The sequence below is a fragment of the Ursus americanus genome, chromosome 24 (genome assembly GCF_024610735.1).
Source record: "Ursus americanus isolate L20-20 chromosome 24, mUrsAme1.1.p, whole genome shotgun sequence".
Lineage (NCBI taxonomy): Eukaryota > Metazoa > Chordata > Mammalia > Carnivora > Ursidae > Ursus > Ursus americanus.
In genome coordinates this window covers 35,115,727-35,187,815 of record NC_142150.1, presented here as the reverse complement: position 1 = coordinate 35,187,815, position 72,089 = coordinate 35,115,727, and the positions used below count along the sequence as shown (strand labels likewise).

General features: G+C 46.3%; 2 protein-coding genes across 2 annotated transcripts; one reads left to right on the top strand and one right to left on the bottom strand.

Moving 5' to 3' along the window:
- The first annotated feature begins 746 nt into the window (after positions 1–746).
- LOC123785315 (olfactory receptor 9I1-like) lies at positions 747–1,691 on the top strand. Its single transcript, XM_045787046.2, has one exon. It carries the CDS (start codon positions 747–749, stop codon positions 1,689–1,691), a length of 945 nt encoding a protein of 314 aa, XP_045643002.1.
- Positions 1,692–39,704: 38,013 nt separating this feature from the next.
- OR6Q1 (olfactory receptor family 6 subfamily Q member 1) lies at positions 39,705–40,658 on the bottom strand. Its single transcript, XM_045787044.2, has one exon. It carries the CDS (start codon positions 40,656–40,658, stop codon positions 39,705–39,707), a length of 954 nt encoding a protein of 317 aa, XP_045643000.2.
- Between the last annotated feature and the right edge of the window lie 31,431 nt (positions 40,659–72,089).

Here is a 72,089-nt window from a genome sequence, read left to right as displayed (position 1 = left end):
TATAATACAATGTGGTTGACTGTATCACTATGCTGTACATTAGATCTCCGGAACTCCTATCTGCCAGTTACAAGTTTGTACCCTTAGACATCTTCTTAATAGCATCTGACTAAACAGTTTTTGACCACATGCCAATAATTATATAATAAGAAAAAGTGGGTAAGATGAGGGAACAGTCAACATGAAGAGCAAATTCATCATCCTCCAACTTCTGAAAGCCTTTTATGAGAAGAAGGAATTATATTTGCTGTGAGCATCTGGAAGGGGTAAAACTAAAGTCAACATGTGAAAGATAAGGAGAGAGAGAGAATATAGATCCAAAATAAGAGTTAGCAGGTGGAACTGTCCACAGATGGAGGCTCATCCCGTAACTGGATGACCAAGCAGAAGGTATGAAGTAAAGGACACGTCAGCATCCCATGGGGATTAGAACACAGGCTGACCAGGTTCTTCCCAAATCTGAGCCTCTGTGTCTCTTGTCTTCACAGAAATTTCCAAATACAAACCAGAACTAATCTGAAGCAGAAACATCAGCTCAGGGCTCAGCTCCAAAAAATGTGGAAGAACACAGATGCCCAAGGAGAATCAGCCAGGTACAGGATTTCTCAAAAACAAGCTCTATAGATCGGCCCAGAAATAGAAAGCTAACTTCTACCATAGAGAGAAAGAATCTGTCTTCCAGCTCTGGGATTTTGTTGTTCCTGTTGTTCATTCTCATCTTCAGATCAATTGTTGTTATTGAATCCATGACCCAGAATAATCTCACCACAGTAACAGAGTTCATTCTCATGGGCTTTACTGACTACCACATGCTGGAGAGTCCCCTCTTCCTGATGTTTCTCATCCTCTATATCATCACCCTTCTGGGAAATGTGGGGGTGATCATCCTGATCCAAGTGGATGTCCAACTCCAGACCCCCATGTACTTCTTCCTGAGCCATCTCTCCCTGCTGGATGCCTGCTACACCTCAGTCATCACCCCTCAGATTCTGGCCACACTGGCCACAGGCAAGATGGTCATCTCTTTTGGCCAATGTGCTACCCAGTTCTTTTTCTTCACCCTCTGTGCTGGCACAGAGTGTTTCCTGCTGGCGGTGATGGCCTATGACCGCTGTGTCGCTATTAGCAACCCACTGCTCTACCCTGTAGCCATGAATCCCAGAATCTGCTGGAGTTTGGTGGTGGGAGCCTATGTGTGTGGGATGTCAGGGTCCATTGTACGTACCACGTGCACCTTCACCCTCTCCTTCTGTGACCACAATCAGATCGACTTCTTCTTCTGTGACCTCCCGCCCCTCCTGAAGCTCGCCTGCAGTGACACGACAAACACTGAAATTGTCATTGTCTTCTCTGGCAACTTTGTGATCTTGGCCAATGCCTTGGTCATTCTGATATCCTACCTGCTCATCATCAAGGCCATTCTGAAGGTGAAATCTCCAGGTGGCAAGGCCAAGACTTTCTCCACATGTGCCTCCCACCTCACTGCTGTGGCCCTTTTCTTTGGGACCCTCATCTTCATGTATCTGCGGAGTGGCTCAGGCAAGTCCCTGGAGGAAGACAAGGTCGTGTCTGTCTTCTACACTGTGGTCATCCCCATGCTAAACCCTCTGATCTATAGCCTAAGAAACAAGGATGTAAAGGCAGCCTTCAGGAAGGTTACTGGTAGACTCCAGGTGTCCCAGAGTGTGTAGATATGAGTGACGGGACCTCTCCTCTTGGTCCATTTTCTTCCCATATCAATAGATCCTAAGAGGTACCAACAGTATATGCAAATCAGACCCACAAATAGAGAGAACGTAGATGGGTATCAGCAGGCAGACAAGAAACACTGCAAATATGGTAAAATTCATTTCCAGCAATCCCATGGTGCTTTGTTCTCCTCCCCCTCTCCTACCTCCAATCCATTTCTTAGCACACAACAGTCTTATGATACTGTCTGATATCTTAACTTACAGAATTTCAGGGGCCCAGAGGGTCTTGCATTTATTTCATCCCACCCCACATCTTTGCAGCCATGCTTGGGCTTCCTTCTTCTCCTTCACATTTTCTGCTCCCATTAATACTGCCCTTTTCTGTGTCAAAGATTCTAATTAGGGATTCCAGTTTTAAGTGCTAAATAGTCTTTTTTTTCTTTTAATACATGAGTAACTGAGCACCTCAGTAAGCAGGGAGTGCTGTATAAGACAAAACCGAGGCTCCAAATGGCCAAGGAAAGGCAGTGTTAGAAACAGGCCTTCCTCTTCACCATCCTACTCTCGGGACACCCCCTTGGGGAGCTTTCCTTCTTGCTCATGCCACAGCGATGGAATTTGCAAACTGCCTTCCCACTTAATGGTTCCCTGGCTTTGTGGTTCCTGCTGTGTGATATTCCTCTCATATCTCCAAGATGAGCTAAGCCACCTTACCTTTGGCTCCTCCAAGGCCAACTCCCTAGTTTCTGAAGGACGTGATACGTTGCTTCTCCTCCCCATTCACATTGTCTGCTTCACGAACAGTCCCTTTCTATCAAGCATCCCATTTCCAGGAACAGCAAAGACAGAGAACAAAGACAGGCATAAGGGAAACATTGAACTACATATTATCTTCTCTGGAAGAAGGTTTGTGGAGAGAGGAAAGTAACCAATTCCTGCATGAGACTGCAAAGCCCTTCAGAGCAGAGTCTGCTTTGCTTGTTGCGGAACTCGATCTAAGTTCAGAGTCTGGACCAGATGAACTCTTGCTAATTGCTTTTGAACAGATTTTTAGGGCATATGCATGATCTCATTTGAGCCTCAGGGAAACTCTATAAGGCAAATAAGGAAGACAGGGTTGAATAGAAGATTCCCATTGTGCAGTTAAGGAAGTGCTTTCTCATAGTCCCTTTGGACCTTTGCTCAGAGTCCCTTTGTTCAGAATATACAGCGGTAGACAATGAATGGCTTTCAGACTCAGCTTGTAAATGAATCCCAATTCCACCACTAATTCACTGTGAAATCTACGGTAAATGGCTTCGTTTCTCAGATCCCAATTTTCCCCAGATCTAAGACAAATATAACAACTCCTAATTCAAGAGCATATTCTAAAAAATCATATGAAGTGAGGGGTGCCTGGCTGGTTCAGTCAGAAGAGCATGCAACTCTTTTTTTTTTTAATGTTTTTTTTATTATATTATGTTAGTCACCATACAGTACATCCCAAGCATGCAACTCTTAACCTTGGGGTTGTAAGTTTGAGTCAACATAGGCTCAAAATAAATGAATGAGGTGATGAATAAGAAATCTCCTAGCATGGGGCACTTGGGTGGCTCAGTTAAGCATCCGACTCTTGATTTTGGCTCAGGTCATAGTCTCAGGGTCATGAGATCCAGCCCCATGTCAGGCTCTGCACTCACAGGGAGTCTGCCAAAGATTCTCTCCTTCTCCCTCTGCCCCTCACCCCTCCACCCCCCTCTCTCACTCTTTCTCTCTCTCTTTAAAATAAATAAATTAATCTTTTTTAAAAAAGAAAGAAGAAAGAAGAAAGAAAGAAAGAAAGAAAGAAAGAAAGAAAGAAAGAAAGAAAGAAACCTCCTAGCACAAATCCATTGTTCAATATATATTATTCTCGTCCCTCTCCCTTACCCAAGGCAGCAATATAACCTTGCCACAATTCCATGGCCATTAACAAAAATGAAACAGATCACAAACAAGTGATAATTAAAGACAGTGAACTGAGGAAGATGAACAACTCAATCCTTTTCATCCAAGAAGTAAAACAAACACAGGTGTTTAATTGGGGTGGGGGTGCACTTATCTGCATCCCACATGGTCAAGGATAACCAAAAGATGTCTTTTTATTCACGATATTGTTGTGTGCCCAAGGAACCCCTCTACCAGACCTTGATTTTATGAGAAGTTAGTCCTCCATGGCCCTCCGTATGGGAACAATCACTGTATTAGAATGGCCCACCACCCCACCTACAGTTGATTGGTTCAGAAATGAGTAACTGACCCAGTGTAGGTTTAATAAAAATTTTTCCCTGGGCATTATGAAGTGGAACATGTCCAAGAGATTCAGAATTGGAGGCAAGGCTGACCAAGGTAGAGAAGTCAAAAGAGATACAAAAATGAAGCAGTTATTCAAAGGGAATCAGCAATAACAGACTAAGAGCGAGCCCTGCCAGGTTCCATCCCCTGCTTCCCATTGCACTGAGGGACAGCCACAGTAGTTTTCTTGCTTTCTTAAGACTCCGGGATCCAACACTAAATTCCCCTTTGGGGACTAGTTCAAGCTTAGTCATGAGGCTCAAAGGATTCCATACTTGCAGGACTCTAACGGAGAGGAGTTCTTCAGCGTATTCTAGCAGACCTGCACTCACACACACTGATTCCATCCACCCTTTAAATAAAGAAAAGACTGGGTCTCAGTATCCTGCATACTTCTATCATACTCTCATTATAGGAGAAATTTCCCCACCTAGCGCTCTTTGCTTAGGTAACCACTGTTCTAACACTTGACCTTGCCCTTCAGGTGATCAGACTAGAAAAAGCCCCTGACCCAGGTTTCATCGATGCATGTACAGAGTAGAGAGCCATGAGGTGCTCTAGAGTTATACGATGATTATTAAGCAGAACCAATAAAGTTATCTCCCTCTTGAGGGTCTAAACTGAAAAATACGGGAAAAGATGAAGTTATTTGAGAAACGAGACTCACAAATTATAATTAGATATGGAGAAAATGGCTGAGTCGTGTTAATGGGCAGACCAGAGAGAAAATGAGAAAATGTCAGGTGCTAAGGAGGCAGCAGTATAACCTGGTCCCTCACGCTGCATTAGATCTTTCAGGTCTTGAATTATGTTCCAGACTGAGTTCCAGGGCTCTCTACAGGTCCCCAAGAAATCCCTGTCACCCTTTTGAACAATAAGAATCTTAGCCATAGACCCATACGCTACTAGATAATCTGAGTGGGTCTGTGCTACAATCTAAATGATGTAGCAATTCATCGCCCTGACTCCTTATAGTAAAATGATGATGCTGGTAGCTAAGTCTTACAGAGCACTTAGTATATTCTGGACACTATTCTAGAACTTTTATATGTATTTAACAACCCTATGATGCTTTAGCAACCCGATGATGTATGTGCAATTACTATCCCCTCTTAGAGAGGCGTAAACTAGGACACAGAGAAGTTAAAATAAGTTGCCCAAGGTCACAGAAGCCACAAAAGCCATAGAAGGCCATGATCTGAGCTCAGGAAATCTGGTTCCAGAATTCCACTCTCGTCTATGATCTTATATCACTTTTGAACACCATTTTATACCCAACCGTCCCTTCTTTGGTACAGAATCACTTAAGGGAAAATCGCCTTATTCATTAGACTCTTTCTCCAGGGATCAGAAAAAAATGGTTTTCCTATTTGAGAACTAGAATTCATGTGAAAAAACATTCAAAGGTTGATGGAAGGGTCTCCATAAGATGAAATAAAATGAAAGACCATGTTAACAAAGAGAAGACCTTACTTTTCACAAATGTCTACGCACCTGCAGGTCCTTGACTAAGCCACCAAATGAAAGCTGGAAGAGGTTCCCTGTAAAGGTCATTCCATGAAGATTCATTCAGAATATACACTGAGCTGGGCTGAAGAGACCCTATTCTCTGCGACAGTTAAGATGCCGCCAGGGCATTTAGGTCAGCATCAGCCATAAAGCTTGTCCTAGACAAGGCAGCTCTGTTGATGCTTGAGAGAATGAGAGCAACACTTGATGCGTAGATCTCCCTACAAGGCAGTAAGCCCAAGTTCACCTGAGAGAATGAAAGCAACACTGATTCTCAGATCTACCAACCAGAGAGTAAGTCCAAGTTCTCCACATTCAACTTCTCCAGATAAAAGGAATGAGGTCAGGGGAGACTCATGCCTTCTTCCCAAGATCTTCTGCAGACCTACAAAAGAGAAACTGTCTGCACAAATCATTCTTCCCCCATAATCAACCAACAGAACCTACTCCTTTACTTTATCCAGGTCTCTGTTGAAGTGTTGCCCCATTTTGGAGAAACCTTTCTTGACTGCCAGATCTAAAATAATAGCTCCCTGGTTGCCTATCATTTCCCATCCCCCCACTCTGCTATTTTTTCTTCAAGACACTTAACAATGCTTGTTATCTGTTTGTTTTTATCCCTGCCCCCAGTAGAATGTTCTTTGTCACCGCCCCCTTGCAAGCAAAGACGGTCTGCCATTTTTAGGGCACCTTCTGATTCATAGTTGGTGTGAAGCAAATATCTAATGAAAAGCATGAAGAAGATAGAAATAAATAAGACTTCCATTTCTGGCAATATGGTGGACTATGATTTTTCTAACAAACCTCACCACTGAAAAACATGAAAAAAAATAAATAAAAAGGTGAAAAGACACTAAGAAATCAAAGGCTAAACATCTGAGGGAAAATAAGAACCCTAAGAAGTAAGCAGAGTATTGAAACTATGTTTGCCATCAAGAGCATTCCCCGATGAGGATATATTAGTTGTTTATTGCTGTTAATTGGTAGCTTAGGGGCCCCTGGCGGGCTCCACTTGGTAGATCACGCAATTCTTGATTTCAGGGTTGTGAGTTCAAACTCCACACTGGGAGTGGAGCCTATTTAATGTGGGTCTTGAACTCACAACCCTGAGTGAAAAATTGGCAACTTGAAGCAACAAACATATACTATTGTACAGTTTCTGTGGGTCAGGAATCCAGGCACGGGTTAGTTGAATTAGCTAGTCTCTGGCTCAAAATCTCTCACAGAACTTATTAAGATGTTGGCCAGGGCTCTAGTCACGTTGACAAGACTTTAGTCCTTCCCCACTGTTGACCAAATAGGCCCATTCCTTGCTACATGGTCCTCTCCATAGGGAAACTCACGACATGACTCTCATCAGAGCAGGTGCTAAAGACAGACACCATAATCCTTTCGAAACCTCACCTCAGAAGCCACATCCCATCGCATTTTATTTACTAAAGGTAGTCACTAAATCCAAGCCATACTCAAGAGAGAGGAATTACTCAAAGACATGAATACCAGAAGGCAGAATCATCCAGGGCCATCTTCGGGGCTGCCTCCACAGTCTGCCCTCTCTCCCCAAACAATTCATGTTATTCAGCTAGGACTGGCTACACAGCCAGACTACTTTTCCCAGCCTCCTTTGCAGCTAAGTATGGACATAGAGCTGAGTTTTTAGCCGGCAGAATGCTTGAATAAGTGTTGAGGACCATTTCCAAGCCAGGTTCCTTCCCATTCCGCTGGCTTGAGGCAACTGAACACAGTGACCTTGGAAGTCACAGGTTGAAGGTCACGGAGGCTCAAAAGGAATCACTACTTGGAGGACTGGTAATGCTCCCCCCACCGCCCCGTCACTAACTGCGAAGCACTGACTCATCTTGTCCTGGTTTTCTTAAATCCTGTCCACACTTTTTTAAATAGTGGTTTTACTAAACCCTCCTCAAATTACCCAAATCAAATGTAGCATCTGTTACCTGTAGGGACCCTGACTGATGCAGTCCTGGACCTCTCACCAGATAAATTCAAAGTAGAATCAAGAACTAAATATGAAAGGCAAATTAATAAACATTTTATAAAAATAATAGAGGAGAATATTCTCATGACCTCATTATATGGTAGAATTTCTTATGTACAAAACAAAAGGCATTAATCATAAATTTAAATACTCCTAAATGTGTCAGTATTCATTAAAGAGTTTCTGTTGATCAAAAACATGATTAAGAAGATGAAAACTGGGGGCGCCTGGGTAGCGCAGTTGTTAAGTGTCTGCCTTCGGCTCAGGGCATGATCCCGGCGTTCTGGGATTGAGCCCCGTGTTGGGCTCCTCCACTGGGAGCCTGCTTCTTCCTCTCCCACTCCCCCTGCTTGTGTTCCCTCTCTCGCTGGCTGTCTCTATGTCAAATAAATAAATAAAATCTTAAAAAAAAAAAAAAGAAGATGAAAACTGGGGTGCCTGCCTGGCTTAGTCAGTAGAGCATACAGCTTTTGATCTCAGGGCTGTGAGTTCAAGCCCCCGTCGGATGTGGAGCCTACTCTAAAAATATAAATAAATAAAAAGAGAAAGAAACTTCTGCTTATATTTAAAAAGAAGATGAAAAATCAAGATACAAAAATGGGAGAAAATATTTTTAAGGTATACAATCACAACTATTATCTTGTGTGTGTATGTGTATACGTAAAAGTGATTAAGAGGGGAAGGGTTAAAAAAAAGAAAGAAAAGTGACCAAGAAAAGAACACAAACACTCAAGAAGGCAATTCACAAGGACACTGTCCAAATAACCAATATACCTAGGAAGAGATGCTTATTCTCATTAGTGATCAGGAAAATGCAAATTAAAAACACAATATGCTCACTAGATTAGCAAAAATTTTAAAGTATGACACAAGTTTATTGACAAATTTATACAAGAGTTGTATAAATTAACTAATTTAGTAGTAGTAGTATCAAATTAGTTTATTTTGTAAATTATTTTGGCATTAACCTTTCAAAGTCAAAGATACACATAACCATTGACCCAGATATTCTAGTGATCTAGGCATACACAATGGAGAAACTCTTTTTTTTTAATGATTTTTTATTATATTATGTTAGTCACCATACAGTACATCCCCGGTTCACAACAGAGAAACTCTTGGCCGTGCCCATCCGGATACAGGTACAAAAATGTTCATAAAGCATTGCAATAGCATAAAACTCAAAACACTTACCTTTAGTTTTTTTTATCTGTCTGATCCAGAGTGTGGATGTGATGGCTGGAGCCTGATAGCCATTATGGACCATAAACTAACGTTGAAGCTGGAAGCCAGGCTCGGAAAGCAGCAGAGCAGAAACACAGAGAAGGCTAAACCCCTGATGACATTTTTAATCCACCATACCAGCCATGGGCTGCCTTATCTCCAGGCTTCTCTTATGTAGGATAGAAATAAATATTTATCTTATTTTTAAAAACAACCAGAAAACAAATATATGTATATGTGTGTACATGTCTATATACATATAATCCAAAAATAAGCTAAACTTAGCCATGTTGTTAGTGATACATGGATGGATGAAATGCTTCCCCCCCCCTCCTCGGCAACAACAAAATGGGATTCAGGCACATTGCTCTGTGCTTACTACCAATTTTCCACTAATAAGGTGGTCTTCCTTTGTTTCAAAGTTACATTCACTGTAGGACTGCACACTACCCCACAGAATATTCTGGAAGGCAGGTGTTTACACTAAAGAGGGCTTGATGCTCAAGACCCTACCACAATCTAAAACAGAAAGGTAAGCCATGTATGGCCTGCTAAGGGCCGAGGAACTTGATATGGGGTCCAGTCAGGCTTTCCAGAAGTGGTAAGGCTTGAAGTGGGTCCAGAAGGAAGCATCCATGAGCAAACCAGACTAACAGGGAAGCCAAACTGATGGAACGTGCCACAGTTCCTAGTCCCAGTTCCTCCTCCCCCCCCATAGCCACCCTCCCCCATCACTTCCCACCAGCCCACACGACCTCCAGCTGGCAGCTGAGAAGCCATGTGGGTTCACGAGCTCGGGAGAGGCACGCAGCCCTTCTGGACCTGTTTCTTCATCTGTGATGTGCCAACCTAAGTCTGGATTCTCTCTCAGTTTTTTTTTTTTTTTCCCCAGCCCTGGAAGAAGTGACATGCAGGTGACAAAATTCATTCCCTGAGGAATGTGGGAAATAACATCATTCAGGGTCTTCCACTTATCCCCCCGAGCCTCTTAATCCCTAGACTCATTGTTTGCTCCCCTAGATGGAGAGAGAGAGGCTATGATACCCCCGAGTCAGCTCTGACTGAAGGAGGCTACCTCCTCCGCGAAGCCCTCGCTTCTCATTTTGTGGCCGGCAGGTGAGTCCGGGCTCACACAGCCCCCACTGTAAGGTGACTCACAGTGACTGGTGGAGAAAAAGAGTCTGTCTTCCATTTATCATTATCACCTTGGCACACAAGCACCATCCTAGGTGATATCTATAAATAGATGTTAAAACCACCAAAGGATTCCACTGGATCAGAAAACTCAATGATTCGGAAACAAGATGACCTTAATTGGGTTGTTTGAGAAAGAAGGCAAAACAGTTAGGCACCTAGAGGACATGTCGGTTGCAAGCTCTGGATTCCATCCGGCGATGCTGGATAAACTGGGCACACGGTCTGGGTCCGCTACCTGCTGGAAGCGTATTCGAAGGGGGGCTTCAGCATATGTGTACGGCCAGCCTAAGGATGATGAGCTAATTGCGTTTTCTATCATTTTCAGATCACCACGGCAGCCCTCTCCTTAGATCTGCAAAGAAAACAGAAAACATCACCAGTGCTTCACAGAAGTCTTTCCTAAGACAAAAGGAACAGCTCTTCTCCTGTGCCGTAATGTAAATCTTATAACTATGTTGCGAGATCAGATATATTCCAGAGATTATTAAATGTGCTTTCCAGATTTTTGAACAGTGCTACCCTTGGGACAAGCTACCTTCCCAAAGCTTCAACTCTATCTTCTATAAAACGGGCATAAGAATATATACACTTGCCAATGGTTGCAGTCCTCAGTGACGTGTATGTCGTGTGCCGGGAATAATAGTTGCATTCAGATATGATTATTCCCCTGACAGCCACACTGTTGACTAACCAAGTATTCCGAGCATGAACCAAGGATGGGTCTGGACCCCTCTGAGGAGGTCGTCTCAGCTGGTGAGGTCAGAAAGAAAGACAACTTGTAATGAGCAGCTTTCAAGCAGGATGTGGAAATGGATGTCACAGGAGGGAAGTGCAGTGAGGGAGACGATGAGTCAGGAGACACTGCACCTGCCCCCTGAGTGTCCCAGCAACCCTCCCATCCCTGTGGCCCCATCCTGGGCTTGTCACTTCCGGTTTGTTCTTTAATGACTCCCTGGCCTTTCCTGAGGCTCCAAACAGGACACTGGTGTCAAGCCCCCACCAGGATAAATTGGGGAGGGAATGTTTCCTGGAAAGTTACACTGGGTAAAAGTTGGTTCTACTCTGGACTTCAATTTTCCCCTCTGCCAAGTGAGGAAAACGTCGTAGACCAGGTGCATTCAAATCCCTGTTTAACATCGGAAACTCCTTTCCAAACAAAATGAAATGAAGCACTTGATTGTTGACAAGAGTTCAAGGAATTGCTGCTTCATTTGAAGCTGGGGCTGAGTTGGCAGCTCGGGGAGGGCTGGGGCCTCTGGGGAGCAGAGCTGGAAAATCACAGAACCACCTCACCCAGGTCCTTTCCAACTCCGGGTTCTGTATGTCTGTGAGGTCCCGGGTCTCTGCTGAGGGTTATGGGTGCTTTCAACAAGTGTGGAGAGGAGGGGCGCCTGGGTGGCTCAGGCAGTTAACCTCAGGTCATGATCCCAGGGTGTTGGGATCGAGTCCCACATCGGGCTCCTTGCTCAGCAGGGAGACTGCTTCTCCCTCTCCCTCTGACGCTCCCCCTGCTGGTGCTCTCTCTCTCTCTCTCTCTCTCAAATAAATAAATAAAATCTTAAAAAAAAAAAAAGTGCGGAAGGGAGGCATGTGAGCCTTTCATGGTAACTGCTACTTGTGGATTCTCAAGATGGTAAACATTTTCTTCTCCCTCTGAGCAGAGAATACCTGAGATATCACCTAACATCTGACGCTGAAGAAAACCAAGGCCTTCAGTTCTGGAATCTCCGATTCCTTCCTCCTTTTCCAACCACCTAGCTACATCAAGTCTATGGCCAAAGACAAATCTCACTGCTGCGACGGAGTTCATTCTTGTGGGCTCCACAGATCACCCTGAACTGGCGGTTCCCTCTTCCTGATGTTTCTCATTTTCTCTATGGTCACCCTTCTGGGGAGTGTGGGGCCACGAAAGGTAAAAGAGCAATGGAATATTTGCTAAGCAATATGGACCCTGCCACAGGGGTTATCTGCGGTTGGATGATCAGCATTCTACAAAACCATGAAAAATCAGATTACTTTTTTATGGTTCTGATTATTTTCTACAAACCACCTCTCCCGTATTTAGGGAAACGGCCCACTCTTTCACCCGCCACCCGGCCAAGTGTCATTGGAACACAATGTGGGATTTTCAAACAAAGATCAGAGTCCTCTGGGAATATTATTAGCGAAATGAGAAGTAGTCTAAAATTCTCTACTCACTAAAGCCAAAAAATATATATGAAATAGTGTCTACGGAGTAAAACTAAAAGATATGTAACTTGCATTTTGTAGAAGGCATGACTCCAGCCACATGAACCAGAGGAGTAGAGGACAGAGAAGGAAGCCCATGCGTAAAGAGGAGGAAGAATGAGAGAGGGAGAGAGAGGCCTAATCCCAGTTGGCTGGTACATTTTTCAAGCATAACATACCCAAAATAGGAGTCTTGATTCCCCACCCCCAAAACTATTCCTCCCAAATCTTCTCCAGTACCACCTGGAGAACCCAGTTGGCCAGGAGGAAAAAAAAATCATCATCCTCATTTTCTTATTCCTCTCCTCTCACATCCAACCCACTAGCAAATTCTAACAGTTCTAACCTAAAAAGAAACCCCATCTAGTTCATGCTGGTGGCAGGGACCAGTGTGCCAGAGTAAGAATCCAACCTCCTGTGTTGACGCTGTGATTGGGGCAACAGCTCTATGGTCTTTTAGTGCGTAAGCATCCTCTTCTTGGTTTGAATGGCTTTGCTCCTCCAGCCCTCCTGCGTATTCTATAAGCTACCTCATATCATTTCAATAAATCCCTTTTCTAATTAAATCAGACAATCTATATATCTGTTGCTTACAGCTAAGATACCTAATTGATACAGAAATCGGTAGCCGGATTGTTGCAGGCAAGGAACTATTGGGAAAATTGGAGGAATCAAGTTGTATTTCTAGCTACTTTGAGTCTATGCCAGAAAATTATATATATCTAAAATAAGGAATTGGGTCAGGTAATTATAGAGGCTGAGAAATCCCACCATCTGCAATCAACAAACTGAAGACCCAGGAGAGCTGATTATATAAGTTCTGAGTCCAAGTCCAAAGGCAAGAAGAAACCTAGGTCTCAACTCAGTGATGGTCAGGCAGGGAGAGTGAACGCTTCCTTACTGCGTCTTTTGTTCCATTGGGTCTTCAACAGATTGGATGAGACCCACCCATATTGAAGAGGACGATCTGCTTTACTCAGCTACCAATTCAAATGTTATCTCACCCCAAAACACTCTCATAGACACACCCAGAAGAGTGTTTAAGCATATCATCTGGGTACCCCATGACCCAGTCAAACTGACACAAAACTAATCATCACAGAATTGGCTCTCTTGCCTGAGTCAGATTGAAACAGCGAGAATATATCTAGTATTACAATACAGGATGCAGACTAATACTCCTTTACCCCATAGCTCACAGTACCGAAACAACCAGTAGATTATGAACCTGAAATGTGATGTCTAGAAAAGGCAAAGCTCTGAGAACTATGAGGTCTCTGTCACATGATGAGTGATGAGTAAGGCATGAGTAATTCAAGACTGGATGGTGGGCAGTTGCTTCTAAAGGCACTGGACAGTTTAAGGAAATTAAATGGCATATATTTCCTAAAGTCTTGGTCAAAACTCGGAATAAAAATCAGGGATTATAAATTGTTACTCTTTCAAAAATATCTTACTCTCGGGGCACCTGGGCGGCTCAGTCAACTGAGCATCCAACTCTTGATTTCAGCTCAGGTCATGATCTCAGGGTCGTGAGATCAAGCCTGGCATCGGGCTCTGTCCTGGGTGTGGAGCCTGCTTGGGATTCTCTCCGGCTCCCTCTGCCCCTCCCCCCACTTCTCTCTCTCTGTCTCTCTCTCTCTAAAAATTTTTTAATTAAAAATAAATAAAAAATAAACCTCAAATGAGGTAACTCATGTAATACATTAAAAAAAATAAAAACATCTTACACTTTCAGCATTAGAGCTGATAATAAAAAAAGAAGCCTAACATTTGAACTGTGGGATGCCAAATTATATTGCTGGTTGAATTTCAGCCCAGAACTGAGTTTCTTATCCACCTAGGCTTAACACTGTGGCACGAATTGAAAAAGAATGAGAAAGAAAGATGCCAGGAAAACCTAGCAGTCTATGGGAATGACAATGTGAGGGAAGATCTGGGTGGTTCTGAGTCCCCCACAGCTCAACCCCACTGAGCCTGCCTCAGTCTAATGGAGCTTCCTGCCCTGCAGGAAGACCTCGTCACAGCCTTGCTGCTACCTTACCCTGCAAGGCGGAGCTGATTCTCTTCCTGCTTGAGTGCTACCAACCCTCATTTTCTCCAGATCTATTAGTGCAGTTTTATTAGCTTTAGATGCAAATATGCCAAAATAGGTCAATTGCAAATTCAAACCAAGAGAATTCTTATACATGAAATAATTTAAAAGGCTCTATAAAGTTACAACAGCAAATACTTTAAGTATCTAAATGAACGATGAAAGAACTCTGCTTTAAATTGAGCTAAATTGGGGGGGGGCTGTGTGGCTCAGTTGGTTAAACGTCTGCTTTCATCTCAGGTCATGATCTTGGGGTCCTGGGATGGAGTCCCCCACCTCAAGCTCCCTGCTCAGTGGGGAATCTGCTTCTCCCCCTCCCTCTGCCCCTCACTGCACTCCTGTGGGCAAGTGAGCACTCACACGTGTGTGTGCTCTCTCTCTTTCAAATAAAGAAATGAAATCTTTATTAAAAATTTTTTAAAAATAAATTGACCTAAATTCATTGGTAAGAGCCCTCATAACAAGATCTTTTTTGAACCAGCAGAAAAGAACAGCAAATAATTATGGTTCTTTTTTATAATTTACCTTACAGAATATCTACAACATGCCATCCCCAAAGTCTAGCACACAATAAAAAAAAGTTACTACATATGAAAAAGGCAGTGACTAGGACTCAAAACCAAAAGAAAAATTCACACAGATGCATGATGATCCAGATATTGGAATTACATGACTTTACAAAAGCTGCTGGAAATATGTTTAAAAATTTAGGAGAAAAAGATTAAATGGGTAAACAGATGGGAATTAAGGTAGAGAAACACAAAAATCTAACAGAATACAAGTTTTAGAACTATAGCACAGTATCCCAAATGGAGCAGCTTGGATACAGCAAAATAAAGAGTCAATAAACACAAGTACAAGTCAACAGAAATGATCCAAACTGAAGCAGAGAGAGGAAAAAATATTTAAAAACAAAACAGCCGGGGAAAAAAGCAAATGGTCCAACATACATGTAATTGGAGAAACACAAAAAGACACAGAGAAAAGGGGGCAAAAGAAATTTTTGAATGAAACGATATCTTTCAAGTGCTTAAAAAAAGAGAGAAGAAAAAGAAAAAAAAAAAAACAAATAATAACCCAGGATTCTATATCCAGTGAAAATAGCATTCAACAGTGAACAACTATCCAACTTAATAGACATTGAAATTAAAGCTGTGAGAAAAAGTTGCCAGCAGACCCAAATTATATAAACATGATACAAAATACAAATATAAACATAAAGAAATAACAAATAGAAATATTAAAATAAAAATATAAAAGAAATAGTGCCATGGATAGTTAGGTCTATCGGAAGGAAAAAAAAATCATGAAGAGTGAACATATATGAACATAAAGGACTGTTTTTTCAAAATATTTAAGAAACTATTGACAGCTTAAATTAAAATGATAACAATGTCTGGTACAGTTCATAACACAAACAAAGACAAAGTAGGTGACAGTAATAACACAAAGATCAAAGAGAAAGAATAGATGGAATTACATTTATAAGGATTTTACACTGAAAGTTAAATGGTATAAAATTAACTCAAGGTAGCTTGTAATAAATTAAGGGTGTATATTATCATTCTTAGAGCAACCACTCTGTGATGGAATACATAGCTACAAATTATCTTCCCATCGAGAGCTGGAGTCTACTTCTCTGCCTCTTGAATCAGGGCTGGTCTTGTGACCCACTTTGGCCAACAAAATATGAGTGATGTTGCATAAGTTCCAAACCACGTGAACATGTGCCATTTATTTTACATCAAAGCTCAATAAAGTTAGCTTTAAAAAAACAAAAAATAGGGGGCGCCTGGGTGGTGCAGTCGTTAAGCGTCTGCCTTTGGCTCGGGGCGTGATCCCAGTGTTCTGGGATCGAGTCCCACATCAGGCTCCTCCGCTAGGAGCCTGCTTCTTCCTCTCCCACTCCCCCTGCCTGTGTTCCCTCTCTCGCTGGCTGTCTCTCTCTCTCTGTCAAATAAATAAATAAAATCTTAAAAAAAAAATAAGTCTAGAGTTGTTCCTTCCTCTCATATTTCTAGAACTGGTATTTCTTCCATATGTATATATGCTATTACCACAATCAATATAAAGAACATATATATTGACTACCCCAAAAAGTTTCTTCATGCACTTTGTAATTCATGCCTCCCGCCCTCCAACCCCACACAAACACTTATCTGCTCTGTAACATCAGAGGTGTGTTTGCATTTTCTAGAACTTTACATAATTGATTTAAAAGCATTTACCCTTTCTCATCTGGCTTTAGTCACCATCATTATTTTGAGATTCATCCATGTTGTTGCATTTGTCATTAGTTCGTTTTTAATCACTGAGTAGCATCCCAGTAAGTGGATACGCCAGAAATTGTTTATCTCTTCACCTGTCGATGGACATTGAATTGTTTCCAACTTCTGCCTGATACAAATAAAGCTGCTGTGAACATTTGTGCACAAGTCTTTGTGTAGACATATTTATTTCATTTCTCTTGAGCAAATACCTGGAAGTGGATTGGCCGGGGTTTTATGGTAGGTGTGTGTTTAAGGTTTTAAACAACTGCCAAACTATTTTCCAAAATGGTTTTCCATTTGACGTTCCCACCTGCAACATACGACAGTTCTGGTTTCTCCATAGTCTTTGATACTCGGCCTGGTCAGTATAAAATTGCATGACTTTGGGAAACCATTTGCCAATTTCTTACGAAGTTAAATATCCACCTACCCGATGTCCCAGTAATTCCTTCTCCTTCGTACGAATGAGAAATGAATGCGTTATGTTCACCCAAAACAACGTCCACTTGAATGTCCACAGCAGCTTGGTTCACAATAGCTCAACACAGAAACAACCCAAATCTGCATAGACAGAGGAACGGATAAAAAAACTGTAGTGTAGCCACACTCAGAAATCGAAAAAGGGGATGAACTAATGATACAACAACATGGACAAATCCCAAAAAATACTATGTGGAATGAAAGAAACCAGACCCAGCAGTCTCATTTATATAAAGTTCACATAGACAAACTAACCTCTGGGAATAGAAATCAGAATAGTGGTTGCCCCTGGAGGGTGGAGGAAGAATAATGGTGTGGACAGGGACAGGAGGGGGTTTTCTGGGGTATAGACATCTTCTATATGTTGATCTGTGCGATGGTTATATGCATACGTATATATTGCCAAAGTTTATTGAGTTGCGCACATAAGATTAATGTATTTTGCTGTTTTAAATTTTACCTAATAAAGTGCTGTTAGCATAAAACAAAACAAAAACCCTATATTTGGTAATCAGTTCTCCTGAAGAAAAGAAAGGCTTTAATATTTCAAAAAGAAAGAGAGAGAAGGGGTGCCTGGGTGGCTCAGCGGTTAAGCGTCTGCCTTCGGCTCAGGGCGTGATCCTGGCGTTATGGGATCGAGCCCCATGTCAGGCTCCTCCACTATGAGCCTGCTTCTTCCTCTCCCACTCCCCCTGCTTGTGTTCCCTCTCTAGCTGGCTGTCTCTATCCTGTCGAATAAATAAATAAATAAATAAATCTTTAAAAAAAAAAAAGAAAGAGAGAGAAAGAGATCCAGAAAGAAAGCGATGGAAGGAAGGAAGGAAGGAAGGAAGGAAGGAAGGAAGGAAGGAGGGAGGGAGGGAGGGAGGGAGGGAAGGAAGGAAGGAAGGAAGGAAGGAAGGAAGGAAGGAAGGTAGGAAGGAAGGAAGAAGAAGGAAGGAAGGAAGAAAAGGAGAAAAGGATGAAGGAGGAAGGGGAGGGAGATAAGGAAAGGAAGGAGAAGCACTTTTACAACTTCAAGGTTTTCCCAGGAGAGCCTCTATTTACACCTGTTGTCCTGTCATCCTCTTCAATATAGCGTTTGTCCAGATCTCTCACATACGTAGTTGATAGTTTGGTAGACTTCCGATTTATGCCTCCCGCCTCCGCCGCGCTCAGTCTGAGCCGTGGGTGGAATATGAGCACAGTGAATGGAGTTGTCACTTTGACGTGTATTTAAATAAGAAAGACAATCCAGCCGTATCTCCTCTCTCTTCTCCTGATTCTCCCTGGACAGAAATCCTTTGTCCAAGGATGGCACACACGGTGTTCCATGCTTGTAAAAACACAAACAAACAAAACAAACAGCACTCAGACAAGGATCTAGGTTGGGCTCATTTCTCTGGCCAGGGTGGCTGTGAGAGAAACATTGAGCGCCTCGCCCCCTGGCATCCACGGCTGTACCAGCCAGCTGCCCAGCGGCCCATGGCGCAGCGCGGGAAGCCCACAGGTTGTCCCCCTGGCAGGCACTTAGGTATAAATGCACAATGTGCCCAAACCAGAGACGAAGAAGTGTTGCTGTACAGCATGGGCAGAGCCCGCTGAACGCTTTTGTTACCGTGGTTGGGTCCCTTTAGGCACAGTCGAAAGCCACGGCAACCGATTTTAGTGTTGGGTATCATTTTCATATTTTTCAATGAGCACTTTCTGTAGCAACAAAGTAAAAAAACAAAAACAACAAAATTGCCTGTTACAGGAATGTTGATGATGAACATGCATTTTGCTCAAGATGTTTGTCAGCATCGATCACCCTCCGTGGGAGGCGTGGTGATGTCTGCGAGGACTTGGAAAGTAGAAAACCCAAATCTGCTGAAACTGCATCGGCGTTTGCTTCCAAAGACTGCGCCGGACGATAACGATTGGGAATCAGATGTGTTTACATTTCACTCCATGAAGCGAGACTTTTCGTTCGCATCCAAGGTCACTTCACTCATGTGTTTAATTCCAATTTTTTGTGCACACACATACACACGTGCACAAAACTAAACCAATACTTGGTAAGGAATTGGCTCCAATAGGAAAGAACAACTTCACACACAGGGAAGTGATGACAGTTTTATATCATTGTTTTTAAATGCTTCAAACAGAAAATCATTTGTTATTCTAATAACTTTTTGCAACCAATTCATCAAAATAAAGCTGTTGAAAGTTCATTCTGTCAGAGATGAAATATCTGACATTATCACGAACATTGAAATTCAGCATAAAAATACAAATTTTTTTAAAGATTTTTTATTTATTCATTTGAGAGAGAGAGAGAGCACAAGCAGGGGGGAGGAGCAGAAGGAGACGGAGAAGCCACTCCTTGCTGAGCAGGGAGCCTGATCCCAGGACCCCAAGATCATGACCTGAACTGAAGACAGATGCTTAACCGACTGAGCCACCCAAGTGCCCCCCAAAAAAACAAATTTTAGTGAGGCACAGCATCATGATAAAAGTAATGTTCTTTTTTTTTTTTTTAAAGATTTTATTTATTTATGTGACAGAGAAACAGCCAGAGAGAGAGAGAGAGAACACAGCAGGGGAGAGGGAGAGGAAGAAGCAGGCTCCCAGCCAAGGAGCCTGATGTGGGACTTGATCCCGGAACGCCGGGATCACGCCCTGAGCCGAAGGCAGACGCTTAACGACTGCGCTACCCAGGCGCCCTGATAAAAGTAATGTTCTTACTGAATTATGGAACTTGCGGAACAGAAATACATTTGTAATCAGTTGTAATACGCATAATTTAGAACTGCATCCAAACAAGTTATGATGGTTTTTCCACCAAAATAGAAACGATATTTGTTAAAATTTACAAATATTTCCATATAAACACTGTTAGAGAAATGGAGTTACAAAATTCTTTTGAGTACGATGGGATCGAATACCAAAAAACCAGAACAAACAAAAAACCTTCTGTATGGGAGCTCATTCCTTTCCTGCTTTTTATCCATAGGATTGTAGAAGCACATAAGCCTTTTTTATTTTTTTTAATATTTATTTATTTGAGAGAGAGAGAGAGAATGTGAGTGGGGGGAGGGGGAGAGGGAGAGAGACTCCTCAAGCAGGCTCCCCGATGAGCATGGAGCCCGACACAGGGCTTGATCCCATGACCCCAAGATCATGACTTGAGCCAAAACCAAGAGTCAAGTGCTTGACAGACTGAGCCACCAGGGTGTCCCAAAAGACTACCTTTTAATCAACCCAGGGAGCTGCATAATATTGAACTTACGTGTTACAGTCTCAGTTTTTTAACTGTATTCATTTAAATCAGTTAGAAATCTTGTCTCTTTAATCAAAGCATGGAATGAATAATGGGCGAAAACCTTCAGCTCTTGAAGACTGGCAAATTCCAAGGTTTTTTAAAAAGTTTTTATTTTTATTTTTAAGTAATCTCCACATCCGGTGCGGGGCTGGAACTCACCACCTAGAGATCAAGAGTCAAGGGCTCCACTAACTTCACCAAGCATCCCATGAATTCCAAGTATTGGAAACAAATGTTACAAACGAAGGCACTGAAATTGATCCCTTCCCTAGGAAAGAAAAAAACTAAACAAAATAAACAAGCAGAAACAGTGCACAAGACGTAATTCTGAAATTTTGGTGGACCTCCAAATTTTAATTGGTTAAAATTATGTCCTGAACTGGAGTGAAGTAACCGATGAAATCAATAACTTCTCTGCATTTACATTTTTATTGAGATGTAATTGACACACGATATATTCGCTTCAGGTGTACAATATAATGATTTGATATTTTTGTATATTACAATCAGCATTTAAATTTGATGAAACATTCAAAAATTCGTAATTCTACAATTTTGTCTTAGAAACATGGGTGAAGGGGCGCCTGGGTGGCACAGCGGTTAAGCATCTGCCTTCGGCTCAGGGCGTGATCCCGGCGTTGTGGGATCGAGCCCCACGTCAGGCTCCTCCGCTATGAGCCTGCTTCTTCCTCTCCCACTCCCCCTGCTTGTGTTCCCTCTCTCGCTGGCTGTCTCTATCTCTGTCGAATAAATAAATAAAAATCTTTAAAAAAGAAAAAGAAAAAGAAACATGGGTCAAAGTAAAATATTCCAACTGGAGGCAAAAAAAAAAAAAGGACATATGAAAATGCAGGGGCTGAAATATGTATACAGTTTAATGTGAAAAAAAATAGAATGAAAAATACCCTCCATTCAGCAAAACTCTCTTACAGCTTATTCAACCCCTGTGTGAAAAAGTGGTATTCTATGAAAACAGTGTTGGTGTTCCCTAGCAATCTGGATGACTCACGCTCACATAACCTGAACGAAAGAGGTCAGACACACATGACTACATACTATAGGAATCCAGAGGTAAAAAGGACAAAAGCCAGCAAGCTAATCAAAGCCATTAGAATCAGGGGTGGTGAATGGAGTGGGGCACAGAGGGTTTCAGGCATTGGTGGCGTGTTTAATCTCGAGCTGGGGCTAGTAACTCAGATGTGTTAAGACTGAAAATTCACATCTGATATTCATTTCTATGAATGTGTATTATACTTCAGTGACTTTTTAAAAGTATTATGGAGATTAATGATATTCTCCCACACGACCATAATATTATAATATCATTACCACCCGTGAGAAAACGACCAATTACACCACCACGTAATGTAATATGGAGTCCACATTCATAGTTCTTTTTTTAATCTAGGAACAGATTTTATTACTTATATGAATTTCATCAGGATCCGTTCTAACAGGCACTGCATTTGATTTTTATTTTTTGAACATTCTTTCAATCTAGAACATCCGCTTCTTTTTCAGACACCGATCGCTCTGCTGTAAATATTCTATATTGTAAATGTGTTTGATCGGCTGCTAATATCTGCGGAAGACAGAATTCTGAAATGACCGCGGATGATGCATGGTTTTGGGTCATGCTCTTCCCTAAAAGGAGGGCTGGACCCGTGAATATGATGTCATAACACTCCCGTTATTAGGTTTCAGATCGTGAGCATAGAAGAACACAGAAGTAAGAACTAATCCGCCGACTCTGAGTTCATCAAAAGGGAGCTTACCCCGAGTGGGCCGGACCTCACGGAGAGAGCCCACAGGAGAAAGCCGAAGCAGCAGAGATATTCTTCTGCTCACCTTGCAGAGGAAGCTGCCATGCTGTGAGATGGGGGCCACCCAGCGGGCACCTGACGGTGGGCTCCAGACCAGCCCTGGCCCACAGCCTGCAAGGAAATGGGCTCCACGGTCAAACACTGGCCACACCATGAATTCCACCCACAGCCAGATGGGGCCTGTAGGAGGCCCTCGCCTGTGGAGATGCCATCCCGGTGAGGTGACTGCCCCACCCCGAGCCTTGATTCCAGTCACAGGAGACCCTGCCCAGAGGTCACGGAGAAGCCACTGTCTGTCTGACTCCTGCTTCGTAGAAATTATGAGATAATAAATTTGTGTCAATTTTAAGTTGCTAACTTTGTGGCAATTAATCACTCACCAAGGGGTGAGTAACTCACACATGTCACTCAGCCCTGTATTTCTTACCAAGCTTCAAAGCAGCATCCAGGAAGCTTTTCTATACCCAGATGGTAAATATTCTAGACCTTGCAGGCTGACCGGTCTCCTCTTCGGCTACTCAGATCTGCACCCTCGTTGAGAAAGTAGCCCCAAGCAATACGGGAACCAAGCACTGCCGCTGTGTTTCAGTACAACTTGAAGAAGCAGGGGGCCTGCCAATTTATATTCTTGGACCCTCATCTCCAGCCCCGCAAGCTTCCTGCTCCCGGGCGCCCCCTGCAGGCCGACCGCGGCCCAGCCCGCCCTGGCCCTGTCCCCCAGCCTGAGAGCGGCCACTAACACGCTGTCCGTGTGGGGTGGCTCTGTTTGCAATCCTAGCAGAGCCCTCCCTCGTTTCTCAAGGCACTGACAATTTACAGGGCTCTTTCGAAGGCCTGATTCCCACACTTAGGCTTCTCAACAGCCAAGAGAGCTGAGTGAGGAAGGCACCATGGCGCCCACCTTCAGGAGAGGGAAGAGAAGCCCGTGATTGAATGTCTGCCGGGCTCGTGAAGCCAGTTCTCAGCTTATGAGTGGTTCCTGTCATTCGGTGTCACTAGTCTCCCCAGTGCAGAAGGCATGATCCCAAAGCTCGCCTCTGAGCCCGAGGCTGAACTCCGCTGGCCTCTCCTCTACCCTACTGCCTCCCCGGTCAGGAGCTATGACAGTCCCCATGCTCTCCCCATCTTGCCGGCTTGGAAAGTAGACTCAGACCCTAACGGAGCCTCAGAGACGACTCCCCGAGGCATCAAACGTGCTCCTTGCCAGAGGAGGACTCCAGGGGCCGAGAAAGCACCGGGAGGTGCAGGGGGCCCAGAGGGCCTCACAGACGGCATCCCCACCCCACCTGATTCCAGGCACAGAGCCTCTGCCGGCGTGTTGAGGAAGGCGTGCTCTCAAAACAGAGTTTTGGGACCACCTGCTGAAGCTACGTGTTCCTGTCACGGAGGAGAAAATGGAGGTTCCAGAGAGAGGAAGTGAATTGCCAGAGAGCTGGGAGTGTATTTAGGCCACAAACAGATTGAAGCCGAACGCTAAGGCCAGCCCGCCCTGGCTGTGTCCCTCTGTGAGCCTGATGTCAAGTGTACCCTCCCCGGGGACACTGAGGCCTGCGGCCACAGACTCAACAGGCTGCTTCCCTGGTGTGATTTTCAGTCTGTCCCTGGAGGCCTCAGCTCCCCTGTGCATCACGGCGGTAATTCTGGCTTTGAGGATTTCGGGTGTGAGCAGGCCCAGGGGCCCTGGGGCAGGAAGGCGGCCAACTTCAAGAACACAAGCCCGCACGGCAGGTCCCCAGAAGGGAGGAGGAGCTGTTAGCAGGGCACCTCTCCTGCTCCCAGGCGGCGGGGCCATCTCTGCCGGGTGCCCAGCCAGCAAGCAAGGAGAGTTAGCAGCTGTGAGGACAGGTGATGCAGGGATCGGGGTGCTGTAAGCCAGGCCCGGGAGGGGGTCGCAGAGCCCTACTCGACTCTGAAAGAATAGGCATGTAGGGCCAAGGCCAGGAGCTCAACCACACTCACTCACCTTCTTTCCGGGGTCCCCTGAAGACCCAGCAGATGTGCCCAGAGTCTCCCGGAGGAGGCCAGGCCCAGGCGGTCTGACAGCAAGGACCCCAGACACATGCCCTCAGGAAAGGACAGCCTCCATGGCCCGTCCAGTTGTCCTTGTGGCCCTGCTCTTGGTAGTGCCCACAGTGGACACTGTCCATACCCTTGGCTACCTGCCGATGTCCAGGCCCTCAGACGGCTTCTCCACTGAAGGAGACGTGCTCATCGGGGCTGTGACGCCCTTCCACGCAGTGCTGGGTCAGCCCCAAGCAAGGTTCCAGCAGCCTCCAGAGCAGCCGCTGTGTCCAGGGTGGGTGGACCCCTTATCCTTAGGGAGGTACGGCCACCCAGTGACAGAGGGGTGGGGAGGGGAGCCTTCCTGATCACTGCAGGCAGCTGGGGACCCTGGACCTATCACCAGGGCCCCTTGGCAGGGACAGCCTGGCTCTGAGCACCTCGGTGTCAGACTAGGTTCTAGTCCCGGCCCTCCCTGAGTCACTGAGTCACCCAGGGCAAGCCCCCTTCTCTCTCTGCACAATGCTAATATTCCTTCAGTTTGAAGGCGAGAAGAGCTCTGCCGCTGGAGGCCTGGGAATGGCTTCACCGTCCTGACGCTAGAGCTCTGGGAAGACGCACATAGGGGTTGTGCATGGGCGCAAAGGGAAGGCAGGCCCAGGCCAGCGCCTGTCTGCACCCGTCCCCGCCCGCCCGGCTTCCACAGGTGTCAGCTATTCCCAGGGCTGCACTGGTCCCTCACCGTGTGCCGGTCTGGGAGCCTGCAAGCTCTGTCCAGAAAGGTGCCCAGGAAGTCTGTAGCCAGACCCAGTGTCACTCCACCCATGTCTGTCTGTCTTCTTCCTGCCCCTGTGTTTGTCAGGGGCACTCCAGCACGTGTCTGTGCACCTACTCAGGGCTCTCTGCTGTGCCTCTGGCCATCTGTCTCTGCAAGCGTGTGTCCATCTGTGTGCTGCGTGCACGGCTGCCCGCCTCTGTGTGTCCGTCTCCCTGCCTCACCCACACCTGAGAGGCTGTCTCTGCGCTGGAGCCTTCCACCGCAGCGCGCGTGTGTGCCGTGTGTGTGTGAGTGCTGCGGGTGTGTGTGCTGTGTATGTGTGTGTGTGTGTGCTGTGCACGTGTGTGCCGTGTGTGTGAGTGCTGCGGGTGTGTGTGCTGTGCACGTGTGTGCTGTGTGTGTGCCATGTGTGTGTGCTGTGTGTGTGTGCTGTGTGCTGTGCGTGTGTGTGCTGTGCACATGTGTGCCGTGTGTGTGCTGTGCGCGTGTGTGCGCTGTGTGCGTGTGTGCTGAGTGTGTACTTGCATGTATGTGCCATGTGTGTGCTGTGCATGTGTGTGTGCTGTGTGCGTGTGTGTGCTGTGCATGTGTCACTTACACTCTGCCAAGTGTCGGCTCCCACCCTTCACAGAAAGTTGGAAAGTTGAACAAGTCATTGACCACACTGCTGGATTTCAAGATGTTTCCATGAAACATCTGCCTAGATTTGACTTCTATTTGATCTTTAGTGCATATCAAATCTATTAGGTAGGCAAGCAATGTTTATGAAAGCACTTTCCAGGGGCGCCTGGGTGGTTCAGTTGTTAGGCGTCTGCCTTTGGCTCAGGTCATGATCCCAGGGTCCTGGGATCGAGCCCCGCATCGGGCTCCCTGCTCAGCAGGAAGCCTGCCTCTCCCTCTCCCACTCCCCCTGCTTGTGTTCCCTCTCTTGCTGTGTCTCTCTCTGTCAAATAAATAAAATCTTTAAAAAAAAAAAAAGCACTTTCCAACTGAAGAATCCTTATTTTTCCCCACCATGCCATGTGGGGAAATAAGTTACTTGACTATGACTTGTTAGCTCTAAAAGACACACCAAGAAATATTAAATTTCTCTCCCAGATTTCATGGAGGCCTCAAATGCCCCAGCTGAAAAATCGTCCAATAAAATGCAAACACTTAATTGTTCAGCAATGTATAGCTCAACCATTCACACCCTAGTATAATTGAGTTTATCAGATGCTTTCTTCTGCACTATTGGTTGAGATTACTTAATAATAACTATATCTATCATTTCTTGAGTCATTACCCTCAGTGGGAACTGCTTTTTAGATACTTTGCAAGTATCAAATTCTTATGAAAATTAAATGGGTTAATACATGTAAAACACTCAGAAAAATGCCTGACTTATAGTTAGCTCTCTATCAGTATTTCCTATTATTAGTATTATTATCTTTATTTTTATTATCTTCTTTAATCCTCACAACTTTGGGAGGTAGATATTATTATTCCCATTTTACAGATTATGAAATTGAGACTCAAAGAGGAAATGGCACTTGCCACAACTCACACAACTAATAAGTAGGACTTTGGGATTCGAAGCCAGGCAACCAGACTCCAAGGGTAGAAAAAGGTACAGAAGCAAGGAGGAGGGAACTTCATCTAAACAGAAACGCTGCCTATTGGGGGGCTGGCTATTATTTCCCAATTTTTACTGAGCACGCTACTCACAGAATAGAGCATTATGCTGTATGTACCATGTGCCGTGGCGCTGTCCTCGGAAACGCTCAGACTCTGGACAGGAACGCAAGCATGAACCAGAGAGCCGGAACACCAGGGCACCCTCTGGCTCTCGAAAGATCAGCCACAGGAGGACTCGGGGCGGAACAACCTAACCTCAAAGTTGCAAATGGACCTGCTTGGTTAGGGTGACCTTGGCTTCTCGGTCAATAATCAGCACACTTAGCTGACTGAGGATTGCTTTTTCTCGTTTCTTATTTATGTGGAAGTTCTTACAAAGGCATAAAAATAAATCACTTCTGTAGTGAGGATGCAGGAGCTGTAGCGTTTGTCTAGACAGCAAACAGAGAACACACTACCCTCTTTTTAACTGGAGTCATTGAACCTTTTACATGTGCTCTGACTGCTGGTGTGTTTGATGCCATGTGGCCCTCCCATGTAACTTTCTATCTCTTAGGCTTTGTCATAACTCTCCATAACAAAATTTAAAAACGTAATACTAGAAATAACAAATAGAAAGCTGTCTTATGTATTATTTAGTTAGAAGGCATTTCTATGCTTTCATTCATTTTTTTCATTCATTTTTCATTCATATTTATTATGCTTTTTTCTTGTTTTGTCCTTTCTTGAAGTTTCCTCATTTTTTTAACCTTTTTTTTTTCTTCCGATTGTTTGGAAGTTCTATATCTTGTTTCTGTGCTTCTCATGAGTATTCAAGTTTTTAATTCACTTGAACCTTTACTTCTCAAGCAATGTCAAGAATTATACAACGCATAAAAACAAATCTCTTAGCACACCTTACTTCTCTGCTTCTCCCACTGGCTTCCCACTATACATTTTCAGTCCCCTGCTGTCCTTCTTCCGGGGAACTGGCCTCCCAGGCCTGAGCATATAGACTTTGGAAGGACCTGGAGGTAGCATAATGAGATATGCTGAGATAAAATTTAAAAATAAAATACAGACACAGAGGGATTGATATAACTTGATACTACTTATATGATGAATTAAAATAGATTCCCAGAGCAGATAATAGAGAAGTGGTTCAGGCCGGGAAGGAGGAAAAACAAGGAGATATTAGTCAAAGGGCACAAAGCTTCAGTCATACCCACTGAGTTCTAGAGATCTCCTACACGGCAGCATGCCCACAGCTCACAATACTGCACTGTGTTCTTAACAATTAGCCAAGAGAGTAGATAGTGTGCCAAGTGCTCTTATCACACAAAACCAGACCAGTATAATAGAGAAGAGGGGGGGAGGAACTTTGGACTGATGAATAGGTTTATGGCATAGATCGTGCTGACGGTTTCACAGATGTACGCTTATCTCCGAACTCATCAGGTTGTAAATGGTAATCACCCAGAGCTTTCTGTATGTTTAAAAAAAAAGAAGAAGAAGAAGAACTGTTTGCAATAATAGATGACAGAGAGGCGAGCAGAGAGGGCGGGTCCAGGACAGCAGGTGAGAGCATTTGTGGACACCGAGCAGGGGTGGGAAGATGTCCCCACGCGGATATGCAGCCCCGCTTCTCCCCCCAGACCAGCCATGGATCCCAGCACCCTCAGTGGTCCGACCAGGCCCGGTTCCCGTCCTTCCTCCGCACGGTGTCCAGCAGCGCCCACCAGCCCAGGTCCTGGCCAAGCTCTTGAGCCATTTTAACTGGACCTTCCCGGGCCTGGTGGGTTCTGACAGTGGCGCCTTGGAACAGCTGGAGCAGCAGCTGAGGAAGGAGATGGGGTGCGCGGGCGGCTGGGGGGCCTTCGCCAAGAGGATGGGCAGCCAGGCCCGCGGCACCCAGAGCGCGGCCAGCATGGGCGCCACCAGCCCCGCCGCCGCAGTATTCGTCGGCGACGGTCACCACTAGCACTTCGGGCTGCTGGCAGAGGCCCTCCGGGAGAAGAACGTGACCAGCAAGCCGTGGGTCTTCTCCACCTCTTTCCTCTACAACCCATCGCTGCAAGGCCCCAGAGCCCACACCTTGCTGAACGGCAGCTTGAACCTGACCGGACGCTCAGGGTTCATGCCGGGCTTTGAGGACTTCCTGTTGGCGCTGTGCCCAGCCGCCAACCCGGGCAACCGTCTGGTGAGGAAGCTCTGGGAGGAGCTGCAGGGATGCAGGTGGCCTGGATCAGGTGTTCCATCCCAAGCGCCAGAGAAGGGGCTCAGCCCTGCACAGGACATGAGAACGTGACAGCTGTCCACCTGTCTGCCTTCAAACTGCACGATCCGACGGCCACTTAGCAAGCCTACCCGGCAGCCAGAGCCCTGCCGGCTGCCTATCAGAACCTGACTTCCTGCTCCCCAGGAGACGGACGTTTCCTGGGAGGCACCTGCGCCCACGCAGGCAATGCCGGGCCTTGGAAGATGAGCAGCCAAGACGCCTGGATTGATCCCTATCCCTCCCAGCTTGCTCTGAGCCACAGGCTAGCACCGAGGAAGCAAGGTGTAATGAAAGGAGCCCTGACTTTAGAGCCAACGTCTCCTGGGCTCTGATTCCTTATTATGAAAGATGTCAGGGACCCATAGCTAGAAGAGAGGACTAGCTCCTGCCGGGGATGAGAGTCAATTGTAAAATTTTCAGGAATTGCACAGGCTGCTGGCTCACCATGGGACGCAGGCAACCTAAAAATCCTGGCTTTCCCCCCCCAGAGAGCTGGTTGTTAACCACGCAGCTGCACATGTAGCTACAAATATCAAAGAAAATAATAGAAACAAAGTCAGAGTGGAGGAAAAATCCTCTTACTACGAAAAGGATGCTTTCAACCTAGGCACAGCTTCTTTAAGATGAAGTTTTAGGTGATTTCATCAGTACTGTGTCGCGTGAGGTTTTTAAAGGCTAGGAGAGTAATAACACTTAACACTTTCCAAGTGCTTTTCCGTGCCAAGTAATGTTGCAAGCACTCCATATGTATTGATACATTGCATCTTCACAATGTATCACCCTAGGTGGGTCCCCTTTCTACAGATGAGAAAATGGAGAGGCAGAAGAACACACCCAAGGTCACACAGCTGGTTCAAGTAGAGTCAGGAATCACACCAGGCAACCCGGGTCCAGAGTCTGGGCACTGTGCCAGGCTCTCTGCGGCCTCCCTATGCTGATGTATTCCTGGGATCTCTCAATGTCTAAGCCCAGCATTGTCCCCAGCCAAGGTCATTGCTGAAACTCCCTCCTATGGTCTCACTGAGCTCCGGTGGCCTAAGTCAACAAATATATGTGTGTGACACAAGTATTTACTAAGCACTTTTCATCCTCCTTGGAGCAACGTGGGATACAGAAATGTGCAAAATGTGTGCTTGCCCTCAGAGTGTTTCTGTTTCCTACTCACCAGTCATGCCTGGCACCAAGGAGGAAACAAAGTCATATGTATGAAGGGACGCTGCTCTGAATACATGGAGACACCCATTTTCATAAGATGAGCCTGTCCGTTATATGTCTTAGGAAAGACCTAGACTTCCAGATTTCCGTTCATTTGACTTCCACTTCCCTACGCACAGCAGATTAAGGCAAACTTGAAAGATGGGAAAGCAGAGCTCTTTTTCCATAAAATGTGCAAAGAGGAGGGTGCCTTCCTCCATGTGCTGGTGAGCACAGATGTGGGAGAATGGTCTAGTAGTGTGGAGGAATCTCTCTTGCCTGTGGTGCATCTAACCAATTTCTTGCCTTGTACTTTCTGTCCCTGCCTCGTGCTCCGTTATACCCAGAAGGTTCACTTCACCACCAGAGCCCAACGAAGAAATTTTCTTCACCAAAGATGGGGAGATGCTGGCAACGTTTGACATTAAAAACATCTATGTCTTCCCAGACCAGAGGACAGACAGCCATTGTTGGACTTTTTGACTTCAGAGCTCCTCCTGGAAAAGAGCTGCTGATAAATGACAGCACCATTATCTGGGTAGGACACTTAGAGGTGAGAGCTGAGAGCCCCCTAAGGACCACGCCCTCACAGCACCTCACACTTCCAAGCGCCCAGCACTATTCATTACATTGAACTGACTTAGGGTACTTGGTCAAAGGGAGGGCAGTGTGGACCGTTGACTCACACTACTCTAAGGCTGTTGAGCAAATAAAACCTTCCAAAACCACCCCCTGGCTCCCCAAACAAAGGAGCTTGCTAAAGGCAAAGACAATTAATGAGCAAATCGGAAAGTAAACATATATAATTTCCACTTTAATTCAATTTGATCTGCATTTCCCTGATGATTAGTAATGTTGAGCATCTTCTGTCGTGTCTATTGGCCACTGTATGTCTTCTTTGGAAAAATGTCCGTTCATGTACTCTGCCCATTTTGTAACTGAACTGTTTGGTTTTTGTCATTGACTTATATAAGTTCTTTCTATAACTTAGATATTAACCCTTTATCAGACATATCATTTACAAATATCTTCTCTGATTAGATAGCTTGTCTTTTCATTTTGCTGATGGCTTCCTTTGCTGAGCAAAAGCATTTTATTTTGGTGTGGTCCCAATAGTTCATTTTTGGTTTTGTTTCCTGTGCCTGAAGAAACATATCTAGGAAAAAATGTTGCTTGGGCCAATGTTAAACAGATTACTCACTATTTTTGCCTTCAGGAGTTTTATGGTTTCAAATCTCTATCCTGTGATAGGAGAATTTAGTGCATTTACATTTAAAGTAATTATTGATTAGCGTGTGGTTATCGCCATTTTGTTGATTGATACAGACTGTAATTGTAGTTCGTCTCTGTTCCTTTCTTCTTCTCTTCTAAGAGTTCATTTTTACCTACTGTTATTTTGCTAATATCCTGCACAGTACCCCATCAGTGGAATGAACACATTGGTAACTACCTGGGCAAGAAAGGAAGGGAAGGTAAAGGGGAAAGAAGAAAGGAAAGGAGAAGGAGGTAAAGGAAGGAGAGGGAGGAAGGAAGAAGACAGGAAGGGTCCTGGTGCGGTAGACCGATGCTGGTAATTCCTCCAACACCTGAATATACAGATGCTGTTCTGTCTCCCGTGCACTCTCCCAGTGCTCTCTCTCCTGTCATGCAGAGGTCCCTACCTCGATCTGCAATGAGAAATGCCCTTTGGGTACCAGGAAGTCGATCCTATCTGAGAAGTCATACTGCTGCTACAGTTGCATTCCCTCCCCAGAGGAGAGACAGCCACGGCAGCAGGTAAGAGAGAGGCTGCCCTTGTAGACGTGGGCCAGCCAGCAGCCAGGGTAGGCTTCAGGCAAGCCCTGATCGTCATCTAGGAAAGAAAAACCCAGAGAAGAGGAAATCAAAAAGATGTTGTCAAGATGCCCTTCCCACTTGTTACAGTAAAGCCATTTAAGGCTATCCATTCATTCTTTCTTTCATCAACTCAGTTGTCCAAATTCTGTGCCTAGTTTCATGTTTGGCACATACTAGCTCTTCTGTAAATATTGAAAAAAAACCCTCTATTGCCTTAATCCGCATCTTGCGAAGATGCCGCTCATTCAACAGCTATCAACTGGCACCTACTGTATGCAGGCACTGTGCTGGTTGCAAAGGTGGTGACAACAAATGAGGCACAGACCCCGGACCCACAGACCTCATGATCTCTCCAAGGAGATGATCCCTGTGTCCCCCAAACCTGGGAGAGTAGAGAAACTAGACTATGAGTGAAATCAGTTGCCTCAATAAAAATCCAAGCCTCAAACCATGAGAGTGCAGAGGAACAATGAATTCTAACAAAGGGGTATGTAGGGGAACTTTTCGCTGGAGGGCGTGGCATGTGATTTAGGCCATGAGCAGCAAGTGGAGTTTCCCAGGCAATGAAGCATGAGAAGGATAGTCCGGGCCAACGAGCACAGTAACGAAGGTTCAAGACAGGAAAGCAATAAGGAGCAGGAAGTGACTTGAACACAACCTCTGATGGGTGATGGCCAGATAACAGAGGGCCCACCTTGCCAGACTCAGGATCGTGGAGTCTACTTTGCAAGAATGGGGAACCATGGGATGACTCATGTGGAGAAGCAGTGCGTATTTCAATGTGTTTGGGGAGATTGAGAAGCGACCAACGTACTGAAAAGAGAGAGAATCGCTCAGCAGGAACAGGCACAGAATCCAGGAAATTGTTGAAGCCATGGGATGGGGAAGTCTCCTGGCACACCGGAAACTCTCAGTGTGGGGGAGGCAGGGACTTTAAGGATCCTCTTTGCCCATTTAAGGAGAAAGGCACGGCTGAATGAAGCTGGGGGTGGGGAGGGGACACCAGATCGGTAAAGAGAAGATGACAGAAATGATAAATAAGAAATCACCCTTGGACTTGCAGATTAGGACATGAAATCAAGCATCTGGGAACATAGAGATCTAACCAAATCAAGGAAGAGGGTTCAATGAGAACATATCACTGCTCCAGAGCTCCAGTGACAAAGCCCATCCTTAAAATCACTATGGAAAGCAAAGCTCTGATACGTTCTATCACTGGAGTGATTTAGACACAGATGCCTCCATTAAAAAAGAGAGAGTCTGTGTACGTAGTAAGCACCCCATTGAAATTCCTTAAATTCAGTGGGCTGATGAATGAATAAATGCCTGACTATGAATTATGACACAGCCACCATGGTGGTTGGATTCAAAGGGACAAAGCCCAGAGAGGAGTCAGAGCTTCCTTGGTTGTTGTGTTGATTATTTCATTACAGTCTGATGCACAATGGGCAGTTGCCACCAGGATTTCTGCCCTCTGTGGCTTTGGCCCTCAATCTGAGGACATCAGGTACCCTGGAAGGGTCCATCGTAACAAGACTGAAATACACAAGACCTACAGGAAAAGCCATCAGTAGTAGTCCTATGGCTTCTTGACCACAGGAGAGTTTCCAGAAGCTTCCCCACTCTGTTCTCTCACTCAGTTTCTCTTTCTCCCTTCAGATAGTGCTGTGTGCGAGAAGTGCCCTGAGGACCACTGACCCAACATGGAGAAGAGTCAGTGCATCCCCAAAACGCCTGACTTCCTGTCCTACCACAAGCCCCTTGGTACAGTGTTGGCTGCCTGCACAGCCCTGCTCTTCCTCCTTTCCCTGCCCATCTTGGGCATCTTCATCTGGCACCACCACACCCCATCGTCCAAGCCAATAACGGCCAGCTCAGCTACCTTTTGCTGTCCTGCTTGGCCTTCTCTTTCCTCTGCCCCTTCCTGTTCATCGGGCACCCAGGACCCTTCACCTGTGCTGTGCCCCAGGCAGCTTTTGGGGTCACCTTCACAGCCTGTGTGTCCACCATGCTGGCCAAGACCATCGTGGTGGTGGCAGCCTTCCATGCCACCCAGCCAGCCACCTGGATTACGAGGTGGGCAGGGCCAGTTCTCCCTAGCCCCATCCCCATTGTCTGTTCCCTGGTCCAGGCAACCTTGTGTACGCTTTGGGGGATCAGATGGCCCCCACGGCCTGTGAACTCTCAGAGCCTGGGTCCACAATGACAGTAAAGTGTGATGAGGGCTTCTTAGAGCTGTTCTATGCCATGCTGGGTTACTTGGGTCTGCTATGGCTGGTCAGCTTGCTGGTGGCCTTCCCCTCCTGCCGGCTGCCTGACACCTTCAACAAAGCAAAGTGTATCACCCTCAGCATGTGTGTGTGCTCCTGTGTCTGGGCCTCCTCCATCCCTGCCCACGTGAGCACTCAAGGCAGGGCACAGTGGCCAGGGAGGTCTTTGCCATCTTAGCATCAGGAGCAGGCCTCACGTCCTGTCTCTTCTTTCCCAAATGCTGCATCATCATTCTCCACCCCGAGAAGAACGGAAGAGAACAAATGCTTGGCAGGCATCATCTCAGGCGAGGTCAGAAGCGGACAGTGGGGAGTGCCACGTCCCCAAGGATGCCCTCCCTGGGCTGGCCACCAGGACAACATTCCTTATGACACTGGTCCTTGTCACTTAGCGGCTTCTACTATCAGCGGGACTTGAGACATGTTTGCAATAATGTCCTTGATGGAAGCATCTGGTCTCATTCATCCTGCGGCCGCTCAGCAGCCAGCCAGTGCCTGGTACGGAGAGGAGACAGAAGAGCTGTTTGGTGAACGAATAAGTCAACATCTGCAAAGCTAGCATTGGAGGAGATCTTGTAGAAGAGACAGCGAGGTAGAGCTGTCGGATGGAGTCAGAGAGTCCGGGGTCCTCCATGTTCACAGCTCCTCCTGTGAACCTCAGGGTGTGGCTTAACCTCTCTGAGCCTCAGGTTCCACCGTAGAATGAGACTAAAGCTCCCTCTCTGGATTGATGTGAGGAGGAAGTGAGAAAATGTAGGGGGAGTGCCCAGTGCATGCTAAACCCTCAAAGGTAAGTATTTAAAGTCATCTATCCACCTTGTCCTTTTACAAGATGCCAAGAGGGGACCAGTATACCCAGGCATCATTGTGCAGGGAGATGAACAAGTTCAAAGACCTAGTTCTCTGTTTCCTTGGCTGTGACTTTGGACAAGTTACATTACTTCTCTGTACAACAGTTTCTTCATGTGCAAAGTAAGGTCACAGCGCTGACGTCGTGGGGTTATCAGTGAGCAGTCAATGAATTAGTATTTATAAAGCATTTAGAATAGTACCTGGCCCATAGTAAGAACTGAACCAGTATTTGTTAAATAGTTCAATAAAATTGTACGGAGTGGCAACCTGGATATCTTGACTCTGCTGAGTAACTGAAACTTCCATGCGACCGATGCTCCAAGCTCTGCCCTGTGGAGGGACCTTCAGAAAGGCTCACGTAGAGCCCTTGCAAAGCTTGTGGTCTAACATGTCCAAGCCAACCTGATCGGAGGAAACTGAATGTACCTCTCGTGGAACAGTTCTAATGACCTGCACCCGCTCTGGCGGGCTGCTTACCTTTGGGTAGACGAGGACGGGTTACGGTCGCAGACCCAGCTGAACAACCGCTAGAGGAAAGTCTAATTAAAGCCCCTCAACTTCCACGGGAGTGCGAAGGTCCTAATGAAGCCCACAAAGTACTGGACATCAATGAATCACGCGCTAGAGCTCCTGGACTGATCTCCGGGGAGGGACAGAGCTGAACGGCACTGCACAGATGGTCTCAAGGCGCCGAAGCATCCACATTTCTGGACAATGAGATCCGTCTTAAGTTTCCGCCAAAAGGGGTTTAAAATGCTCCCATCTTACTGGCCAAGAGTGATATTTAGATCATGACAGTGAAGCCACCAATGGAAACAAGGATATAGATAGAAAAGACTCAATTTAGAGAAACAGAAAACTGTTCTAAAATCTATATTTAAAAAATTGAAACTTTAAAAAAGAAAATTATGGGAAAAAATGATAAACAGAAAGCTGTAGCATCCCACAGCCAAAGCCAGGGTTTTGACAAACAGCTTGGAAATCAAGAATTGCCAAGGATTTCACATGTGAAAATTGAAAAGCAAGAGACCAACCACAGATTAAGACCTCTGAAAAAAGGAACGGGAATCCCAACACAGGTGTAAAGGATAAAAAGAATGTGGAACCATAGAAGGGGGTCCCACAGCCCCACACCAAAGCCTTCAACAATGGTTACGCAATGGTACACAGCAAACTGTAGAGTTCTGATTTCAGATGCAGATCCCGTCATTCACACCAGGTCCCAAGTCAAAGGACCTTCTCCCCGATCGATGGCTCCCATATAGTCCCTAACCAACAATTAAATCGGTATCTAGGTACCCAGAATGGGCAAAACAAGATGAGCAGCGCTCATCTGTCTTAACAAGTCTTACTTCTCTTGGGGCGCCTGGGTGGCTCAGTCGGTTAAGTGGCTGCCTTCGGATTGGGTCATGATCCCAGGGTCCTGGGATTGAGCCCCAAATCAGGCTCCCTGCTCAGCGGGGAGTATGCTTCTCCCTTTCCTCTCCCTCCCGGCCCTCTCCCGTGCTCCCTCTTGCTATCTCTCTGTCTCTCTCAAATAAATACATAAAAATAAAATTTTTAAAAATTATTAAAAAACAAGTCGTGGTAAGGAGGGCATGTGATGTAATGAGCACTGGGTATTATATAAGACTCACTGACCTCTACCTATGAAACCAATAATACATTATATGTTAATTAATTGAATTTAAATTTAAAAAATGAAACAAAGAAAAAACAGCCAAGGCTTACTTCTCTCAGATTATTCCTTGTCACATTCTCTGGGTACCTCTGGGTCTCTTCGTTATCCCCCAAAGAAGGAATTATATTCTCAAAAATGTCCTATTTACAAGAATACATATTTTCCTGTCATGATTTCCTAATTTATCTTCACTGCGGAATGATCTACCATTAGTAGTGTCTTTAAAATCTTTAGCCGTCGAAACTTTCAGTTTAAAACAAGTCACCGGGATGTACTGTACAGCATAAGGAATATAGTTATTAGCGTTGTTCTAGCTTTGTTTAGTGACTAATGGTAACTAGACTTATCAAGGTGATCGTTTCATAATGCATAAAAATGCTGAATCACCATGTTGTCCACCTGAAAGTAATATAATAGTGTGTTAATTATAATGCAAAAACAAAGCCAGAAGCCAATTAATTAATTAAAAAGAAAATTTTCCACTGTCGATACCTACACGTCATGCACTTCACACACACCCCAGATTCCGGTAGATAGGTCTTTTTTTAAGGGAGTGATTGCTTTACAATGTAAATAATCACACTCACAAAGACCTCTTTTTTTTTCAGTTTTTTCTTTTTTTTATTGAAATATGGTTGACCTATAATATTATATTATCAGTTCAGTTTCTCATATCAGATTTTATTCAAGCAAGACTCAACTTTTACATACGTAGGATCCTTTCTAAACGTATGCCTCTGAGTTTTTCCCATTTTAAGTAATTTATCTTCCACAAGCTCAAAATTGTAAGGTTTACTGATACTTCCCATAGAGTTGTTCTTAGAATCAAAATCCAGAAAGCTTTCTGTGTGTTTGAGTTTGAGTTCTTTCTGGAACCATAAATGAGAATGACATGACCCGGTGTGATGGCTCATTCTATGTGTCAACTTCCCTGCACTAAGGGATGCTCGGACGGTCATTAAAATATTATTTTTTGGGTGTGTGCGAGGGTTTTTCTGAGGAGATTCACACTTGAATAAGTAGACTGAAGAAAGAAGATTGCTCTCACCAATGGGGGCAGACATCATCTCATCCATCGAGGGCCTGGATGAACAAAAAGGGGCAAGAAGGGAGAATTTGTTCTCTTGGCTGGTGCTGGGACATCCATCTTCTCCTGCCCTTGGCCCCTGATCCTTGGGCCTTCGGTGTCTGACCACAACTTACCCCATAGGTTCCCCTGGTTCTCAAACTTTCAGGCTCAGACTGAATTACACCACTGATTTTCTTGGTTCTCCAGCTAGCTGATGACAGATCATGGGACTTCTCGGCCTCCATATTGTGTGAGCCAATACCTATAATAAATCTTTCCATCTGTCTAAATAGATAGATAGTTATAACATTATCATTATAATGATAGATGATAGATAGATAGATCTTATTGGTTCTGTTTCTCTGGAGAACTCTTACGTACCCAGTATGTTATGCTTTGTTTCCCTCAGCCAGAAACCTAAAAGTCAAATGCATTTTGTGTTCAAATCGATTCAGATCAAGTGTCGGAAAGTTCTACTCTTATTTCATTCATATGAATTCTTTTTTTTTTTTTTTTGGCTTATAAACAGTAGGAATTTATTTTTTTATAATAACATTTTTTATTATGTTAGTCACCATACAATACATCCCTGGTTTTTGATGCAAAGTTCGATGATTCATTAGTTCTTATTTCTGATCCTGAAAGGTTCTCATCTTTGCACTGTTTATGTATCTTGCCATCGTCCAAAAGAATATAAAGCACATATAGAATATTCAATAAATTATATGTAATAATCAACAAACCAAATGGTTTTCAAAATGTGTGTGATTTGTGTCCTTTCTACTAACCATTAAGCTACCGCTAAGACACTGGGTGGGGCGGGGGTGGAGAGACTGTGATGCTATGGGCACCATCATGGGATTGTTGGCCAGGTGAGAAACACCATCCAGAAAACCTGTCCTTCCCCCGACCCAATCAAGCTCCGCATTTTCCTCTTCCATAGACTCTAGTTTCTGGAATGCACATTCAACTAGTGATTGTAAATGTCTTTAAGAGTACAACTATCTAAGCGTAGGGAATGACTTGAATTATATCTGTCTTTTAAGCCTTACTTCAAGTGAGCTGACATTGCCATACAGATATTCTTAAACGCATTTTCAAAGCACGGTCTGTCTTATTTCAACGAGACAGTGTAGCTACAAAGAAAATAAGTACATGGATCACATGGAAAATCAGCTGTGGTTCTGGGGACTCGGTGGTGGAAACTGCTGGTTGTTTGCCAAAATTTGTTCTCTCCTTTTTCTCCACAATCATCAGATTGGGGCTGGGTATCTGGCTGGCTAGCTATGGACTATTTTTAGCACCCTGGCGATTAGACATGGCTTATGGCTAGCTTCTTACAGACAGAGGTGAGTAGAAATGATGGTTTCTACGTCTAGTGGAGAAACTTAAAGACACGAGGTTTGATTCCTCTGTGATCTATCCTCACCCTTCTTGCCCCCAGAACCCTGTGTTGAGCATGTAAATAACAAGAAGGCCCTAGACTGGGGATTGGCAAATGGTCTCTGTCACAACTACTCAACTCGGTCATTGTAGCACGAAAGGAGCTGCAGACATCATATATGGTGTGACTGTATCCTAGTAAAACCTGATTTACGGACACTGAAATTTTAATTTTATAAAATGATTGTGTGTCATGAAATATTATTCTACCTTTGATTTGTTTACAATCAAGTATTAAAAGTATAAAAACCGTTCTTAACCCACAAGTCATTAGAAATAAGTGCTGAGTCGAACTTGGCCCACAGCCCTTAGTTCGCCGACATCCTAAGGGATGTTGACCCTACAGACGGAAGGAACTTGGGTCTTTGAACGTCTGTGGAGCAGAGCCACTCACCAACCTGGAGCGCTCACCCTGGACTCGTGCAGGGAAGAGGAAATCTTCCTTCTTTAAGCCACATTAGGGGTCTCTTGTTATAGCAGATTAACATTTTATTTTCATTAATACCTAATCCATAACTCCTGACTACCCAGGCCATTGCTCTGTCCCACAGTCCTCCTTCTGAAAAGTCAAGAAAACAAGGTCCTCACCTGCCTCCTCACTGACCTTTCCAAGACCTGAGGGAAAAGGCTCGGCCCAGAGCTCCCTTCACCTCCTTGTTCCGAAGACTGTAGATGAGGGGGTTGAGCATTGGCGTGACAATGGAGTAGAAGACAGACACCACCTTGTTGAAGTTGATGGCGGAGGCCACTTTGGTCCGGACATACATAAAGAACAGAGTGCCATAGAAGAGGCTCACCACGGTCAGGTGAGCGGCACAAGTGGAGAAGGCCTTTCTGCGCTCAGCAGCCGAACGGATACGCAACAGCGTCCAGATGATGTTGCCGTAGGACACAGAAATGACCGTAGAGGAGGCCAGGAGCACTGCCAGAGAGACGAGGAAGTCTGTGGTCTCCTTCAGGGTGACATCTGAACAGGACAAGGCTAGCAGGGGTGAGGCATCACAGAAGAAGTGGTCGATGACGTTGGGGCCACAAAATGTCAGCTGGGACATGAGGTAGATAGGCAAAATCGGTGTGAGGAGGCCCACCAGCCAACAAGCAGCTGCCAGATGGATGCAAGTGGCCCATGACACCAAGGCGCCATATCGGAGAGGCATGCAAATGGCCACATAGCGGTCATAGGCCATGGCAGCCAGTAGGAAACACTCGGTGGCCCCCAGAAAGGTAAAGATGAAGAGCTGGGACAGGCAGCCAGCATAGGAGATATTCTTGCCCCCACCTACCCCCATAAAACCGGCCAGCATCTTAGGCACCGTCACTGAGGTGTACCAAATTTCAAGACAGGACAAGTGTGTTAGGAAGAAATACATGGGTCTACGTAGCTGATGGTCCAAAGCCACCACCAAAATGATGGCCAAGTTCTCCACCAAGGTAAACAGGTACATAGTGAGAAAGAGTATAAAGAAGAGGAGGCGTGCTTCATGCACCCCAACAAAGCCCACCATAACAAACTCTGTTACGTGGGTCCAGTTTGGGGCATATGGCTGCATATGTGGGAGTGGAGGTCAGGACACTCACAGCCTCATAGACGAAGACAACGCAAAGAGAACCAGGGAGGATGGTGCATTGAGACATCGTTCATTCTGGAAGAGGAAAGCAAAGTCAAGACACTACCCCTGCCCTCAAAGAATATACAGGCTGTGAGGAGGTCCAGAAAACAGATGATTTCAGTACAAAATTTAAGGTGCTGGATATGGATGGAGATATTATGGGAGGAAATAGCAGGGAAGCTCCCCCAGTCTGGAGGAATCCGAGAACACTTCCTGGGGGAAGTGTTGTCTCAACTGGAACCTGGAAGGTAAGGATAAGTGAGTGAGATAAAAGAGAAATAGCACAGCAAGGGGGTGCCTGGATGGCTTAGTCAGTTACTCGCCTGCCTTTCCCTCAGGTCATGATCCCCGGGTCCTGGGATCAAGCCCTGCGGCGGGCTCCTGCTTCTCCCTCCACCCTTCCCCACTCATAAATAAAAAAATCTTATAAAAAGAGAGAAAGAGAGAGAGAGAGCACAGCAGGTATAAAATCCCAGAGACCAGAGAGAACACTGTGCATTTGGGAAACTTTAAGTACATACAGGTTACCATGGAAGTTAAAATGTGGCTTCCTGATAAGCATACCTGGCTCTAAATACAAAAGAATTTAACTAATAGACTAGTGAAATTTTAAAATAGACAATCCCTCTAAAGCATTTAGCACCACGTTTGGGTCAATACACAGCAGAGAAAAGCTGAAATGTTGACTTCTCCTGGAGTCGAGTAGGGAGGGATGATGGCTCTTGTTGAGGCTGAGGGGCAGGTGAGGACATCGGGAAGAGCAAGGAGCTGAGTTAAGGGAAAGGACAGAGTTGAGCTTCAGTCTGAGGACAACAGACAGCCTTGAGAAGCTTAAGCAGAGCAGCAAGCTAAGCCCTCTGCCCTCCATAAGGACCAAGTTTGCTGTGCCAAGGCAGCTCTGGAGAGGGTTAAGAAGGGACACAGAAAGCCAGTGGGGAGGTTTTGCAGGCATAGCCTGGGGCGATGATGGCCACGGGCACGAGGCATGGGGAGTGAACAGGGCTAGTAAGAGACAGAAGCAACAGGATTGTGTTTGAATCCAAGTCCAACATCAACTTGAGATATGTGACCATGGGCAAATCATTAAGGATTCCTTTTTTAAAAGCAGATAATAAAAGAGGTGTAGGGAATGCAAACTGGTGCAGCCATTGTGGAAAAAAGTAAGGAGATTCCTCAAAAAATTAAAAATAGAACTACCCTATGATCCAATAGTTCCACTACTGGGCATTTACCCAAAGAAATCAAAAACACTAATTCAGAGGGATACATGCACCCCGATGTTTATTGTGGCATCATCTACCATAGCCAAACTGTGGAAACAGCCCAAGTGTCCATCGACGGATGAATGGATAAAGAACATGTGATAGATATCTACAATAGAGTATTACTCAGCCACCAAAAAGAATGAAATCTTGCCATTTGCAACAACACAAACGGATCTAAAGAGTATAATGCTAAGTGAAGTCAATCAGAGACAGACAGAGACCATATGATTTCACTCATATGTGGAATTTAAGAAACAAAGCAAATGAACAAAGGGGGGGAAAGAGACAAACCAAGAAATAGACTCTTAACTATAGAGAACAAACAGATGGTTACCAGAGGAGAGGTGGGCGGGGGTGGCTGAAATAGGTGATGGGGACTAAGGAGAGCACTGATTGTGATGAGCACTGAGTCATGGATAGAACTGTCGACTCACTATATTATACACCTGAAACTAATGGAACACTGTTAACTATACAGGAATTAAAAATTTTTAAATAATAATAATTTTTTAAATAAAAAAAGGTGAGATGAACAAGGGGTGAATAAGAATAAGAGAAATAAGATGAATTCCTGTCTTATTTTAGATTAGCTGAAATGAACGTGGGGGGGCAAAAAGAGAGGCAAACCAGAAAACTGTCTCTTAGCTATAGAGAGCAAACTAATGGCTGATGGAGGGAGGTGGGTGGGGGATGGGCTGAATGGGTGATGAATATTAAAGAGGGCACTTACGATGAGCACTGGGTGTTGTTTGTAAGTGACGAATCACTAAATTCTACACCTGTAACCAGTATTACACTGTAACAATATGTTAACTAACTGGAATTTGAATTAAAAAATAGAGAAAAATGTAAAAAAAAAAAAAGTAAATGAAAGAATATAATGTCTCCGTTATATTGCAGTTTTAAATCACAGCCCCGAACTCTTTGACACTCTTCTCATTAAAAAGTGGGGCCTGTGACCGCTTCCCTTGAACCCGGGCTTGGTGACTGCTTGACTACAGAAAAAGACAGAAGTGAGGTTGTGCCAGGTTCCAAGCCCACGTCCTAAGAAATGGGTTCCTCTTCTTGCATCCTGGAGCACAGTCACCATTGTGTGAGGAAACCCAAGCAGCCTGAGGAAGGCGGAGCTGGGAAGGAACTAAGCTCCCCTGCTCTCAGCTGGGGCTGAACTCCCACAGCCAGCCAGCACCAGCGTGCCGGCCAGGAGTCGGAGCCATCCGGGAAATAGACCCTCAGCCCCAGCTGAGCTAGCCCAGCTGACACCAGCCTTCCCTGCCGGGCTGGGGATTTATGAGCTAAATAAGGGACATTGCAGATTTATGAGCTAAATAAGGGACTGCTGTTACTTTAAGCCACTAAATTTGCCAGTAAGGTTAGCAACAACATAGGACTGAAACAATGACATCCTGGTTCTGTAACCTCTGGTGAATTACTCAGTATCTCGGACCTTCTGGAGGAAAAGGTATTATGGTTTGCTTACACTCACATATGCCTGCACTGGGATTTGAATTCGGGTTGACAAGGTCTAAAACCCTTGCTCCTTCCCCTAAAAAAATAATTAAGCGGGTTCCTGCTGGCTTCAACATTCCATGATTTCCTGGCCACAAAAGTGCATAAGAGACACACAGTCAGCGCAAGGTCAAAGTCTTCTGATTCCTGCGTGCATCTGCGCCATGCCTAAATCCACAGCGAAGGGTCTATAAACACGGGCTTCCTGGCCAAATCGCTGCATCGCAGCTCCAGACACTTTATGCTTCTGCTGGCTCCAGGACATTTCAGGACACAATCCCTGCGCCTCTCTCCCCTCTGCGATCTCCCTTATAACGTAGCAGCTTAGGGGCAGTGCCTACCCCGCCCGGATGCCCTTCCCAACAGACACTCGCTGCCCATGCTGCAGAAGCCTGGCTTGATTTGCTGTGTTATAAACAGGCTGCATCGCAACCCAGGCCCTAATCTCTACTTAATAAAGTAAAATGGAGCCAAGTCTTGGTCTCCAAACCCAAAGCCCAGTATGTAACATACCTGATCGTGCAGATCATGGAATCAGCTCTTTCTCTGCTGCCCAAGACCCAGTTGCGGTCTTTGGGATCCAAGACACTAACGCAAGCTGTCAAGTGGATTGAATCTTTATACTGAGAAACCATCCAAAAAGTTTAAATGCGTAAAATACTTGAATAGATGTCCCATTACTCCCTGTACTAATGTATATCGAAACTGATTAATCTGTAATTGGCTAACGTGGTTTACCCAGACTTCGATTCCTGCCCCTTCCCGCATTGCTTTCAGCCATATTCCCGCATTGCGCTAGGTACCAAACCTATTAGAGTTCATGAGCCCTGCCCTTAGAGAGCCCAGAGTCTTTCAGGCGAGACAGAGAAGTATCCAAGTGCTACCACAGCGACGTGATGAGCTCCTTTTCATGCCTCTGGGAGAGCAGAGCAGGGACAGTTGGTCTGGCCCCAAAGGAAGACGGAATAGGGGAGATCAAGAAAGAATTTCCCAACCACACCACAGTGAGGGACAAGATAATCCTTGACTGACAAAAATCAAATCCTTGACTGACAAAATAACAATCCTAGGGCGCCTGGGTGGCTCAGTCGGTTAAGCGTCTGCCTTCACCTCAGGTTGTGATCCCAGGGTTCTGGGATCGAGCCCCAGGTCAGGCTCCCTGCTCAGTGGGGAGTCTGTTTCTTCTCTCTTTCTCTCCCTCTGCCCCTACCCCAGCTTGTGCTCTCTCTCACACACACTCTCTCTCTCAAATAACTTAATCAAATCTTTTAAAATAATGACAATAATAATAATCCTAATAATTCAGGTTCTGCAGAGGAGAGTGGGGCAGGCCAGGGAGGAGAGGTGTGAGAGATGAATCCGTGAGAGGAGACTGTGGGGTCCCCGCGGAGGCAGGAGGCAGAGAGAGCAGGACCCCATTCAGGCAGCAGACTCCTCAGTGTCTGTATACCCCAGGTCCACCGCCTCCAAACCAAACAGCGATGAGAAAACCTAGACGGAGGGCAACGTCCAACCCATCTGAGCGGATTTCTCATGGCTTCGTGTAATTCACCAGGGATGGGTTCAGTGAGGGAAGCTTTCTGGGCACATTTCAGGAGGAGCCGAGCCTCCCCTCAGAGCACTCAGATCCTGTGCTGGGGGGAAAGGAGCCTCCCTGCGGAGGGAAGAGAGGATGTTTACCCAGCTCCTCGCATGGCCCACATTCTGCTGGGCTTAGATCATCTCATTTCACCCCCACGACAAGGCTGCGATCCCAGGACCTAGGCTTTGCAGAGGGATGACTGTGCAGGGTTTCACGCAGTTGACAAAACAAACTCAGGGACAGCACGTGACTTGCAGCAGATCAAAGAGCGAGGACGTGACAGAGATGGGACGCAAACGCCCCCAGGCCTGACGCAAGAGCCCCTCTCCCCGGGGCTCAGGCCATGCCTTCTCTTTGAGGCCAAGGCTCTGCCATGGCCTTTCACTGAGGGACACCCCTGCACCCAGGCAGCCGTCCCGCCCACGAGGTTCTCTCCTCAGCGCTCAGGGGCCCGCTGGACAGATGGCCCGCAGGCTCTGGGACTGTTAACCCACGGGCCTCCTCTCCGGGTTGAGAGAATTGTTATCAGCCCAGCGCACACAGGGAGCAAGCGGCCGGCAGGGAAGGGGACCTTCACAGGGGACAATCATGACTGTGACTGAATGCAGAGAGAGGCCGCACAGGCACTTGGCCTCATTGGACATCCTCAAAAGAAGGTGCTCCCTTGGCTAAGGTTTTCCCTGACAAACACAGAAAAGCAGTCTGGGGCCCTTGCAGGGAAATCCAAACTGCATCCTGCAGCTGTCTGGGTGTGCAGCTGTGTGACGAGCTCCCCGTCTCCCTGCTCTCTCCAACTGGCCTCTGGGACGCTTGTCCCCAGTGGCAAAAGGAACTGCCAAATGAACTCACTGGCATGCAGACAAAAATTTCGGCAAACAGCCACTACACCAGGGCGAGAGGCAGGGGCGGGATGGGCTCCGGGGACAGACAGCAAAGGTGAGGCTCCTTGCTCCCGCTCACCGCATGCCCGCTTCTCTGCTCCTGCAGCACCGAGACAGCGACGGCCCATCTCACGCCACCTGGGTGCAGACAGCCCGGATTCCCAGCGTCGCCTCTGCAATCAGGGGCCCGGAGCTGGGCCCTGGCGCCGTCAGGGACCGGCTCGAGCTTGGGAAAGTCACTCCATCTCGCTGAGCCTCGGCTTTCTCGTCTTCACATGGGGGACACGACACGCAGATTTGCAGGGCTGGTCTACAGATGGAAGGAAACAGCATGAAGTGGCGTTCAAGGCCTTCGCTGTTATTGTCTTTGTTCTCTCTGCCTCTGTCGCTTCCTCCTGCACTTCCTCCAATTCTCTGCATAAGGCCATTTTAGCAGAGAGGTTTTTAGTTCCCCTTCATCTCTGTCCCCTTCAAGTTACCCCAAATTAACCTGCAGTCTAAACAGAATCAGTTGGCTTGTTCTGACGACCTTCCTGAAAATGCAACTCCATCCCGCTCCAACCCCTTTCTTGCCTTGACATTTTTGTTACAGCCTTGCTGTCATCTGTTAGACATTGATTTGTTTGGCTATAACACCACACACACACACACACACACACACACACACACACGCACACAGCTCCTCAAAGACAGTGCCTCGTCCATGACAGTGTTGTCAGTGCCAAAGGAGTCACTAGGATGTAACCAGCAGGCAATACACTGGGATGTAATGAAGGAATGGGTACATGCTCCGAGCGTCCTGCTGAGCCACAGTGCTATTTCCTTTCCACCTTCAGTTACTGGTCTCAAGGCAACAAGAAAGCAAGGAAGCTCGCCAATGGATCTGGACTAGCCCGCTCCCACTGGTCTGTGGGCGGAACAAGTGGAATTGATTTTATGTATAGTTTCCTTTTCTTAGCTACTGAACTTACATTTAAACTTCCTGAAAAACTACTATCTCAGCTCTTTTCAAGCTCTGCTCCACTAAGCCCCCGATGACCTCTGTTGCCAGGTAGCTGTGAAGGGGAAGAAAGGGACCTCGCACATGAGGCTCCCAGGAGCCTTGCTTCAACCATCTCGTAAGTGACAGAGTCTGGAGGAGAATCCGGCCAGCCTGACCCCACAGCCCCCCATCTTTCCACTGGGCCACCTCCCCAGGGCTTAGCATTCCTAACACCAAATCTGGTCAGTTAACCGAGAGCTTCTCACATTTTTCTGGTAGCTTCCATAGTGAGTAGGCATGACCTGTTCCTCACAGCTACTCACAGTCTCCCCGTAACGGGAGCACACGGGAAAGAGAGGCACAAGAAAGTAAATGGAACATGTCTGCAGTCCGTTGTGCAACAGAGACCCCAGTGCCAGGGCGAGCTGGAGAGCCCACTCCTGCAGAGGGAACCAAAGTGGGCCTGGACCTTTCTGAGCTTCTAGCTCCTGATCTTTCAATGGGAACACTACCTACTCTCCCGGGCTGCCAGGATATTGTGCACATCAGTGAGATAATGGACACGCAGGCTCTCTGAAAACGTTAACGGTACACTCCAGGAAGACCTTATTATCTTGCTTCCGTTGCTCACGGACTATGTGATTACTGCCAAGTCTCAGTAAAGGGAGAGCCTGGGGGACGGCAGTCTCGGCGGGGCCCGGGGATGGCCTTGCAGCCACGGCTGGTTAACAAGCCAACTGATTCTGTTTAGACTGCAGGTTAATTTGGGGTAACTTGAAGGGGACAGAGATGAAGGGGAACTAAAAACCCCCCAAAGTCTCTTGGTACCCCTACTCTTACATGACCTTAAGCAAACCAGTGGAATTCTGTGTGCCTCCATTTCTTTGATTGGAAAATGCGTTGGTATTTAAAACCTCAGCGACTCAGTAAAAGAACTTTCAAAAGAAGAAATGAGAAGACAAATTGAGGCAACTCTGAAGAAAGGATTGGGTTATACTGAAGTCACGAATCCTTACTCTAGGGGCGCCCGGAGGGCTCAGTCGGTTAAGCATCAGACTCTTGATTTCGGCTCAGGTCATGATCTCAGGGTCGTGAGATCGAGCCCCGCATCAAGCTCCATGCTGAGTGCGGAGCCTGCTTAAGATTCTCTCTCTCCCTCTCCCTCTGCCTCTCTCCCCACCTCGCGCTCTCTCCGCACCTTCTCTCCCCTCTCTCCCCACCTTCTGCATGTTCTCCAGGTATGAGCTTGAAATTCCAGCTTTAGTGTAAACAGAAACTAAATCTTAGCGTCTCTCCTGGCACCCCTAAAGAGCACTCACCTGCCCCTGCTACTTCCCCATCTCTTCTCTGGGGGGAACACAAAGGTCCCACATACTCAGAGCCTTGGGGCTTGTGGCACACGCAGGTTGTGGATCTCACTGTGGGACACAGACCTCACATTCGAGGATCACATCTTCTCTGAACCTATGGAGAAGGGCGGAGGTCCACCGTCAGCTGAACCAGAAAAGGAAGAAACAAGGGTTGTCACTGCCTATAAGATGAGTCGCATCCCACGTATGTGGCTCTTACACCCCAGGGGTCTCCCGGGGGATCGGGTCTCCACGGAGGTTGGAAGCACTCAGACAACAAAGGAAAGAAGATAATAAGTCACGGGAAACTCTGCCCCAGGGGACGTGCGGGGGCTCCGTGGGAGTCCCAGGCGTGTAGACGCGCTGGACAAACATCACGGCAGGAGGAGTCGCCGGCCGAGAAGGGTCCACGCCAGCTGGACTCTTTGCCGAGGTCTCTACCCGCATCTAGCAGAGGGTGAAAGGAAATCCGCAGACTTCCACATTTATGGCGGATGCAATGAAGCCTTCCTTCCCTAGAACGGGTCAGGTATCCCCTACCTGCCTGCCCTTTATCCCCCCATGGGGAAAATCTCCGACCACAGCAACGGACGTTACCACAGGGCTGCTCTGGGCCGGGCTCTGGGCCGTCGGGCTGTGGAAGGCCCAGCCTCGATCCTGAAGGAGCTCGCGGTCCAATGAAGGCTGTGACTAGGGCTCACTTTCATCCAGAAGGTAGCAATGCCAAATCGCCTTCCTGCCAGAGAGCATCTGACGGCTATCTGCAGGCTGAGTAATCTTTCTCCTCCAGAAGGGAAATAGGGCATCATTTCACTATAAAGCAAAAGGCACATCGGGGCTGTGCTCCTATCCTGATGGTAGGAGGCAGCCGAGCCAGAGCTCACAGCACCCTGGAGACGACGGGCCAACGTTGCCCAAACACACAGGACTGTTTCTCTTTGGGTCATAGGACTGCGTTGGCCTAAACGCTTTAGGGGCTGTTAGATTGTGTCCCCAAATAAATGACAAAGCTCCTGGAGGAGAGGGCCGTGTCTTCCATTCAACTGCATCGCCCAGAGCCTAGTGCCGTGTCGCTCAGTGTAAAACAGCGCAGACGTGGATTTGAATCCGCATGAGCCTCCTGATGGCCGTGTTACCTTGAGCAGGTCGGGCCCTCGGAGCCCGTTTTCCCATCGATAAAGCTGGGAAGGTAACACCACCTGACGAGGATGTGGTGAGAGACAAACGAGTAACAACGAGAGCAAAGAGCTCCCTCAGCTAACTGGGCACGAGGCAGTGACACTACGGAACTTCGGGCCCCTCGAGGCAGGGAGGACATTGACCCGTGTCACACCCGGGTCCCTGTGCAATGGTAGAGTTTCAGCCCTGACCCAGTTTGACCCAATCTGACAGAGACTTTTCCTCCCCAGAAATGCAAAGCAAACCCTACCCCTTCCGCGCTGACATCTGAGGCTGGTCCAAAGCCGCTGGGAAGACCACCGGGCCAGCTGGCCTAGGGTGTTGCGGGGAAAAGAACTACCTGGAAAGCCAAGGAAACAGGCAGACGCGAAACCTCTGTGGTCACACCCTGGCCCCGCTGGTTCCTGTCTCTCTCCTCCTCCCCTCTCTCCTTCGGGAACATTCTGTCTTCTGCCAGCAATCCTCGGCCTTCACAGCACAAACCAACCCAGCCTCGCGGGTTTTCCTGAGTCTGTCACTCCGTCGTCCCCGTTTTACACCCTAGAAGTCCAAACTGGATCACGTAAAGGCAGAATGCTCCTCTGAGAGGGAGGACAATAAAAGAGGCTTTGGATGATCAGATTCCTTCCATTTTGCTCCTGCCCAGAGAATCAAATATCCCAGCCCAGAAACCAGGACACAGAGAAGGAGGAACGCAGACCGGAGAGAAAGGCTGAGCTGCTTCGCCGGTTCCTCTGAGCAGGGACTGGACATCAGTACTTGTGCTTTTATACACCATCGTGATGAAGGATACAAAATTGCATGCAGGTATTACTCCAGAGGAGAGGCTCAATCTTCTCTAAATGATGATTTTCAGCTTTAAAAACATGCAGAAGCAAAATCTGGCCTGGTATTTTTACAGGTGTTCTTCTTAATGCATTTTTATCAGAAATAATTCCGATGTAGACACAAGAAGAAACATAATCACTCTGTACCCACTACCCAGCTTTATCCAATGTTAACCTGGGACAATTGTTACAGACGGAAGGTTTGTGTCTCCCCGAATTCCTGTGTTAAACCCTAACGCCACTGTGATGGTATTAGGAGGAGAGGCCTTCCGGCACGAATCTGGTCATAAGGATGGAGTCCCTAGGAATGGGATTTGTGCCCTTACACAAGAGAGTCCAGACAGTTGTCTTGCCCTTTCTCCACCATTTGAGAAAGAATTTGGCAATCTGTAACCCAAAAGAGCATTCTCCCTGGAACCCATCCAGGCTGGTCCCTTGACTTTAGAATTCCAGCCTCCAGAACCATGAGAGAGAAATGTCTGTTGTTTATAAGCTACCCAGTCAACGGTATTCTGTTACAGCTGCCTGAACTAGGACAGCAGTATTTACTTAAGATCTTTTTTTAAAAAAATACAGTTAATGAGGGGCACCTGAGTGGCTCAGGCTGTTCAGCGTCTGACTCTTGATTCGGCTCAGGTCATGATCTCAGGGTCGTGAGATCAATGGTTCCCCCCACACCCCTGTTGGGCGCTGCACTCAGAGTGGAAACCGGCTTCAGATTCTCTCTCCCTCTTCTTCCCCCTCTGCCCCCTCCCCTCTCTCCCTTTGTGCATGTGCTCTCTCTAAGAAATACATCAATAAAATCTAAAAAAATATTACTGATAGGTACATGATAGATAATAGATGAGAGAGAGATAGATGATAGATGATAGATGATAGATAGATAGATAGATAGATAGATAGATAGATAGATAGATAGATGATTGATAGATAGATGATAGATAATAGATAAAAACAACACAGGTAGAGTTGTGGCCCTCTGTTTGTTCATATCTGTCCCCCTCCTCACAGTTAAAGAGGGAATTATCCCACTCATGCATGATTTATACCATTTGTTATCCATAATGTTGTTTTGTTTTGCATGACTTTAAAATATATATAGCTGGTATCAAGCTCCATATATCACTTCGTAACTGGCTTTTCTCACTGACTATTGTTTTTAATATTTTTTATTGGCGCGCCTGGGTGGCTCAGATGGTTAATTAAGGATCTGCCTTTGGCTCAGGTCATGATCTCCAGGTCCTGGGATCAAGGCCCACATGGGGCCCCCTGCTCAGCGGGGCGTCTGCTTCTCCCTCTCCCTCTTGCCCCGTTCATGCTCTCTCTCTCTTAGATGAAGAAATAAAATCTTTAAAACATATATTTTTGTTATACTTGCCTCTCTAGTTCATTCATTTTAATTTCTGTGTATATCCCGTTGTATTAAGAAAACCCCCCAAATTTCCTTATTCATTCTCTTGCTGGTGAGCCTTTAAATTGTTTCTCCTTTTTGCTATTCCTAACAACGAACGTTTTCATACACATCACATCGTGCGTCTCTGCCAAAGGCTTTGAGAGGAGCGAGCGGTTCTCAAAGTGTGACCCCGCCAGCGGCAAGCGCGTCAGGCCAGGCGCGCGTCAGAATGCAAATCCTCGGCCCCAGACCCACCGCATTAGAGGCTCTGCAAGTGGGGCCCAGCGAGGTGTGCTTTAATGAGCCCTCCAGGTGACTCTGAGGCAAGCTGAAGTTTGAGAACTTAGGTGTAGAAGGTACACCTAAAGGACCATCTCCCACATCACCAAATAATAGCAAATTGTTCTCTAAAGAGCTTGCCCCAACTGTATTCCCACCAGCAGTGCCTCAAAGCCCCATGTTTTTAATTTCAGTGACTATTTTTGTTTATGTTCACATATTCTAATTGGCCTTTTTTCATCTCTCTCCATTCTTATTTTCAGCCTATTTCCCCCTAATTTTTTATTATTTAATGGAAGTTTTGATTCCATTTATTTCTTTGAAATAATCCATATATTTACTTTAGAGCCTTGTCCGATTGTTCCGTAAAATCAATTTTTCTGAAACAAATCCATGTTCCGATTGTTGGTTTGTTGACTGCTTTTCTCAGTATTAGCTTTTATTTTTAAAGATTTATTTATTTACTTGAGAGAGAGAGAGCACGAGCGGGAGGAGGGGCAGAGGGAGAGGGAGAAGCAGACTCCCCACTCAGCGGGGAACCAAACACGGGGCTCAATTCCAGGAGTCCTGGATCATGACCTGAGCCAAAGGCAGACGCTTAACTGACTGAGCCACCCAGGTGCCCCTCAGTATTAGCTTTTATCCTCGGTTTTTTTACTTGATTTACAGTCTCACTGGGGTATGAGGTGGTGTGTTTCTTTCAGTTCTCTCTCTCTCTTTCTCCTCTTCCTCTCTTCCTTCCCCCTTCGCCTTTACCTCCATATTCATTTTTCCTGTTGAGCACCTTTGGGGGTCCCCAGTCAAAAATCCAGGTCTAGTAAGGGCAGCAGCAGGGACTACCCTGCAGAGCCAATGGCTGTGGCCACCCCAGGCTGGGTCAAGGGGAAGCTTGACTCAGCACTTGGTCACAAGGCTGCTTCATCTTTCTCTCCCAGCCGGGAGCTGGATGGGAGCCATTGCTCCTTCAGCATTTGGAAGCAGGTTGATTTCTAGCCTTCTCTCCTGAGGGTGGGGGATAAAGAATGAATACCGCACTAGGCCCGGGCTTCAGCCAGGGAGCCTGCCTCTGCTTCCCCATCTCACAGGGAATACTTTTCTAGAGAGAGAAAAAACAAGAGTGGCAGGGGGAGGGGGAGGCTGAGGGAGAGGGAGAGAGAGAATCTCAGTCATGCGCAGCGCAGAGCCTGACGCAGGGCTCGATCTCACGACCCTGAGATCATGACCCTGAGATCATGACCTCAGCCAGAATCAAGAGTCTGGTGCTTAACGGACTGAGCCACCCCGGGCGCCCCTCACAGGGAATACTTTTGACTCCTGTACCACCGCTGACTGCCTCTGCATCCCGAACCCTCCAGTCCACCCACCCTCTCAGCCCTGATTGCTGTTCGTGTTTTTCTGTGCCAGCTTGGATCCTCAAAAATGCTTGTCTTGCACTGAAGCCTAACTATGCCTTCTTCTGTTTTCTCTTTTTGTTTTAGCCCGCACTGCTGTGTTGTGGAGCAAAGGGGATTCTTGAAGCCCGCACTCTGTCTTGATCTGGCCGTCAGCAGCTCCCGTGAAAGCCAGAGAGTTGGATCGTGTAAATCTCAACTGCGGTCGAAATCTGGATGCCCAAAGTGGCTAGCCCGGGTCATCCGTGTGGTCATGAACGCCCCCCAGCCGGGCTGAATTTCGTCTCCATCTGTTACATAATACTGAAGGCCCAGGCATACAAATGTAAAGATTACCTGAATCTATTCTGCGTATTCAGAATTCAAACAGTCATAGAGTAGAAATCAATAGAACTGAGATAAAGGTTTGAAGTTAACTCGTTTTAGAAAAATCGATTCCTATGCTACTCAACTGCAGAACCTTACAGGGTTGTAGAGAGGACTAAGGGGGGGGCACTTAGTACACGTCTCAGTACTCGTCTTAGGGCCGATAGGGTGCACCTGGTATCAGGACGCACTACAAAGGGGCCGGAGGATCCATCGGGTACAGAGGTCTTTGGAGGATCAACAGGAAGAGAGAAACAAAAGGGAACAGGAAATGACTCTCCAGCCAACAGGAGGAAAGGATTAAAAACAGAAGAAGATGATTATCACCCCTGAAATGAAGGTTTCTTCCCTTCTAGTAACCTTCACCCTGTATACCGTGAACAAGGAATTACTACCATAAACCCCCAGGCTTTGGAAATCCAGAGAAGCTACTAGGAAGACAGCCTATCCCTAGACCCTCTGGAAGGTATTAGTACATTCTACGAGGGCTGGGATTTACCTGTGTTGTTCACAGATGCCTGCCTAGGGCACAGTGAGCGTTTAATAATTGTGGAGTGAAAGAACAGATGAGAAGGGCGCGGACAATGTTTGTTGTGGCCGATCCCAATGCGAGCATCCGTGAGGATGAATTTCTACTGTGGATACAGGGGGGTAGCAAATCTCTCGGCCTCCCAGGTTCAGTGTAACTCGAATGCCGAAAGGAAAGAATCAAACCAAAGAAACTAAGTCCGGCACCGGCCATGGGGAGGACCGGAGCAGGAGCACTCTCTCGACCTTCGGGTTTCTTGTTTGTAAGAGACTTCAGAGCACGTCTGTGGGGTAGTGAGGCGGCGGCCTTGGGGTCACGCATGCGCAGTCCTCCGCATGGCGTTGGGTATTTGCATTAGGGTACTTGAACACCTCCGTCAGACTTGCTGCTCTTAAACATCAATCACTAAGAATATTTACTAGTCCCTACTATATTCTCAGCACCTGGGGGGTGCAATCAGAGGGGTTGGGGTGTGAAATGTCAAGAAGAGAGGGCAAAGGCTGTATGTAACCCTAGAGGCTGCCGGTGCAACGGGGTTCATTGTGGGGACCTTCTCACTCGTGGAAACTGAGGAAGTCAGGAGAGGGCAGCAAAGAGCTGCGGGGCTGGACGGAAGCGAAGCCTTCCTCTCTGGGAGGTTCTATCCCCAGGAATGCAGGATAAGCGCTGAAACCAAGCCAGGAGTCAGGACCCTGGCACGGTCACAGTGGTTCAGCCACTGGCTTGCGGTGTGACCTTGGATAAGACACGTAACCTCTCCAGCCTTCATGTCTCAATCTCTAAAATGAAGATAATTAGGTCTCAAGACTGTTGTGAAGTTTAAAAGAACTTGGAAGAGCTGCCGAATTCCACGGAGGAGTTGCCTAAGGGCAAGGATGGACACACACACACACACACACACACACACACACACACACTAAACCAGAAGCAGGAGACAAGAAAAAAGCTGACTTTGGGAATTACATAAATATGGTGCTGATGGTGTTGTTGTTTTTAATAATAAGGTATATGTCATAAGCAAAATATAGGTACAGTTCCCTGATTGTAACATACTCCCTTTGACCCTCAGGCACATGCCGCCTAAAAAGTGATTGAGGCAAGACCGTGCTTTTTTGTTCCCCAAATGCCATTTATTCTCCTCCTTCCTGGGCACATGGAAGACTGTTTCTGGGGGATAATACATGAGAGAAAGAGGTGTCTGTCACTCCCAGGCTGAAGCAGTAGAAAGCCCCTATGGGACCCTCCAGCTTTTCTCGTCTGCTACCAGCCGGAGCACTTCTTGACAATAGGCTTTGGATACTTAATATGAGTGAGAAAAAAAAAAAAAAACAGCTATGTTGTGTTAAGACAGATGTTTGGTATCTATATGTTACTGCAGCATAGCTGAGCCTATTCTGACTAATACGGTGAGAGACCGGGGCAGGGAGGGGAGGTTTAAAAAGGAACCATGTGTAGCAATAGTAACCTAATGAGATAAAACTTGAGGCCGAAAAAAAAGCAACTGGTTTTAGTGTTATTTTCTTTTTTCTTTCTTTCTCTTTCTTTCTTTCTTTCTTTCTGTCTGAGAGAGAGAGAGAAAGTACAAGCTGGGGGTGGGGGGTGCAGAGGGAGAGAGAGAGAGAGAGAATCTCAAGCAGGCTCCATGCTCAGTGCAGAGCCCAACACAGAGCTCGGTCTTAGGACCGTGAGATCACGACCTGAGCCAAAATCAGGAGTTGGGCGTTCAACTGACTGAGCCACCCAGACGCCCCTTACAATGTCATTTTCTACTGAGTAAAGATGCATGCCACCAAGAAGATATACCATGATGCCTTATGAATTTAAGCATATAAGTTCAAAATTTTATAAAGAAATGCCATTAAAATTGTAAGGAAAGGGGCGCCTGGGTGGCGCAGTCATTGAGCGGCTGCCTTTGGCTCAGGGCGTGATCCCAGCCTTATGGGATCGAGCCCCACATCAGGCTCTTCCTCTGGGAGCCTGCTTCTTCCTCTCCCACTCCCCCTGCTTGTGTTCCCTCTCTCGCTGGCTGTCTCTCTGTCAAATAAATAAATTAACAAAAAATCTTTAAAAAAAAAAAAATGTAAGGAAAGATGGTGTCCCTGAAAGGAGAGTCATAGGGGAAGCCATTGAAGAGGTGTGAGCAAAGAAAGGACATGGTATGACTTGAGTTCTAAAAGCACTGCTCTTGCTGTTGAATTTTTCAATATAGACTGCAAAGGGGCAAAGGCAGAAGCAGGGAGACTAGTGAGGGGACTACTGCAATAATCCGGATGGAAAATCTCAGTGGCTTGGACCAGAAGAGTAGTGATAGAGGTGATAAGAAGTGGTCAGGTGCTGGATACGTTTGGAAAGGACAGACAATAGCCATTCTTGGCTGACTAGGAGTCTTCAGCTAATGGATCATAATGAAAGCAATATTAGACCACGTGAATGTGCCCAGGGAGTGAGTGCAGGTTAGAAGAAGAGTAGTAGGAAGTACTAGGAATAGAAGTCATCCGAGACCTGCGCCCTGGGCACACCTACATGATGAGTCTGGGGAGATGAGGAGGAACCCACAAAAGAGACAGAGAAGGAGCAGCCAATGGTAGAAAGAATATTGGAGAGCGAGCCACGTGAATGCCATGCAAAAAGAATGTGTCTCGGGGAATTCGGTATGGTCAACTGTGTCAAACACGGCCAATACCTTAAGTAAGATAAAAGTTGAATTCACCATTGGTTAATAACATGGAGGCCATTAAAGATCTTGAAAACAGCTGTTTTTGGTATTGGGAGTGAAGGCTTATTGAAATGGGTTCAAGGGAAAATAAGAGAAGAATTAAAGACAGTGGACAACTACTAAGAGAAATGTGGCTATAAATGGTTGCAGGAAAATAGGGCGATAGTTGGATGGGAAAGTGGGCTCAAAAGAAGGTTTTTCAGGCAGGAGAAATAACCAAGTGTGTGTGCTATTTGCATGTTTGTTTATCCTTAAATGTATAATGAGAGACTCCATGCCCCTTTCCATCCCTTGGTTCCCAGACCACTGACCCACAGAGTAAAAGAACACTGGCGCTGGGGTGATGCAGTAGGTTAAGTGACTGACTCTTGGTTTTGGCTCAGGTCATGATCTCAGGATTGTGGGATCAAGCCACAAGTGGAGCCCTGTATCAGGCTCCACACTCAGCTCAGCATCTGCTTGAGACTTTGTCTCCCTCTCCCTCTCCCCTTCCTCTCCCCACTCTCCCTCTCTCAAATAAATAAATAAATCTTCAAAAAAAAAAAAAAAAGAGCATGATAAGCTCGTGATGGCTTCAAAGAAGACACCACATCCCTCATGACTGGCCCCTGTGATTCAGATGTCTCCAAGCCCCACTGTGAACAGCAGCCATGAGGCCAGTCAGTTATAGATGAGGCCATGTGGGAAACTGCCACCTCTTCAGCATACTGCTTTTTATTTAATTATTTTTTCTTATCAAAGGACTTCATTATGCAGCTTACCATAAGGCTCATAACAAAGAAAAGCCACCCTGCTCCACTCCTCCCAATGCCCAGTCTCCACACCCCAAGGCAATCATACTCAACTCCTTCATTTGCTTCTTATCGTGTTTACTGTCCTATTTCTAGGTCACATGCTTATAGTTTATTTTTTCATTTCAAGATTTTAATTTTTCACTTCATAAGATAGAAAACAAGGATTTGGTTCTTTTAATTCACACACCACTCCCACATCTCTATATCCCTTCTAGATTATTCTCTTAGCAAAGTTGTGTCCAGTTGTTTTCTTAAATTGAGATTTAATGTGCATATTATTGGCTATAAAAAATGTAATTCATAACTGAGTTATTTGGTATGTTATGAATGCAAACCCTTTCTCATATGACTTTTTGTTTTTCCTCAATTAATAATTGCCTTGGTTTTTCATCTGCTTAGTTTTTTATGCACCTGTAATTGACACATATGCAAACTATCCCAAAACCATTTCCAAAGAGAACTAAAAACCCATCTCCAACACCAAGTAAATACACCAAATAATCCATTAATTCAATGTATTTCTCAGAGACACATCTTCGGTGGCCCTGCATGCTCCTGCTCCTCTCTCAGTTGGTTGCCCTCTTGATCTGGGGCACAGCTGTCATCCTAGACCACCTCAGGATGGGCACTCCTTTCCCCTCTCTCCTCTTTGGATTCTCTGTTTTCTGGATCTTAGATTTTCCTCTCTCTTGGTTTATTTCCTCATTTTGCTACTCCCTGCATAGCTTCCTAAGACAGGGCACCTGTGAGGTATATTTTAATGACCTGGCAGATCTGAGCTTTTCTCGATTTTACCATCACATTAGTTCAATAGTTTGTCTAAATGGAATTCAAGGTTCGTGACCACCTTCTCTGTCTTTTGAGCCTTGTACCCCACTGTCTTCTGGTTTCCAGGGCTGCTGCTGAGAAGTCCAATGCTGTTCCGATACTTGCCTTTTGTTGGTCGGCTCTTTTTTACTCTCTGGAAACTTTATAGGATCTTATTAGTCCCACAATCTGAAACTTTATGATTATGCCTTGAGAAAATTCTGTCCTTATTTGTTTTCCCAGACACTCAGTGAACTTCTAAATTCTGGAAACTCATATCTTTTCATTCTAGAAGTTTTTCTTTCTCATTTCTGTGATAATCTTTTCACCTCCAATTTTTCTGTTCTTTCTTTCTGGAATTTCTAGTCATTGGATCTTAAAACTCTTTGACTGATCTTCTCGTTTTCTTCTGTTTTATTATTTTTCCATTATTTTATTCTACATTTATTTGAGGTTATTTTCCCAATGGTATTTTGCAAGTCTATTGAATTTTTTAATTTTCTTATCACACTATATTTCAGTATCTTTCTTGCTCTTCTTTTTATAGTACCCTGTTCCTGTTTATGGAAACAGCTTTTATCCATTCAATTAGAAATATTTGTTAGGCACTTGCCTTGAGTCATTGTGAGTACTGGTGATAGAAAATTGAACAAGACAGAGTCCTTGCCCTCATAGGGATTACAGAATAAACAGCAAATAGAAAAACTATATAATATGAGGAGATGTTAGTGCTACCAAAAAATAATTAAAACAAGGAATGGAAATAGAAAGTGATGGGGACACATCCTATCTCGGCCCTCATATGATATTCAATACAGTGTTTTGAAGTTGACATCTGCTCTCTATACTCTGTTTCCTCTGAGTTCCTTTTCTGGGTTTTTTATTTTGATCTTGTCTTTCATTCTAGTGTCTTTCTCCCAAAAGCCTTGGCTGTCCACTCATATTTAGGAGCGAGTCACAGCTCAGCATGCCTGGGCAGGGTTTCTTGGCTCATAAGTTCCATCAAAGGGCAGTTGAGAGAGACACTGGCCTCTGGGGTTGTGAATTATGGATAGCACTGTCCTTCTAGTTGGTGGTCTCCCCAGAAAGGACTGTTCTGCATCCTTGCTTGTCAGCTGTGAGCCTGGTCACTAGCATTCTGGGAGTCAAATGGGGTTAAGCAGGCTAGAGAAATCTCCTAAAGATTTTCATTAGTCCTTATTTTCAATCTGGCACCTAACGACTGCCCTCAACTGTGTCTGGTGTCCCCAAATCCAAAAGTTCTGGAGTTCAACTTCTCCCAAGTAAAAAGTTGCCCCCAGTCTTTTGCTGGGGCAAGGTAAGGAATCTGGGGTACACCTGCTCTTTATTTGGACTTTCCATTGTCTCCTAGTTTTTAGCATCAGTCTACCTCTGCTTTTAGAGAGAACCTTGCATCTCCAGCTCATGAGTCTTTGGGGACTTCTACAGCAAGACTTAACTAATGTCTTGTTGGCTTTTCCCCGCCCTTTGCAGGGGCTGAAGACTTAGTTGTCATCATTAGTTTTTCTCAACTACTCCGCTCTCTCATGCTCTCTTTTCCTTACAGGTTCATACCCTTTATTTTTCTTCTGCTGACATTTCAGTAGATTCATAGAAAGGAAGATACATAAAATCATATTCTCAGCCCCCATGTTTAACCAGATCAATTCTTTTGTGGCAGCCACTCCTAATTGCTGCTAATAAATAAATAAATAAGTAAAATAAAGTAACAATTTCTGAATTGTGATGAGTGTTCATTAGTCTGTGTTCACTGCCAGGCAAAGTAGGGAAAATCTAATCCAACTCAGAGAGGTTCAGCCTTATGGGATGGAGTCTTCAGATTAACTATCAAAAATAACTCAGAGAAGGGGCGCCTTGGTGGCTCAGTCAGTTAAGTATCTGGCTCTTGATCTCAGCCCAGGTCTTGATCTCAGGGTCATGAGTTCAAGCCCCACATTGGACTCCATACTGGGTGTGGAGCCTACTTAAAAAACTAGAATAAAATAAAGAAAAATAAAATAACTCAGAGACGATTAGCCTAAGCCTTGAGAGTTTCATCACATCTAGGTATACACCATGACAGCTTCACGGGCTTGTGACCTATGTAACCACAGAGGATCCCATGCTTAGAGGGACCCATGCTTGGTTGAAAGTTCTACAGTAGCCATCTTGAAATTCTTAATAATTTTTAAGCAAGGAACCCAACATTTTCATTTTGCCTGGGACCCTCACATCACATGCCCACCCCTGTGGCCAGTCCTGGATATGCATGAGGCACAGACATCCTGCAAAGACAGTCTTGCCAACCCAAGGCAAGAGCAGGATGTGTAAAGGCAAAGGCCACAAAGTTCACACGAGAAAAAGGCTGTCTGATGTAAACAGTTCATTATCTTGACAGTTCAGGACTGAGTGATCGTAGAGCTCAGCTCAGGCCCATTGTTGAACCTCCAAGCCCATCTTTGGTTTTCAAACATTGTGTGGATCCGTCAGATGCGTTCGGTTGGACACAAACAAGATGTGTGAGTCACGCAGACAGAACGCAGTCACAAGTTCACCACCAGGCCGTTTCTCTGCTGATTCTGAACAGTCTTCTGAGAAGAATTTGCTGTGGTTTCTTTCCCCGTGGCCTGACCACTTGCGTCTATCTACCATCTAGCAATCTCTCACGCTCTCCACACTCAGGGCCTTGCCGGGACGAGTCTACATGCACATGCCCAGGGTCCCCCAGAAATGTTACTGATGGTCAATATCCATTCCCCCCTCTTCCTTACTTACTAATATGTGTGTGGGTGGCAGGCATGTGCCAAGCTGCAAACTCTCCGTCCCGGCGTCCCTTACACATTAGCCCTGACTTCTGGCCCATGCAGCTTAAGTGGATGGAGCTTTGGATTTCAGGCCATTGGCTCTGGCTTTTCTGGAAATGTTTTATTCCCTTGACACAGGGATCAGCCCTTCTTTTGCATCTTGTCCTTATTTCTGCTGCCTGGATTGCTGAAGTCATAGCCGGAGTCACAACAAGCCACTCGACAAACGTTTAGTGAGTGAGTCCTTGCTGTGCCAGGCTCTCTTTCAGACTGTGGGGAGAGCACAACGACAACAGCAAAATCCCTGCCCTGCCGGTGCATGCGCTCCAGCGGACCATGAGGCAACGCAAAGAAAAGCAAAGAGAATCACATGGGCCTCAGCTTTGACTTTTCTTTCATTTCTCTTTCTTTTTCTTTCTTTCTTTCTTTCTTTCTTTCTTTCTTTCTTTCTTTCTTTCTTTCTTTCTTTCTTTCTTTTTTAAGATTCTATTCTTTTGGTACCTGGGTGGCTCAGTCAGTTAGGCATATGCCTTCAGCTCAGGTCATGATCTCATCGTCCTGGGACTGAGCCCCAAATTGGGCTCCCTGCTCAGTGGGGAGTCTGCTTCTCCCTCTCCCTCTGCTGCTCCCCCTGCTTGTGCTCTCTCTCTCTGTCAAACAGATAAAGCTTTAAAAAAAATAAGTAAGTAAATAAATAAATAAATAAATAAATAAAAGATTTTAGTCTTAAGTAATCTCTGTACCCAATGTGGGGCTCAAACCTACAACCCTCAGATCAAGAGTCCCATGCTCCACTGACTGAGCCAGCCAGGCACCCCAGCTTTGACATTTCTGAGCAGCTGAACTAAAGATAGGGACTTCATCGAGAAAAATTTATTTTATTCAGCCTCTTAGGGCTACTTAAGGAATAAGGCATAAGGAATATTAGAAATAGCTTTGACAGAAGAAGTTAGAATTGTGATTTATTTTGGAACCATAATTAAAAGTAAAATAAAAATTTTATATATTTATATATGTTTACAAGTGATACATGTGGGTGTGAGTGTGTATGTGTCCTTTTTTCAGAAAAAATAGGCAAAGCAAACGTGGGAAAATGTTATTGTGAATCTGAGTGAAGGATATACCAGTGTTTATTATATTACTCTGTTATATTATAATCATAGTGTTATACTATGGTTTGGTTTTTGTAAATAAGAAGGGGGAAGGAATCGGTGATTTGTTTGGATCATGTAGGAGGGCTCATGGTCTTCCTATGACTAAAGTATTTTTTTAAAAATGAAGGGTAAGCCCAACCATCCACGTGGAGAGGAGGTGCTTGCCCCTCCTTGGGCCCCTTTCTCTGCATCATGCGGAGGACTTTGCCAACCCTGTTGTCAGCGGTGCTTGCTTCGGAGACAGCCTTTCTGACCAGTGCTGCCCAGGATACCAGATGACTGAGACAGAGCCCCCTTCCCAACTCCAGGCTGGCTGTTTGTCCCTGCTCACCAAGGAAAGGCCCCGAGGCTGCTGGCATTTGCCCTGAGACTCGCTCTCATACCAACGATCCAGTCCAGCCAGCAGCCATGGGACCCCTGGGTGCTGCAGGCAGAGGGTGCCACAGGGATCCCAGGGGGCCGGATGCTCCCGAGGGCCCTCCCTGTGCCAGGCTGAGGGACAGACGGGAGGATGGGGTGGAGACTTGGAAAGGGATTCTGTTGTTCTGCTTAAGAACACAGAGAAAAGAGATGAAGGAAATGTGAAATCTTTCCCCTTTGGAAGGAAATCATATATGACTAATGCGAATTTTTATGAGGTTTTGTCATAAATCGAAACTGTCTCCCCAGGATTCAACAGAGCTTTTCGGTTTCCCCAAGACTTTCAGTAAAATTGTCATTATTCATTCATCCTTTGTTGCATTGGCTGTGCTTTCTGCGAAACATAGAGTTCCTGCTTCAAGGTGGGTGTGGGGTCAAGAACAGAGGCTACTCGGGGTGCCCAGTCGCATCTGAATTACAAGAACAGCCTGTTGTACTCGACTGGCCCTCCAGGTCTTATCTCTGCCTGCATGAAATGCAGAAAAATGCGCAACCTTGAAAGAAAATAGAACCATTCACTCTCCTAGGGGAAACCAAAAAAGCCTTGTACTGTTTTAGAAACAAATTAACTCCCAGTCCGCTAACAGATACCAAAGGAAGACAACAATCCATTCAAAGGTAAATTAATCCTCTGTACAAATGACCAAACTTGAGTACCGAGACTAGCGTGGACCCACATACCCATTTACGATTTCTCCGAACTTTGTACAATGCGCCCCATTCTCTCAGCTGAACAACCTGTTTGTCTAAAACCACCTCTGTAATCCCAGGGTCCTGTATTTTTCGTTAACTGTTTCATTCCACGTAAACTCATTCCCAGGCAGATAGATTCACCTGGTTACCTTCCCCTTCGATCAGAAAACGGAAAAGCTACGCACCCAAATTTACAGTGTATAACCTTAAAGGAACCCGGTTCAGAAATGCCTATTTCTATCATCTCTGTGTCTTTGCTTTTTCCTGTGGAGTCAGCATCTCTCATCTGTAGCTTTGCCCGTGGGTGATGTGATATTTTATACCTTCTCGTTACAGATTTGAACCTGCAGGAAATTTGCAGAATAAATGCGCAGATTTACTTTTTCCCTCGGAGCCTGATGCCTTGATCGTTGTTTCCATTCAGATCTGGCAGCCTCCATTTCGAAGATTCATCAGGATTCAGACCAGACTTGGCCAATATTTGCTCCAAGTTGTTCACCGCCGCCTCCTTCCCCCTCACTGAAGTCAAGTGGTCTTCGCGTCTTCCTTTCTGTTTGTTGTTGGAGGCGAAGGGAGGGGAGCGGGAGGGTGGCCGGGGGCATACACGACAGCTGAAAAAGTTCAGACGTCCAAAGGTATAAAGTGAAAGTCCCACCCCATTGCCCTGCCCTGCGGTAACCGCTGTGAACACCTGGCCCATATCCTTACAGACCTCCAGCTATATGTAGCTTGTGCGCGTGCGCGCACACACACACACACACACACACACACACACACACACACATTCACACACACGCGCATGCGCGCACACACACATACACACAGGATCACGTTGGACATTAGCTTTTACGACTCATTTTTTTTTCATTTGCTGTCTACATTCATTCCTCACACATTCGGGGAGCATCTATTCTGTCGCGCTGCCCTCTAGGCCCTGGGAACACATCAGTGAATAGAACAGACGGCGGTCCTGGAGCTTACAGTCTTGTGGAGACCGCCGACCAGAGAAAATACGTAAGCACGTGCCATTGCAGATGGTAGTAAGTGCTACGAAGCAGGAGGGGGGAGGGTTAGGCATTTAATTTATTTTCTTTTAGATTATTTTAGAGAGAGAGAGAGAGCACCCGTGGGAGGGGCAGAGGGAGAGAGAGAATCTCAAGCCGACTCCGCCCTGAGCTCCAAGCCCCAGTGGGGCTCGATCTCATGACTCTGGGACCATGACCTGAGCCGAAACCAAGAGTCAAACCAACTCAACCAACTGCAATTTGTATTCAAGTAAGATCAGCAAAGTCTCTCGGGTTGTCTGGGTGGCTCAGTCAGTTAAGCGTCTGCCTTCGGCTGGGGTCGTGATCCCAGAGTCCTGGGATCGAGTCCCGCATTGGGCTTCTTGCTCAGCGAGGTGCCTGCTTCTCCCTCTGCCTTGCGCTCCCCCTGCTTGTGCTCGCTCGTTCTCTCTCTCTGGCAAATAAATAAATAATAAAATCTTAAAAAAAAAAAAAAAAGATCAGCAAAGTCTCTCTAAAAAGATGACATTTGAGCAGAAACTTGGGATGGAAGGCAGACATTGGGATGTAAGGCAGACAAGGAAACAGGGTGGCTGTGGAAGAATGGGCAAGAGGGAGAGCCAAGAAATGACGTGGGGTGGGGTGCAGGAAGAGCCCAAGTAAGGCCTTGCAGACCCTGGTGGGAGCCTCGACTTCCCTTCTGACCAGCTGGGAGCCCACCGTGGGTTTTAAGCAAAGGAATACTCCTCTTTCTCCCCATTGGCCCCTCCAACCCATTTTTGCTCGCCCACCACCCCACCTTAAAAATGTTAAAACGCCCTCTCAGGCTGTCACTATCCCTCCCACCAGCCCTCCTGTGACTATCATCTACAGCGGTGGGTCTCTCCCCTAGTTTTGGAAAAGTGGTAGCTCCCGGCCCAAGTCCGCTCTTTTGGTGATTCTGATACCCTGGCAACTCAGCGGTTCTCGGTCTTTGCTGCCCATGAGAATCACCTAGGGGGCTTTAAGATATATATGCCTATATTAAAATCGAACCCACAGAGATTCTGCTTAATTTGGCCTATAAAGGACCAAGGCATCGATTTCTTTTTTTGTTATTCTCTAGGTGATGACAATATGCAGCCAGGGTGGAGAGCAATATCATAACTGATCCTTCTGAAGCCCTGACCCTTCAGCTCCTGACCTCCTCGGTACCGCCCCTCTCTCAGCTCCTCATTGCTATGATCTCACACTATCGGTAAAGCCCCTCTGTAACCTCCACTCACTTGCGTTCTGCAGCCAACACTTGCCATCTTTCCAGCCTACTCACCAGTATCCCAGCTCTGCGAACCCCCGCAGACCTCCAGTCCGTTGGTCCTACCACACTCACAAGGTCTCTCAACCCCCGCATGACCTCACTCCCCTCCTCACCCAGTTTAGACTCTCCAGCCCAGCATGCCCATCACTCTTTGCACACATGCTCAACCCCCCGCCCCAGGCCCGCTTCCTCTGCCCCTCCCTGGAAACTGCCCAGACTCGTTAGTGAGCCAGACTCCTCCCATTTTCCACAAATTCCCAAAGGAGTTGAATTCTTCATCCTTGCTCCATCCTTGATTTCTTTTGCCCTCTCTATACTCAGAAAATTCGGACTCAGCGCGGGTCACAAATCCACTCTATTTGATACCATGCAGCTTTTCGCCGCAGTCTCCGCTGGAGCTGGACTTATTGAAGTAATCCTAATAGAGACCTCAACCTGACGGTATCCAAAAGAATATCGTTTTCTGGATATGGTCAAACTGATGGAAGCTTATGCCACCGCCGATAAACAGGGGGGTTTTTAAAACACACCCATTATAACTTCCTGCCAATCAAAACACTGAGCTGGGCCCATTAGGCGCACCTGGGTTTCCTCACCCACATCTGGGGTTCCTCCCACCTGTACATGTAGGAATGAGGCCCATGTGAACTTTACTTCAGCATCTCGGAAATCTACCAAACCTACCAGAACTTACACGAGAACAGTAAGAACATAGAGAGCTCTATCCTTCACCAAGAAACTGAATCTTCTCACAGAGAAAACTGCTGGCCCAGGAGGGCTTCACAAGTGAAATTTCCAAACATTTAAGGAAACAAAAGGGGTCATTTCCCAAGTCTTTTATGAAGCTAGCGTCCCCTGAATCCATAATGGCACAAGAACATAGAAGAAAATTATAAGTCAGCTCCCTCGTGATAACAGTTGCAAACGCCATAAAAAATACGTTGGCAAATTAAGCCCATGATGTCTAAGAAAGGTCATACGTCTCCAAGTTGTATTCCTGCATTAGTTCTTTGTTCCAGGAATACAAACAAGATTCATTTAATGTTTGAATATTGATCAGTGTAAGTGACCAGGTTTTTAGAATATGGAAAGAAAAACTCTAAGTGCGGGATAATATACTTGATCAAATTTAATGCGTATTAGTGATTCAAGTGATCAAACAAGATTCATTTAATGTTTGAATATCAACCAGTGTAAGTGATCAGGCTTTTAGAGTATACAAAGAAAAACTCTAACTCTAAATGCAAAATAATATATTTGATAAAATTTAATGCTTATTAGTGATTCTTTTAAGATCTACATTTAATTCTAAATTTTAAATTCTAGCAAGCCAGAAATTAAAAGGCATTTCCTTATCTGATAAAGCACATGTACCAAAACCAAAACATACTACAGCAAACATTGTACTTCTTGGTAATATATTGAAGGCACTCCTCCTGAGATCAAGAATGAGGTAAGTTTGCCCACTAACATGATTCTATTCAATATTGTGTTGGAGGGCCAAGCCCTTGTAATAAATATTGAAATAAAACAGCCATTATTTGCAGATGATGTGATTGTGTACATATAAAACCCAAAGGAATCTGCAGATAAACCAGTGTGAGTTGAGCAAGGTCACTGGAGACAAGATCGATATTCAAAGCAGGAGGACATAACCATGAATGGGTAAGATCGTCAGATCCACAGGACACACCACGCTCACACCCTGCAGAGGGGGCTTTGGGTCCCCCCAGAGGGCACCCGCCACCCACCGTCTCCAAGTCTTCTCCAAATCTCTCTACCCCAGCGCTCCATCCCGGCTTCGCGAGTCTTGAGGCTGGATTTCCTTCGCACAAACAAGCTCCCTAACAAAACTGTTTCGCATCAGACACATTTCCCGCTGCGGCCGGAAATGAAGGGTGTGCAGGTGCACGGGAGGGAAGGGACAGCCCTGGACGGCTCCACCGGGAGCAGCAGCCTTGCGGTGGCCCGTCCTCGCGGCTCTTCCTGTCCTCACACCCTGCCTCACGGAACCCAATACAGAGAACGAAGCAGGCTTGTCAGAGTCAGAGCAGAGAATTCAGCAGAATGAGAAGAACCTGGGCTAGAGGTGGATGGAGAAACTGAAGAAGAACCCGGGCCGAGATCCCACAAAGAGACACGTGGGACGTCATGACAAAAGGGTCCCAGAAGCAGACTTGGTGCCGAGAGCCCAGGACTCCCTTCTGATCTCTCTCCCAGCTCCCCGAAGCTTCCTTCGCGTGCTGCACGCACCAGGCTGCCCACTGAGGGGACGAAACCTGCTGTGGCTCGTGAGGTGGGGTTAAGTGCACTTGCCCCATGGGAGATTATTGGCGCAACGACAGGCTCCTGGAGCGCCACCAGGGAGGGTGGGAGCAGAAAGGCTGGAGGACCAAATTAAGGTATTCAAAAAGAACGGCTTGTGAAGGGACACCTGGGTGGCTCAGGCGGTTAAGCGTCTGCCTTCGGCTCACGTCATGATCCCAGGGTCCTGGGTCCTGGGATCAAGCCTCACATTGGGCTCCCTGCTCAGCAGGGAGTCTGTTCCCTCTCCCTCTGCCCTTCCCCCGACTTGTGTTCTCTCTCTCTCTCTCTCAAATAAATAAATAAATCTTAAAGGAAAAAAAGGATGGTTTGTTAAACCAATAGCGAGAGACGGGGAGAGGCCAGCGGAAAGGGATGTATTTTGGAGCCCGTTGGGGCAGGGCACAGGAACTACGCTACCTGGATCTCGTGCGTGTAGGTGAGTGTGCGTGTGCCTGCACCTCTCTGTCACTCTCGTGTTCCCTTCCTCTGTCACATCAGCCTCCCTACTGACACGGTCGTGAGCGCACTGGCTGGGAGATCCACAAAGGGAGGAGGCAGAGGACAGAAGGTTCCATGGGAAAGACGGAGCCAGCGCGCCTCGCCAGTGACGGGCTGAACAACCCAGCCTTTTTCCGGCACGTCCCGGGCAGAGAACAAGCGGAGCCAGAAGCGGGCCGGAGCCCAGCGTGCTGATTTCAGAGCTCACCAGCGCCCAGCGCTTCACGGAACTGTCTGTCCCCTGCGCCTCGCAGTTATGGGCTGCTTCCCCGTCCTTTCATGTGTTCCCATAAATATTCATCATACATATTCTCCACTTCCCTTCTCACAAGCTCCCCGGCTCTATACTTAGTTTCCCTTTTTTTCTTTTTTATTATTTTTTTTGGCTTAAACAACAGAAATGTATATTCTCATAGTTCTGGACACTAGAAGTCCAAAATCAAGGGTGTTGGCAGGGCTGGTTTCTTTTTTGGTTTTTGTTTTTTAATTGAAGTAGAGTTGACAGTTTCTCTTATCTTCTATGATAGAAGTATTCTTTTTTTTTTTTTTTCAAATGAGGGAGAGTGCACAAGCAGGGGGAGCAGCAGGCAGAGGGAGAGCAAACTCCCCACTGAGGAGGGACCCCGATACGGGACTTGATCCCAGGACCCTGGGATCGTGAACTGAGCCGAAGGCAAATGCTTAATCGACTGAGCCATGCAGGCGTCCCTATGATGGAAATATTCTTAAATAAACAAGCATGCGTTACGGGTCCCTCTGGCAGAAGGATGCCCAACTCGATCCTCAGGATAAAGTCAAGCGCTGTCACATCTCAGAGCCACGCAGACATGATGCATCCCTGCGATCAAATAGAGAGAAACCGGAACTAAAGCCACAGCCATTCACAGGGAAAGGGGGGTGGGACATCACAGGTGGTGGGGACAGATTCCAGAGCAGCAGCTGTGAGAAGGAAAGCCTGGCCCCAGAGGGAGGCATCCAAAGCCCGTGATAGGGACAGGTCTAAGTCAGGAGCAACTCCGGAGGTGACAGTCCCCAAGAATGCAGTGTGAACAAGGTCCCCCGAAGTTGTGAGATGTGAGCACAGGAAGAGGAATACAGGAATACTTTCCCCCCAGCGGTGAAAGTGCTTTACCTTCTTTTATCTTCCCTAGTGCCTTTAGCAATTTGAAGATAAAATGAAAGAACATACATGCAAGCTATTGCTAAACTATACGCGTGTTAGTTACTATCATTATTATTACTGGTGATTTTCTGTGTCATCAGAAAAAAAAATTAGTGAGCCTTAGTGAGTCTCAGGTCTTATGAGAGAGAGGAAGAAGATCGCTAACAACCTCTCTACTGTTAATGAGGGGGGAAATTAATTGCCTCGAGCCCCTAGGAAGGTGATGTTGTGTGAGTGGGTTTCTGTGCAATTCGTCCCTCTGCAGCCTCACGCTCATTAAGCTTGAGGAGAGGCCCTCAGGGGAGAGAGGTGGTAAATGAGGGGGGTCGGCCCTGTACCCGGAGCCCCAGGGGGTCCCGGACCTCACATACTGACAGGAGCAACATCTCCAGGTGTCACACCCTCTGCATCCCGGACTGCCACTCGTTGGCTTCCTACTCATCCCCCGGGACCACCTAAAATAAGTTCGTTCTCAGAGGTCCAGGTGGAAAGGCCAGATAAAAGCTCAGCCAGACGCCTTCCTAGGGAAGAGAGATCCAGAAGTCGGCCAGGACTGCCTGGGAGCACCTGACTCTGGAGCTGGTCCCAGGGAGGGAAGGTCACTCCAGGGGGCTCCGGGAGCTGGGCTCAGAGGGAGATGGTCCCTGACTCTCCACAGGTCAGTGTGCTCGCTGGAGGTCCCCACCTCTTCTCTGTTGCTTCCCTTCTTTCCCTGTCCCCTCAAGTCCCCATTTAGAAATCCTAACAAGCACTGAATTTTTTTCTCTCTGCCAAGCACACTGACAAGTGCTTCAAATGCATCATGTCGTGTATCTTCACGACAGCCCTAAGAGCAGCCCCTGTCGTTCCCACTTTACAGAAGACAAAACTGAGGGAGGTTCAATATTCTGCCCAAGGTCACAAAACTAGTCATGGCTGACAATGGGATTCAAATCCTTATCAGGCAGTACGAAGTCCCATGCTCTTCACTGCTTTACTCTACTTTACAATGGTGCTCCTGGCACCAAAACTAGCCACTGGCCCCAGGAGCCAGCAGTGTTTGGAAGAAACCCTCCCAAAAGGCAATGAAATGTTCAATTATTTGGTGGTACAGTTTGCAGTGGTTGGGGGTGGGTGGAGGAAGAGGGGCGTAGAATCTCTCTGTCCTCCAGCTGTTCTAGGCCATTTATGTTTACCACTGCTCCGTGGGGCTGGGTTCTCAATGCCAGACATTCAAAGTCTACGTGTAATCCTGGGCTCTGTGTCTCTGAACCAATAAGTTGTCTCCTGAGATCCCATCAGTGAGGCTGTCCCCAGGCTGGGTTATCAAGTTCAATACGTCTCTTCCATCCACTTACGTAAAAACATCGTTTTTAAAAAAGCAACGTCAATATCCTACACAGAGGATAGTGAGTTTTGCTCCTGGGCAAGGGAGGAGGCTATCCCACGGCCGGGTGCTGTCTGACACTGTTGCATCCGGGCTGGGAGGAGAGCATCTACTTCTCAAGGGCTCTCTCCTTCAGCAAGTCCCCTGCCTTCACGACGCTCCCCCCTTCAGCCCTCCCCGGTCACTTCCAGACATTCACACCAAACATGCAGTCACTTTCAGGATCAGCCCCGACCCGAGGTCCCTGTGAGGGAGTTTCACGATTAGGGACTAGGAGCCTTCTCCTCTCTGTCCCTCTCCTCAGGCATCCAACTGGCACGGGAGCTCAGTCCACTCAGGCTGCCTGCCGCTCAGTGTGTCTCAAACTCGACCCAGAATAGAAGTCAGCTGCAGGTCTAGCGAAAATGCATATTCCGGTTCAGTAGTTGGTCTGGGGCGGAACCAGATTCTGCATCTCTCAGGAGCACCGAGTGATGTTCGAAACTGCAGGTGTGCGAGTCTCACTCTGGTGACCAGGTGCTAAAGATCACTGACCATGGCTTGTGAGCCTCTGTCCCATCTGACTGGCAGGGAAAAAGAAAAAGAAGCAAGAGAAAGCCAGACAGGGCCCCTCTGCAAACGCGCCGGGTTTCTTCTCCGCCCCCCTGCCCCCCAAAACAGTGAAAGGTCCAGCATGAAAACCTTGTCAGAAATGCATGCAAATATCTTTTATTGAGGGTCTGCAAGCTCTAGATTGCAAATTGCTTGAACCCTGAATGGCTTTAAGATAAGTGCTGCTTTGTTGCTCATCGTAAAAGAGGGGCAACAATTTCAACTT

Coding starts and splice junctions, on each gene's coding strand:
- OR6Q1 (XM_045787044.2), bottom strand. CDS start 40,658: ATGCAGCCATATGCCCCAAACTGGACCCACGTAACAGAGTTTGTTATG.
- LOC123785315 (XM_045787046.2), top strand. CDS start 747: ATGACCCAGAATAATCTCACCACAGTAACAGAGTTCATTCTCATGGGC.